At 35.2% G+C, this 72,089-nt stretch overlaps 6 protein-coding genes and 2 pseudogenes across 15 annotated transcripts in view; 5 read left to right on the top strand and 3 right to left on the bottom strand.

Moving 5' to 3' along the window:
* Positions 1-6,964: 6,964 nt before the first annotated feature.
* Positions 6,965-7,840, bottom strand: LOC133304088 (uncharacterized). Its single transcript, XM_061504061.1, has one exon. It carries the CDS (start codon positions 7,838-7,840, stop codon positions 6,965-6,967), a length of 876 nt encoding a protein of 291 aa, XP_061360045.1.
* A 9,243-nt stretch (positions 7,841-17,083) lies between these two features.
* On the top strand, positions 17,084-19,529 carry LOC133304185 (NADPH-dependent oxidoreductase 2-alkenal reductase-like). 6 transcript variants are annotated; one of them, XM_061504214.1, is made up of 5 exons: positions 17,084-17,229; positions 17,851-18,030; positions 18,264-18,430; positions 18,847-18,929; positions 19,045-19,529. In XM_061504214.1, the coding sequence occupies exons 1-5, from the start codon at positions 17,112-17,114 to the stop codon at positions 19,421-19,423; spliced, it is 927 nt and encodes a 308-aa protein (XP_061360198.1). In that variant the 5' UTR covers positions 17,084-17,111; the 3' UTR covers positions 19,424-19,529. The 6 variants fall into 6 exon arrangements, with proteins under 6 accessions (XP_061360198.1, XP_061360184.1, XP_061360178.1 ...); XM_061504200.1 differs by having other exon boundaries at positions 17,084-17,313; positions 17,863-18,030; XM_061504194.1 differs by having other exon boundaries at positions 17,084-17,329; positions 17,852-18,030.
* A 9,511-nt stretch (positions 19,530-29,040) lies between these two features.
* LOC133304132 (2-alkenal reductase (NADP(+)-dependent)-like) lies at positions 29,041-33,399 on the top strand (annotated as a pseudogene).
* A 6,467-nt stretch (positions 33,400-39,866) lies between these two features.
* LOC133304073 (uncharacterized) lies at positions 39,867-40,640 on the bottom strand. The gene has a single exon (XM_061504046.1). The coding sequence runs from the start codon at positions 40,638-40,640 to the stop codon at positions 39,867-39,869; it is 774 nt and encodes a 257-aa protein (XP_061360030.1).
* A 1,618-nt stretch (positions 40,641-42,258) lies between these two features.
* LOC133304160 (2-alkenal reductase (NADP(+)-dependent)-like) lies at positions 42,259-45,614 on the top strand. Of its 5 annotated transcripts, XM_061504171.1 has the most exons (6): positions 42,259-42,314; positions 42,465-42,487; positions 43,033-43,210; positions 43,746-43,912; positions 44,898-44,980; positions 45,099-45,614. In XM_061504171.1, the coding sequence occupies exons 1-6, from the start codon at positions 42,263-42,265 to the stop codon at positions 45,475-45,477; spliced, it is 882 nt and encodes a 293-aa protein (XP_061360155.1). In that variant the 5' UTR covers positions 42,259-42,262; the 3' UTR covers positions 45,478-45,614. The 5 variants fall into 5 exon arrangements, with proteins under 5 accessions (XP_061360155.1, XP_061360146.1, XP_061360141.1 ...); XM_061504162.1 differs by lacking the exon at positions 42,465-42,487 and having other exon boundaries at positions 42,259-42,385; XM_061504157.1 differs by having other exon boundaries at positions 42,259-42,487; positions 43,803-43,912.
* Positions 45,615-49,801: 4,187 nt separating this feature from the next.
* On the top strand, positions 49,802-55,662 carry LOC133304152 (protein FAR1-RELATED SEQUENCE 5-like). Its single transcript, XM_061504129.1, has 7 exons — positions 49,802-50,012; positions 50,208-50,335; positions 50,666-53,127; positions 53,551-53,728; positions 53,958-54,124; positions 54,803-54,885; positions 55,196-55,662. Exons 3-7 carry the CDS (start codon positions 50,686-50,688, stop codon positions 55,572-55,574), a joined length of 3,249 nt encoding a protein of 1,082 aa, XP_061360113.1. The 5' UTR covers positions 49,802-50,012; positions 50,208-50,335; positions 50,666-50,685; the 3' UTR covers positions 55,575-55,662.
* A 2,581-nt stretch (positions 55,663-58,243) lies between these two features.
* Positions 58,244-62,633, bottom strand: LOC133304037 (NADPH-dependent oxidoreductase 2-alkenal reductase-like; annotated as a pseudogene).
* An 8,037-nt stretch (positions 62,634-70,670) lies between these two features.
* The window catches only part of LOC133304112 (uncharacterized), a 5,723-nt gene continuing 4,304 nt past the window's right edge, over positions 70,671-72,089 (top strand). The window contains exon 1 of the mRNA XM_061504088.1: positions 70,671-70,885. Within this exon, the coding sequence (XP_061360072.1) occupies positions 70,858-70,885 (28 nt within the window). The 5' untranslated portion in view covers positions 70,671-70,857. The remainder of the gene's footprint in view (positions 70,886-72,089) is intronic.

The following is a 72,089-nucleotide window of genomic DNA, read 5'->3' as shown; positions in this document are numbered from 1 at the left end:
AAGCTGTTTGCCAACTCCGAACAGGGCCCTAAACATCCTTTACCATTTCTGCTATTATGGACAATATATTAAACGAATTGCTCTCACATTTTTATGCAGACAACTAGACACCTTAATATTTAATTACACATATTATGAGCCTAATTTGAGTAAGAATTGAGGGAGAAACAATTCGTGTAAGTTGCAGCCATGTACATCCCCTGCACATGGCCTCCCTGGGCAGTCCTCACTCAAACGAATATACATAATGGAATACATCTTCAATTGGTACTAAATTTTTACACCACATAGCTAACATCTCAAGCTTCAATTTTATATAAGGCACAACCCTATATGACCTCTGTGGAGGGAGATACGCTCTCCCCAATTTCTCCTAAAAACTGATTATATAGTCCTAAATGTGTTTACTTAACAAACCTTAATTATTTTTTGATTATAAATCCTAATTCACTTTAATTCTTAGATTTTTCTATTATTAATTTACATTATGAAATCTCCATAGTCCCATTATATCATGATACTTAAATTTTACTAATTACTTAATTAGTGCACCTAAACCCTACTTTAGTCCAATTTTAGAGTTAAATCCTTAATTACTTTTGTTAATTAATTCCTACCTTTAATTAATCCCCTAATTCATCATCTCCTTAATTTTAACACAACTAAACCTTTATATACTTTATGGGGCAGATTTGATGAGCTATTTTAATTAGGGTTTTTAGCCATTATTAATCATGATTAGTGAGTTTTACTTAGAGTTAACTCACCTAGTTAATCTTTCTAATCATTTTTCCCACTTAACAACTTTAAACACATTTTTTTGTCATCAAACCCTATCCATCCTTGACTTGGCTGAATCATACATAGTCCATATTAGGGTTCATAGTCATCTTTTTACATGAACATCATCAAAGGTTCAAAGGTGGCACCTTTAGTTATCCAATCAATCATTCCATGATTCAAAACACACCCACCCTTAAGGATCATCAACAAACCAGGGCATTAAAAAATTTTAAACAATATTTCTCCAATACATAACAAAACCGTGGTACACACACAAGAAAAAGAGTGACTTTTTGGTTCATATTTCTCAAATGGAGGCTTACATCTTCAAGCTTCCTCCTTTATCTCAAGTCTCCACCTTTTTCCACCAAGAACCCTCCTTTAAGCAAGAACAAACCTTCATGAACATGCTCACGAGTTAGGCTCAAGAACACAAGAAGAAAAGATGAGGCTTTTCATGAAAAAAATTAGGAGAACTTACCCATAAATCACAAGAACCAAGCAACCAAGTGTGGTTCTTCAAGAAAGTTTAAGAACACAACTCAATGGCCATCTTTCATCACAAAACCGTGACTGTTTGGGATGATAAGGGGCACAAAATTTGGGCTTCACACCATAAAAATGGTATGCTTGTGAAGAGGAGAGTGAGAGGAACAACTTTGATGAAGGAGGTTTTGTGTTTTGGAGAGGTTTAGGTGATGGAATCTTAGAGAGAAGTGAGAGAGTTTTCAAAATTTGAAATTTAGAGAGAGAAGGAGGAAGGGGCTGCTGAATCTGATCAGAAAATGAAAGGGAAGGTGCCCTAATTAGGGTTGCCATGTCACTTAAGTGGCACCTTGTCCTTTAGTGAAACCCGGTGTAATTTTTAACTGAACTGTCGTCAAATTTTTACCCAGAAACTCCCAAGACTCTAAATTTAAGTACTTAACATTAATTTTGTCTAATTATCATGTCCATAACTTAAAAATTTGATTAGTAGATCACAGTTCCACTAATATTTGTTTAATTGCACTGTAGTCTTTACTAGTGTTCTTAAGTGTACCCGAATTTCATAATCTTCTTAACTTTAACATTTTTGGTCTAATTATGACTTGTTAGGAATATATTGGTCTTTAATTCCGTTTTCTCATCTTTTTCCCGTTTTGAGATTCTACTGGTTGCTGCTACAGCAGTACAAAATATTCGGTAAAAGTGACTTTTCAGAAATACCCCAATATAGGTATCAATCTTCACCATTTCATATACTAACCTCATTCATGATGTCTATATCCTTATATTAGCTCTCTAACTCGGATTTTCTAGATTGGAGCTATTCTACAGACTGTTCCTGCGTCAGCAGTAAAAAACAACAGCTGAAAACTCAACTGTTCAGAATACCCTCAATATAGGTATCAAACTTCATCAAATCTTATGCTTACATCATTTATGATATTCATATCATTAAGATAGCTCTCTAACTTAAATTCACTTTACTGGAGCTATTCTACAGTCTATTATTGTGTCAGCAGTCATAAAAAAAAGATGAAAATTCACCTGACTGGAATACCCTCAATATGGGTATCCAAATTCTTAGAATCTCATTCTCATCCTATTTATGACCATAAGGTCCTCATCATAACTCTCTAATTTAAAATTCATATAATTAGGGTTATTATATTCACCACATCTTTTAAAAAGATTTTGTCCTCAAAATCATATCATACCTAATATCAAAATCGGGATATCGCTGAAGAATATCATCCTCCCGCTCCCATGTGGCGTCCTCAGGTGTCAATCTTTTCCATTGAATCTTGATCATGGGAATGACTCTGTTTCGAAGTCGTTTCTCATCTCGAGCAAGAACCTTAAAAAGTCCAACAACGAACTTCAAATCCTTCTTAACCTATATATCATCAGGTTGTACAATATGTGAATCATCATATATATATCTGCGGAGCTGACTCACATGGAAGACATCATGTAGATTCTCCAAGTTGGGAGGTAAAGAAAGTTGGTACGCCACCGGTCCGACCCTCTTTATTATCTTGTAGGGCCCAATGCCCAATGAACCGTGCACTCAACTTCCTTACTCCCAAGGCCCGCCCAACACCTGTAGTGGGTGATAATCGGATGAATACATGATCCCCTTCAGAGAACTCAAGGGGTATGTGCTTAGCGTCATAGTAACTTTTCTGACAGCTTTGGGCTTTCTTCAGCCTATCTCTGATCATCTCAATCTGCTCTGTAGTCTCTTGGACCAAGTATGGCCCCAATAACTGTCTTTCTCCAATCTTCGTCCAACAAGTAGGTGCTCTACACCTACGGCCATACAAGGCCTCATAAGGAGCCATGCCCAAACTGACATGATAACTGTTGTTGTACGAGAACTCAACAAGTGGCAGGTACTTGTCCTAAGCATTACCCTGCTCAAGCACACATGCTCTCAACATGTTCTACAGTGTCTGAATGGTCCTCTCTGTCTGACCATCTGTCTGCGGGTGATATGTAGTACTCAATCTCAATTGAGTACCAAAGGCCTCACGTAACGCTTCCCAGAAGCGTGAAGTAAACTTTGGATCCCGATCACTGATTATGCTTTCGGGAATTCCATGAAGCTTCACAATCTCTCTGACATATAGTCTGTCTAGCTGCTTTGTGGAGGAAGTCGTCTTGACTGGAATGAAATGGGCGGATTTAGTCAACAATCAACCACAACCCACATGGAATCAAATCCAGTCTGGCTTCTCGGTAATCCAACAACAAAGTCCATGGATATATTCATCCACTTCTACTCTGGAATGTCTAATGGCCGTAACAAGCCAGAAGGCTTCTGATGCTCAAGTTTTACCTTCTGACAAGTAAGGCACTTGTTCACAAACTGGGCAATGTCTTCCTTCATCCCAGACCACCAAAAATTCCGCTTCAAATCTTGATACATCTTGGTTGCAGCTGGGTGGATGGTGTACTTACCCATATGGCCCTCTGTTAACACTTCTTCTACCATTGGGCCCTTTGGGACAATTAACCGATATTTGTAGTATTTTATATTAGAAGCATCGGTGAACACAAAATCTTGTTCTTTCATCATTTGGATCCCTTCATCAAGCACTTGGGCCGCTTTAACTTTTTCCATTAACGAATTTCAGACTTCGACCGTAGTCATGAAGTATGAAGTCTCAAATGGTGTCACAGAAATTCGCAAATCCCTAAACTCCTCAATCAAATCATACTCTGCAATCATCATGCTAGCCACACACGTGGTCTTTCTGCTCAAGGCATTAGCCACTACATTCGCCTTTCCAGGGTGATACTGAAGGTCAAACTCATAATCCTTTAGGAATTCCATCCATCTCCTTTGTCTCATATTAAGCTCCTTTTGATCGAATAGATACTTCAAGCTTTTGTGATCACTAAAAACTGTGAAGGTAGCACCATACAAGAAGTGCCTCCAAATTTTCAAGGCGAAAACCACAGCCGCTAATTCAAGATTATGAGTAGGGTAGTTCTCTTAATGTGGTCTCAACTGTCTAGAAGCATAGGCCACTACCTTTCGCTCCTGCATCAACACGCACCCTAATCCATACTTGGATGCATCACAATAGATCTCAAATCTCTTCTCTTGATCAGGAAGAATCAAAACCGGTGCGGTAGTCAACTTATCTTTCAATTCTTGAAAACTCACATCACACCCAAGGGTCCATGCAAATGGCACCCCTTTTTGGGTCAACCTAGTCAATAGCAAAGCAATTCTGGAGAATCCATTAATAAACCGCCTATAATATCCTGCTAAACCCAGAAAACTCCAGATTTCAGTAACACTCTTGGGTCTCTTGGTGGGACGTAAATACGTTCCCATCTAAGCCCATTTTGATAGCAAAATACCATTTGTTCCCTTATCTAATGAGCAACTTCAGCATGAAAATCACTTGTTTTACACATTTGTGACAAAAACACAGTGGGGGAACGAATGATGACGTAATACTTTGAAAACACATTAAAAAGGGAATGGATTGAGAGCAATTATTTCACCTGCTCCACTCATTTAATGCTTCTGATCACTTTGTAGGAAACATGGAAACAAAGTCTTCATAAAGCAAAGACGGTGCACCAATTGAGCACAAAGAAACGTGCACGGCAGGGAATAAAGAGTTCTCATTGGCTAAGAAGAAACCAAGACATGGGGGACTGCAAGAAAACAGCTAATCATCAACAATAACTTTCCCATCAAGCAAGTTGCAAGCTTCCAAACACTGTTGCCACCGCCCCGTCCCTTCAGTCAAGAAACCAACTCCAAAGGATTTTACAAGACTGCCACTCACTCTTCTGCCTATAAATAGGACGTCCCAAACACGAAGACATCATCGAATTCCTTAGGAATCAAATTCCTAAAGAAAAGATCACCTATTATTATTTAGTAGTTTACATTTCTGTATAGTTGTAGCTATAGTTAAGTGACAACACTTCTCCCTTATTCTGTAACATTCACTTGAGACTCCTCACGAGCATCTCCCATCTTCTCCATTTTAGATTTTGTTGTAATCTTCCATGTTTCATTTTAAAATAAGTGTTTCTTCTATCCTTTCCACTCGTTATCTCTGAACTGAATCTCGGGTCTATGGGACTTCAGTTTAGAATAATTATGTTTAAAATATCAGCCATGGGCTGAAGTATCTGTGGAACGGATAAGCTGCAAAACTCTTAAAGAATTATTTTCAAAACTCTTGACTGAAGCTTTTTGTATTTCTCTGGCTAAGTAAGCTATATTCATTGTGTATCAATGGAAATTGAACACATACTGAGAAAGGAACTTCCTTAAGGAAGGGATTTCAGACAGCTTAGCCAATGGGGGAAGGTAGTGTTTTGGCACCGACACTATTGGTCACCTTAGGAATAAGGGGCCACTTCGTCCACTTTAAGGTTCTGTACCAAGTACTTGTTGGAGTCAAGGGAGCCATAGGAATATGGAAACTTGTGAGCCATATAGTCCATGAGCTGAGGAATCAGATTGGCAGTTAAGAAACTGGGACAAAGCCAAAAAGTGCTAAGTCTTGAGCAGAGAAAATAACTATTTAAGAATGGAGCAGTAAATCTGTTCCTTGTGTTAAATTGTTTTAAAACCATCCACTTTGTTGTCTCTTGATTATAGTTATAATTGTTTTATTTTTACTTTACTTAATCTTGTATCTATCAAACTCCAATGATTATTATCACACCTTCTCTTAAGCAGGAAGGATCACATATATAACGCAACGAGTAATTGTTTGCCATCATACTGAACTTACTGTTCTTGACGAACGTTGTCAAGACAGCAGCGAACGTTTGACCAGACAGTTCAACCACTAACTTTTCCTCTTATTTTCATTCTTTATAAAATAGTTTAAGACATTATTTAGAGTTCTATCCTCGTGGGAATGATAATCTGGGCATTAATACACCCTTTATTACTTGATGCGTGCACTTGCGCACTTGGGTTGGAAGCAAGGGAACAAATTTGTTTTCTTTTACTAATTTAGAACAGAGGAACGTCCCTCATCAGAATATATATTTTTCCACCATCAGCAAACCATCGAACATCTCTCCTAATCCAACACTGCTTTTATTTTACTCGAATCAACAGCCACTCCTGTAGATCAGACGACGTGTCCAAGAAACAAGATCTCATGTAACCAAAACTCACACTTAGATGGTTTGGCATATAACTGATCCTCCCTCAAAATCTGTAAGACTATCTCCAAATGCTCTACATGCTCTTCCTTACTCTTGGAGTAGATCAGATTATCATCAATAAATACCACAACAAACTGATCTAAATGTGGTTTGAAGATTCGGTTCATATAACTCATGAACACGATCGGGGAATTAGTAAGCCCAAATGGGATCACTAGATACTCATAGTGCCCATATCTGGATCAGAAAGTCGTCTTCGGAATATCCTCTGCCTTTACCCGGATTTGGTGATATCCGGAACGAAGATCAATCTCTGAGAACACTGAAGCACCCTTGAGTTGATCCAACAAATCATCGATGTAGGGTAGAGGGTACTTGTTCTTCACTGTTACCTTGTTAAGTTGCCGATAATCCATGCACAACCTCATAGTCCCATCATTCTTCTTCACAAAGATGACTGGTGAACCCCAAGGAGATACACTCGGTCTGATAAAGTTCTTATGGGACAATTCTTCTAACTGCTTCTTTAGCTCTGCTAGCTCCACTGGTGACATCCTGTATGGAGCCAATGAGATAGCCCCACACCAGGTACTAAGTCGATTGAGATTTCAATCTCCTTCTCAGGTGGAAAATGGGGAATTTCTTCCGGAAATACGTCTTCAAACTCGCACATAACTGGAATATTAGCAGTAGGTTCTTTGGAGTCTCCTACGAGTCCTCCCAGAATAATATATCCCGCATCTCCCTCATCTAGAGCCTTATTTAACTGCGGTGCCGTCAAGTACAAATTGTCCGACTTCTCTCCTTTTAAAGAAAAGAAAATTCTCCTGCTACAACAGGCGAGCATCACACCATACCGGACCAGCCAATCCATACCCAATATAATATGTAGATTCATGCCTTCAAGCACTATCAAATCCACCATATACTCTTCTTGCTCACATATGAATCTGACTTCTTTGCACTTCAAAGAAGTAGAAACAATGTCTCTGATGGCAGTCTTCACTACCATGGGAGGCGTGAACTCATGAATGGGCAAATGTAATCCATTAGCAACAAATTCTGATATGAAGGAGTGGGTAGCTTCAGAATCAAACATGGCATTGAATGCATATCCTCTGATAAGAATAGTACCTTTGATAAGGTTTGGAGACCTCTCTGCCTCCTGTTGTGTCACTGCATATACCCTAGCACTAGTGGGCGCTATAGGCTCCTCTATGGCTCTCTGAGTAGGCATAGACTGAATGGGAATCGCCTGAATGGCTGCAACTTGCCCCGCCTTCTTGGGGCACTCCCTGGAATAGTGTCCCGCCTGACCATAACTGAAGGAAACATTCTGCCCCAGTCTACAAACACTTGTATGCATCTTCCCACACTTAGCACAAGTGGGAATCTTCCCTGCACTAGACATGCCGCTACCATTCTTCACATAGGGAGTCTTCTTAAACTTGGTGTGTTCTGCTGTGCTTGCAAACCTTTGCCCTTACCCTTCCAGGGCGTAGTCCTCCCACTAAAGCTCTTTCCAGCTGCTTCCTTACCTCTGGTACGGTAATACTCCTGAATATTCTGACACTGTTTGATCAACTGCACAAAGTCTCTGGTACAATGACCAGCCAGCTTGTTCGCTATCATATCATTCAAGCCCTTCTTAAAGTTCCTATTTCTCTTAGACTTGTTTCTGTTCTGCTTCACTTGCAAGCCCTTGCTCTTCCCATTCCAGGGAGTACTCTTCCTATCGAGACTCTTGCCTGCAGCATCCTTACCTCATGTCCTATAATACTCTTGTATGTCCTACTGTGGTTATGGTGGTGGTGGAGGTCCTGCTCGAACCTCAACCAATAATAGTCTCATCATCTCCACGTTCGCCATTCTATTCTTAGCCACGAGATCCTCACTGGTCTTCCTCATGTACTCCACGTCTCTCTCTTTGGCCTCAGCCAACCTCTATAGATCAGCTTCCCTGGCAATATTCAAGGTCTGCTACGGGATCCAGTGTTGGATCCTCAACTACCCGACAGGTCCTCCTTTGAGGAACCATGATAATTGCACACAACTTCCCCAGAATGAGTTAGCTATGATCATACACGTGATGACATATGCATTATCAAAGGACTCAAAGAAACACTCTAAAGGTAGTTAACACTTAGCAATAAATCAGCGAACGTCCCAGTGAAACTGCTCTGATACCATAAATGTAACACCCCGTAGTACTCAGGTTGTTAACATACATGATATTTAACATTCATAGCGGAAGAATTTATTTGAAAAGGAATAAAGCGTCTTATTAAAATACGAGTAAACTTTTTCCAAAATATTTTATACAAACATTTCTAAAAAACGTTCACGTGAGATACTGCGAAAACGTAAATCTAAACATATATCTACTAATTAATCCCATGAGCCAGTATTAGTGGCCATTGACCATCAAGATATGACATCAAGTATCATTCCTGACGAAGTCTCACGGACAACATAATGGCTATATTTCGGATAACTGGGAACACGGTCCCATACATACAGATCACCTAATTGATATAATAATTTAAACAGATAGCTTGCAAGTCCCACACGGACTGCAATCCCCTCAATAGGTCAATACAATTAATAAGGTTCCATGCCCAAATTAATTGAATACATGCATCAAGTCTATATTAATTCAAAGTATAAAAGCATGAGCCTAAATAAATACATACAATAATCTCCAAAACATAATTAAGCATGTTAACAAGTCTACATGCCAACATCAAATCTAAGCATAATATGAAATCATCAACTGCATCATCAACTACTCCAATGCGGGGGCCTTGCCTACATACCATGATCACTGGTCAAGATACTCATAATATATATCATTAGTGCATCATCATAACATCAAGATCATATAACATCTATATGAGTGTGAATGAATGCACATATACATCATACCATATACTTTCATACAATACAACCATAATGCCCACCATCATGGTGGGGCCACAAGAGAGAGGAGTCAACTAGAACTAGGAGCTTACCTCAGGGAGCTTAGCACAAGCTCACACTCCAATATAATACGTATGCTCCAACACAATCCTCAAGTGCAGGGTTCTCTAGGCACACCTATAGTAGGAACCATTCACATCATTAATTACATATTAATTAATCAAGTCATATCCATGACTTAATCATTTAATGATTCCACTTTTCATACTCATATGTCAATAATATGCCCATTACAAGTCCAGACCAATTATTACTTATTACATATTTTAGTGCATTATTACAAGCAACCTCAATCTTTGATCACTTACATAAATTAGAATCACATGCAAGGCTTACTTTGTTAACTTAAATTATTTTCAACTCATCCAAGCCATATATATGATTATTATAAGTTACTAAGGGTTCCCATAAGCCCACTTAGCTTAAATATCACTTTTACGGTTTTCCCAAAACTGTACATGCTTCTGTTTTCTAGTCACTGAGCACAACTCACTTGTTATAAAATTCTCATCTTTTAATATGTTAATCTAGACTCATTTACATTTAGAACAAGGTATCACATGTCTCATTTGGAGTTTTCTAGCTCCGATTATCGTCATTTGAAGTTGGACAAACAAAGCTGTTTGCCAACTCCGAACAAGGCCCTAAACATCATTTACCATTTCTGCAATTATGGACAATATACTAAACCAATTGCTCTCAAATTTTTATATAGACAACTAGACACCATTAGATTTAATTAGACATACTATGAGCCTAATTTGAGTAAGAATTGAGGGAGAAACAATTCGTGTAAGTTGCAGCCATGTACAGCCCCTGCACATGGCCTCCCTGAGCAGTCCTCACTCAAACGAATATACAGAATGGAATACATCTTCAATTGGTACTAAATTTTGACACCATATAGCTAACAGTAAATTTTGATTAGTCGATCACAGATCCACTAACAGTTGTTTAATTGCATTGTAGTCTTTACCAGTGTTCTTAATTGTACCCGGATTTTATAATTTTTTTAACTTTAACATTTTTGGTATGATTATGACTTGTTAGGCATATATTGGTCTTTGTTTCCATTTTCTCATCTTTTTCTCGTTCCGAGATTCTACCGGTTGCTGCTACGACAGTACAAAATATTCGGTAAAAGTGATTTTCAGAAATACCCCAATATGGGTATCAATCTTCACCATTTCGTATACTAACCTCATTCATGATGTCTATATCATTATATTAGCTCTCTAACTTAGATTTGCTAGATTGGAGCTATTCTACAGAATGTTCCTGCCAGGGGTGTTAACGGGCCGAGCCAAGCCGAGCTTTGGTCTTAAAAGGCTAAGCTTGTGTTTAAATGTGTCAGCCTGACCAAGCCTGTTACCTGTTATGAATATAATTCCAGCGTGTGGCCTGTCTTATTTACAAAAAATAAAAGTCTGGTTTAGCCTGTTTAAAAAAAAAAAGACAACCAAAATTTATCCAAACAAAATATACAATCAACAACACAAGTAATATCATAAATATTCATAAATTTAATGTATATCCAAACAGCATAATATAAAACAAAAACATTCAAAAAGTATGTTTAATTAACAAAATGGGATGAAATGGATTGAGAAGAGAGAGGGCTATCACAAGTAGTATAAAAAATATAAAATAAAAATAAAAATTAATATATTAGGCCAGCCTGAGAAGCACTAAGGCCGAGCTTTTGAATTGGAGCCTGAGGCCTTTTTATTAAACTAGCTTTTATACAAGTCCAAGCCTTGTTCCAACAATCAATTTTAGACATGTAAGCTCAGGCCTTCACGAGCCGAGCCAAAGGCCTCTGGCTCGTTTAGCACCCCTTGTTCCTGCGTCAGCAGTCAAAAACAACAGTTGAAAACTCAACTGTTCAGAATACCCTCAATATAGGTATCAAACTTCATCAAATCTTATGCTTACATCATTTATGATATTCATATCATTAAGATAGCTCTCTAACTTAAATTCACTGTACTAGAGCTATTCTACAGTCTATTACTGCGTCAGCAGTCAAAAACAATAGATGAAAATTCACCTGACTGGAATACCCTCAATATGGGTATCCAAATTCTTAGAATCTCATTCTCATCCTATTTATGACCATAAGGTACTCATCATAACCCTCTAATTTAAAAGTCATATAATTAGGGTTATTATAATTTCCTTGAGAGACAACTCAGATTGACACTTTGCTACAAATTTTTTATTGAACCTGATTATTTTAATTTGCGTGAGTTCGACGACTTACGTCACCCCTACACTATCTCCATCAACCTTCTTTGTACCAGAACCAGGAGGTGGTGGATCATCCTACTTCTCAGGAGGACCTACGCTTTTATTTCTGCAATTTTTCCTCAAGTGTCCAACTTGTTTGTTGTAACACCCCGTGTTCACCCAGTGTATTAAACATACATATGGTAATAGCGCAGCTTAATAAATGCGGAAGCTAAATTTTTTCCAATTATGAAACTATTCATTATTAACCAAGTGGATTTACTTATTCTTTTTCAAAATATCGCATGTATGTAAATTGCAATAAATACTACAGTGAATAACCTCATAATATAAATAGTGTATCAAGACATGAAACTACAGCATGTAGACCAGACAATATCCTGATACAATATTCTAACACAAGTCTGAAATAAACATGACTTATACCACTGTGGCATGGACAACCCCCATGCTCACCAAACCAAACAACATAGCTAATCATGTCTCAAGTCATACAACCATATACTAATGACAGGGCATAATATAATCCAAATATAACAATGTAAGCATGAAACATCTCAGCTCAACTCCGGCCTCCTGCCACCAGAGGTCTCAACCTCAAAGGTACCTGTTCCTGAAAAAGTGCCCCACACGGGGTGAGATTTCTAACAAGAAATCTCAGTAAGGCAAGGGGTCCTCAAGGACTCTTTCTCTGTAAGCTCACTTACAAGTATATATATAAGTTCAAAAACATTAAATACGGTATAGCTATGACAATATATCCAAATGCTCAGAAACTCATGTACCACAGTTCATATCTCATGTGATGTATGTAAGTACGGTTTAACTGGCCAGGGAACAGGATATGGTTTATGCACGTCTGCGACCTATCTAAACATAAGGGTCATAGCCTTATGCTTACACACAAGGGTCGCAACCTGATCGTGTAAGTAATCAACATCACATCCATACTTTACATCAACAGGCATGTCCACATATCTCAGGCATATATCAATGCATATATCATTTTTGTAAAAGCATACCATGCATATAAACCACCCTCCCAAGGAGGTCAGGGGAACAAGCAACAGATCAATCCGAGGACTAGGAGCTTACTTGTCAAGCTAATGCTTCCCGGACAACTCGGTACCCAAAGGTTCACATGCAAAAGCACAATCTAGCAAGGTCAGGGATCTATTTTCATAGCATTCACATCATTAACATCCATAGTCTAGTATTTCATCGCATTAGGACTACATTTTCTTATCAATTAGCGACCGTAGGCTTTTCCCAAAGCCATAGGTCTTCAATACCTTAGGTTCTGACTTATTTACTAAGGGTACAGAACCCCATCTACGCTTCTGTTTGGACAAAACAGTTCGTAACATGAATCTTCCCAGAATATCCAGATATTTCACGTGGACATATCCGGATATTTCGCGACAGAATGCAGTTTTGCATTTTCGCGAAGATATCCATCCAAGACTCCATTTTTCATGTTTCCAGACATTCAAGCATGCATTTTAAGGTGTGTTATACCTTACTAACATTTAAGTTTAACTTTCACTTATTACAAGCATCAAAGTTCATTCTTTATACAAAAATTCAAGAACAAGGGAATGATGCATACCCCAAAGGCTTAAAACAGAGGAAAATAATGATCTTAAAGCTTCCTATACAGCTCTGTGGTTCTGCTACTACAAGACCACGAAAATGGTTCACACACAAGCTTGGTCCTTTTTCTCCAAAGGTAGCTTCTTGAAGCATCAAGTGCCAAGAAAATGGCTCCCACTTCACTAACCAAGAAGTCATCCCTCAACCCCCACAACTCAGTAGCTAAACTCAGAAATGGAGTAGCTTTCTCCCTCACAATGCTAACTACTCAGTGTTTACAAGATCAAAGGGGAAGAATTAATGTAAAAGGTGGGTTTTTGGCTCATTTCCATGCATAAAGGTCAAGACTTCAAGTACAGAGGAAGGTGCAGGAAATGGCAGCAACAAGAAGGCACGTCGGAGTCTATACAATTGCCCTAAAAATATATGCCATCATATATATAAGTGCACTTAACTTAATCCGTCAGTATTAGTTCTAATAGTTTCGCTAATCATTTCACTCCCAAACTTAATATTCTGAACCTAGCCATTTTTCTAGGAATTATTATATTTTTATTATAATTTTCGCAGCACTTTGCCGGTATGCGTTTTATACGTAGCCGATATTAGTTATGGCATCAACGCTCATTATTCTCACTCCAAACTTGGTATTCCAGACCTAGATATTATTCTAGGAATATTTATATACTTATTATAATTTTTCGAGATACTTCACTGGTATGCATTTATACCGCAAAGCAGAATCGGTATCTGCACTTTTCGTCAAAAAAGCGACTTAAGCATTATTCCACTTTCTCATTAATTATCTTATTATCATTATGCATAATCATTATCAAATCAATGCTCCGGCATAGATAATCTTATTTAATTAATTATTTAGCGGTGCGGGTTCTTACACTTACACCTCCAAAACCTTACTTCAGATTTATTACAGGACTTTAACCGTCCCCTCGATCTTCCTCTCTAACCAGACTTCGATCTGTCGCCACTCCTCCCTCGAACGACTAGAGCCTCATTACTGGTACATGCAAAACCTACGATTCTTATCTTCTCAGACAATAGAGCACCAACAACCGTCTCGCATGACAGTTTATTACCGCCAGTAACGATTGAAACAATGATGTACTCCTAAGAATTGCAGTGAACGCATCAAGGTGCAAGCTTTATTTTCCTCATCCAGATTTATATCTATAGAAGAAAGTTGCGCAGAAATAGTGTTTAATTCATTTAAATAAGCAGAGAAAGAATCACATTCGCTCATCTGCTAATTATACAGCTCCCTTCGTAAGAACAGGTTGTTCACGAGGTTTCGTGGTCTTCTCAGAAGTTACGTTCACTAGAACCTTATCTGCCAGGCATAACTAGATCAAGCTTCGCGCCTTTCGATCGTCTCTGGTCCACGCCTTGAACTTTTTCGACTCGCCTCCCTCCGATGTTTCATCACCGAAAGTTTTGGTTGGTACCGATGGCTTCTCATCTTCGATAACGTACCACACGTCCCTGTCAACGAGCAAAGCCTCCACCTTCAATTTCCATAACTCGAACCCATTTCCTTCAAACTTTTCAACCTCGATTCGTGATTGGCCAGTCGACATCCTTTTCAGATCAATTTCGCAGTTCTCTATACAAAAAAAAACTCCAAATCGTGAAACTCCAATCTGCCACAGGAACCCCGGTCGCAAAACCAAAGCTTTTGATACCAAATGTTGGAAATCGACAATCACACACAAATCGCAAACGAAAAGAGAAAGAGAGAGATAGAGAGAATTGTCACAGTGATTTATCCTGGTTCACCAAATGTAAGCTACGTCTAGCTTGTCTGTACTATATTCACCTCACCGCCACTTGTTACAGGTCACTTGGTTTACAAGAAGAATATAAATATGATTAGAAAATCCTAACAGCAGCTATTCATGGGACCAAGCCCAAACTACTAAGAAAAAGAAAAATTACAATAAATCAAAGACCTACAACAATACCTAGCCTCTACGGGCCTGGGGAGGCTGCCCCTCGGACCCCAATTGCCTGGGAGTGGGACCCAAGTTGCCTTTTTGCTGATCCCAACAATAAGGACTCTTATCAACATGCAAAGTATGAGTCATACCCAACAAAATCGATCATGAACGGAGTGTTATATTTATCTACTTCAACTTTTAACTATCTCACTTTTATTATAAAGGAACAAGTTGCTCAAGAATTGGAGCAACAACCTCACATCTAATATAAATATACCAAAAAAAAAACCTTGCGGCTGAGAGCAAAAAAGAACAAGAATACATGAAATTAAAAGCTATAGCATATTTTATTTGGTGGCTTTTTTTGAGTATGCTAATTCGTTGCATATTTTTTTTGGCCTTTTGTATGTATGCTTCAGTTGGTCTTTCATGTTTTTATATTTATCTAGGTATAAAACTATTAACGTAACCTCACCTAAAAGCTTAAACTTTTGGATTAAATTGGTTATTTATATGGTATTAGAGCCTCAGTGTCACGGTTCGATCTTCACTGCCCCCATTTAATTATTAATTAATTAAGTCTTACGGCGTTTCTAAGCACAGATAGGCGGGCCTATGCATTATCCACCCTTCAACATCAATGGATAATTTATTTTTTTTGAGTGCTTTAATCACTTTAATTTAATATTAAAAAAATAAAAAGTGAGTAGTCAATTCCAAAAAATAAAAATAAAAAAAATCCCTTCAAGAACATTTGATGATACAAACTTGAAATTGCCATGCAGAAAAATTACCTTTTTGGAGAAAAACAATAGGAAATATTACCCTCAAGCAAATAGCAACATCGTTGAATTTTTAGCTAAGTTGTTTTTGTACTACCTTTTTTGTTGAAAATTGTAGGTTGGAACTGGTTCACCCTAGAAGAGGGTGAAAGGAGGAAGTAGATAATGAACCTTTAAAAAAAATTGAAGAGTGGAAAATAGGACGAAACTATAGAAAAAAAAAAGAACGTAGATGAGGAATTTAGTAGAAAGAGGGAAGAATGTGAAGGTTAGATGGATTTTTTAGTCATTTTGTTTTGTTTTTTTTTTTTTTGTGTTGTGCACAAAATTTGGTATAGTTATTTGGTTATTTTTTAAACAAAGCTCAAGATTTAGCTTCTATTTTAGAGAGAGAGAAAAATGACTATAACAATGTAAACGCAAATGGCCTAGCCAAATTTGTAGAGTAAGCAAAATGAATCAAGCTCGTCATGTTCGGCCAGTTAAATTCGTTGCTTTTCAATCCACCAACCCATTTGATATTGCTCTGTATAATTGCAGAGTTAAAACGAGTCAAGCTCGTCGTGATGGAGGTTTACTCGTAATCTTTTTTCTTTTTTTTTTCTATCATGTTCTTGTTATCTATGATTCCACTTCCATTCTCAGAAAAAAAATATATCATTGGATCAACTATTTCACAAGAAAATCTCTAAACCATTTCATATTTCACTGCTCTCTCTCTCTCTTTTTCTTTTTTTGCACCTTATTTCATTGAAATTCTATACCCTGGTAAGCGGGTTAGAATTTCCTGATGTCCTAATACATTAATCCATGACATGAGTATTACCCAACTCAATTCACCTGAATTGTCGACAAGGTTCTAATAAAATATAGGCCACAAACATCATATGACAACAAACAAATCAACCCTTTCACATTCAGAGTGTAATCAAGACTAAACGGAAGAGATACGCAACACGTCAGCACATACGACAATTGCTAATGACGCAAGCAATTACGATTAGCCATTTGATTTTCCCATTTTAGCCCTTGCCATTCCCTCGGTACCTATAAAATAGAGACTCGCAACATAACACAACACAACAAGCTCAACTGTGTAACTGAGACACAAACAAAGTGTAAGATGGCGCACGTGAGGAACAAGCAAGTGATTCTAAGAGACTATGTGTCTGGTTTTCCTAAGGAAACAGACATGAGCATTGTTGAAAGTACCTTAACTTTGAAGCTTCCAGAAGCTTCCAATGAGGTGCTGCTCAAGAATCTCTACTTGTCATGTGACCCTTACATGCAAATCCTCATGACCAACGTGGAACCTGGCTCTGTAAGTTATGCTCACTCTCTCTCTCTCTTAGAAACCCTTTTGTCTTTGTTTGCAGCGAAGTACCATGATATGTTATTTGAGAGGATTTATTCCCATCATCCTTAAAGAAAAACTCAAATAATTGAACACTTCCTGATTTAAATTATAATTTTTTCTTTGTCGCATCTTATGTATATTATTCATATAATAATTAGTTAGAAGGGTTAAATATTAGAAGTTAAACTTCTAATCTTTGTCAAATATAGAAAGTTAAATTAATGTTCAACTTTCAAAGGCCTAATTTTAAAAGGAAAAGTTTTGTTCGTCAAATGAGGCTGCGGCATAAGAAAGGAATGGGTCAATTTTTTTCACTTTTCTTTTGAGAAAAACAGTTCAGGAATAAGAATGAATGCAATGGTTCAACGGGGTTGATGTGTTGTGAAGCTTCAATTTTTGTTGTAAATAATTTAATAAGATTCACTTTTTCTAACAATTTAGTATTGAAATTTGAAAATACATTTTAGTCATAAATTTATGCACCTTCTAACAGTTGAGTGATTACAACCATTAACAGGACTTGGGGTGGCTAAAGTCCTGGAATCTGGACACCCTGATTATAAGAAAGGTGATTTAATATGGGGTTTGACTAAATTGGAAGAGTATAGCTTGGTCCCCTCAACACAAATACAATTCAAAATTGAGCACACTGATGTCCCACTTTCCTACTATACTGGAATTCTTGGTATGTATTCAACATTTTCAATTTTTTTCAATTCTTAGTGAAGGATTCACTTGATCCCAGTTTATAATAAATATATTTTACTATTTTATGTTTTCTTTTGTGAGTATACATTCTGCTCCTTCAGAATCAATCTATGCAATCATGCAAACAAGCTTATGTATGTTAGTTGCATATTTTTCTGTCATTTTGATGTGCCTTTTGACTAAAGTTGTTATTTTATTGTTTGAGGATAGGTATGCCAGGAATGACTGCTTATGCTGGATTCTTTGAAGTAGGATCTCCTAAGAAAGGAGATAAAGTTTTTGTTTCAGCTGCCTCTGGTGCTGTTGGTCAACTTGTTGGGCAATTTGCTAAATTAACTGGTTGTTATGTTGTTGGAAGTGCTGGAACTAAAGAGAAGGTATTTGTCTAACTACCGTTGTTATATAAGTTTGCATAAATGATAAATTAGCATTAACTATTTGTTACTTATCCTGCCATTCAATTTGCAAGGGTAGGAGGGAGTATCAGGATTGTATGCAGCTTTTTTCCCGACTTAAACCATGACCTTCTAGTCACAAAAAGCAACTTTATTGTTGTTCCAAAACTCACACTCACCCCAAAAATAAAATAAAATAAAAAGGAAAAAGTAACCATTTGAAATTTTGAAGAGAATTGTCATACACCAGCAATAGTACTTGTGTTTCCCAATCTCATAAATTTTGGAATGGCAACGCATTGTTGTAAAAAAGTCATATTAATTTCAGTTTATATTTGCTGACTAGCAAAAAGACATTAGTCATCATCCATTCACTTGAATGTATGTTTTACATCTAGGTGGATCTGTTGAAGAACAAGCTAGGATTTGATGAAGCTTTTAACTACAAAGAAGAACCAGACCTCAATGCAACTTTGAAAAGGTCAATTATAAACAGTTTTGTGATAAACTTTAATTTAATTTGTCTGTTGCTTAAGTTAGTGCAACTAGTAACACAATACTCACTTGTGACTGTTGGATAACAATTTACAAATCAGATACTTTCCAGAAGGCATTGACATTTACTTTGACAATGTTGGGGGCAAAACACTTGATGCCGTACTTCTTAATATGAGAGTCCATGGACGCATACCTGTATGTGGAATGATCTCACAATACAATCTTGCTCAACCTGAAGGTGTAACAAATTTGACAAATCTTATATATAAGCGGGTTTGTATGCAAGGTTTTGTGGTTTCTGATTTCTATCATTTGTATCCTAAATTCTTAGAGTTTCTTCTGCCTCATATCAGAGAAGGGAAGGTTGTGTATGTTGAAGACATAGCTGAGGGCCTTGAAAATGGCCCTGCAGCTTTCGTTGGTCTGTTTAGTGGTCGTAATGTTGGCAAACAAGTGCTTCTTGTTGCTCGTGAATGAATGCAATTGCTTTTGTCATACATTAACGTCTTTTAAGTTTTTGTTCTGATTTTGTGTTGGAATATTGAGCATTCTGTGTGTGGCTTTTGCCATTAGTTAAAATGTAATCCCCTCATGATCATATGATACTTTGTGATAAAGCTTTTTGTATATAAAATTTTGATTATTTGTAAATTTCATGTCATGAAGATGATGAGAATAATATGGATTTTATATTAAAGCTTTGTTATTGAAATTAATTACTTATGGTTATATATAAGCTTTGTGGATTGTTGCAATATTTTATTTTAATATTTGACTTATTAGGTCTATTTTTCAAATTGGAATCTACAAATCTTCACACATCTACCACCAAGGTATGAGGATAGAGTAGTTGGTGATGATAAGGATGTATATTTGCAAGATTATGTTGTAGCTAGTTTAATATACATCTTTTAATTAAAAAAATTAAAATTCATTAGTGATCTTGCTCCACTAAAACTGAATTAGTTGACCAATTAATAAATTTGTAAAGAAAAAAATGGTTTATACAATTTGTGAATTCTAAGTCTTTTTATCCTCATCATCAAGTTTCTTGGTCCAATCTCATTATCATGTAAATAATGATGATGAGAAGTACAAGTTATATATACATATGTGAATGTGATTTTATTGGCTTGAAGTGGAATTCAACAGGGGATGTTGATACTATTGTATGTATAGTAGTCTAGTGCAAGGGATAAAGTCCCACATAATGTATTTGTGTATCTGTTTTTACTCAATTATATAATAGTACCTCTGATGTGCATTTAAGGCACACAGATTACATCACAGCCCTAGTCGCCGTTCTATGCACCATCATGTGTCGGTTATAGGCGTAGTGTTTAAATTCCTTTGGCAGAACGTCGTTGCCATGTTTGACTAACGACTTGGACAAATTTGCTCACTTTCTTTGTGTGGTCCAAGATTTGTAGTTTTCTTGTTGATCAAAACTTATTATGGTACGCGCTTTGGCTTGCATGCATTTGTGGCTTTATGGTACATGTTTTCTATCTTTTCGAGTTACCCATGGCTGAATCTCACTCCGGTATGTGCTCCCTAATATTCTGAAGCCTGAGGCACTCATTTTCAGCAATTACGTTTATGCTCTGTTATTCGTGGAGAAATTGGATGGCTCTAATTATGATTATTGGCCATTCGACCTTAAACTTTGGCTTATTGGATAGGATTACATTGATCATCTCACCACCATTGTTGAGGTTATAGCCCCTACTGAGTGCCCAAGGTGGAAGAAGATTGATGCCCAATTATGCAACACCATCAAAGCCACTATTCACCCTTTGCTTGAGCAGATCTTTTGTGCTCATGTTACAGGTGAATTTGTTTGGCTAAGGAATTGTATATTAATGATACTCAACATCTCTATAGTGTTTGCAAAAACCTGATGAGTTTTATATCGGCCCAATGTTTTGATGGTCCTGTGTCTGCCTACTTAGGGAAGGTTCATGGCTTAATCACTACAAGAAAAATGATTTTCAGAGATGGTTATATTTGCATTTTGAGGCGGTTCAAATCGCCTCTAGATGCTAAACCGCCTAGTTTATCACCGTCGCGAGGCAAAATACGGCAGTTTTCACCTACCGCTAGAATGACCGCCTCTATATGACAATCTGAGGCGGTTATTCTAACTGCCTCCAAAAGATAATCTGAGGCGGTTATTTTAACCGCCTCCAAAAGACAATCTGAGGAGGCGGTTATATTAACTGCCTCCAAATAACGTGTAACCGCCTCTAAATAATTAAAACTGTATAAATTTTAAATTTTTATTTTTAACGTGTAGCCTTAATATTAAAATTGTCATTTTTAAAATTTAATATATTTTTTATTTTTAATATAATTTGTTATAGTGATTAGTTATTATAGTTTTTTTTTAAAAAAATCATCTTTAAAAGTTAATATAATTTTTATTAATTGAATATAAATAACTTATTGAATTTTGTATATGTGTGTGTTAGTGCGGGTTGTTATATAAAAGGGAATGGAGAAGGAAGAACAAGTGTCATCCAATGTGGGATTTCAAAGTGAAAGTGAGATGGTTTTTTTCAATGTGCAACAGTCATCTTTGAAAATTTATATATAACACCAAATAATTCAACTTAAAAATCTGAACGGTCAAATTAAAATATTACAAGAGAAGAACACAATAACCAAATTTGAGGACGATCCAACGACTGAATAAAGAGATTTCCCTCTTTCAATCTCATTGTCCGATAGATCATGAACCACCTCTAAATATGCTTTGGAGGCGGTTATTTTAACCACCTTTAATGTATATTTTGAGGCGGTTCACATGAAATCGCCTCTAAATGTCTATTTAAGGGGGTTAAAATAACTGCCCCCATTTCCATTCAGAGGCGGTTATATTAAAACCGCCTCTAATTGCTGCATTTAGAGGCGATTATATCTCAACCGCCTTTAAATGGTCAATGAGGGCGGTTATTTTAACCGCGTCTAAAATACATTTGGAGGTTGTTATGGTTTAACCGCCCCTAAAAGTAGCAATTAGAGGCAGTTTTAATGTAATCGCCTCTGAATGGTAAATGGAGGCGGTTATTTTAAGTGCCTCTAGTACATATTTGGAGACGGTTTCACGTCAACCGTCTCGAATCAATTAAACCATCGGAAATACCGCCTCTATGTATCAATTAGAGGCGGTTTAAGTGAAACCGCCTCGGTTAAACAGCATCCAAATATCAGTTTTCTTGTAGTGAATCCACAATTTCAATGAGCTTTTGAGCCCCTCCTCCCACTGAGGATCATACTAAGGAACTTGAACAACAAAACACTTTTTTTTATGTTGATGGCTCTTTATGGCTTACAACGTTCTGAGGCAGTTATTATAACTTGCCTCCAAAGGACATTCTGAGCCTATAACTACCTCCAAAATACATTCTGATGTGATTAATATAATCACCTCCGAATGACATTCTAAGGTGGTTTATATATCCCCCTCCAAATGACATTCAAAGGAGATTTGTGACAGTGAATAATGAGTTCAAGTTTTTAAAAGGTAGTTAGTTAAACCTCCTCCATAATGATTTTGTATAGTACCAAGTTGTGGAAAGTCATCTCAATTTCTCTTTAAAAAACAATTTTTTATTATGACATAAACTTTATAGTATTAAATTCAAGTGTCTTTGTTGGACTCTTGAATAAGTCTCTTGGTGTATACTTATATTCAAGTGTAGGTGTGTGTTAGTGTCTAAGTGTGGGTTCTTATATAGAGGGGAAGGGAGAAGGAGGAACAAGGGTCATTGTAACACCCCGTGTTAACCCGTGTTGTTATCATGTCATTGTATTAAGTCACGCTTAATTAAAATTTGCGAATATGTTTTTCTGTTCAATTATGACGTCATTATCATTACCAAGTTGAATTACTCAATTCATTTTCAAAACATTGCCTGTATGTAAATTGCAAATAGACAGCTAACTGAAATACCTCATAAATAAATAAGTGAGTATCTAAGTCACGGATCTACAACACGTAGTCCAGACATAATCCTGATACCATTATACAACTGGAAACAACTAAAAACAAAAGTCAAGTCAATATGGCATGGACAATCCCCATGCTCACCAAATAAGGCAACAACGCCCAACAACAGTCTCAAATCAAATAACATGACAGTAAAGATAAAGCAAAGTCAGCATCCAGCAAAATCATCATACTAGCATGCAATCTGCTAAGCTCCGGCCTCCTGCCGCTAGAGGTCTCAACCTCCGCATTACCTGAACCTGAAATGGTGCCCCAAACGTGGAGTGAGATCTCTAAACAGAAATCTCAATAAGACAAGGGGTCCTTAAGGATCTTCCACCCCAAGCTCACTTACATGTGCAATATAAGTTCTAAAAGCAATACACAATATCAATTCCAAAATCAGTGCAATGCAGCAGATATTCATGTCATGTGTGTTATAACTATTCTACTGATCAGAGAAATGCAGGAATACGTCTATTACCCACATAAGTACATGCCCACGTTGTACCCGCCCACAGGACCACCTCATGGCTTCCTGTCTAGACGGAACACCACATACATATCATATAGCATTTGCACTTAACAGTTCAATAGCATTTTAGCAAAACAATACATGAAAACACATCATGCATATAACCATCCCCCCATGGGACATAGTGGAACAAACAATGGCTAAACCGAGGACACGAAAGCTTACCTTGCAAGCTAGCTATCCAAGCCAAGAGTCCACACACAGCACAACCACAATCTGTTAGGACCAATAACAACATCAATGTTTATACTCTACAAGCATACGATATAAAGACAACGTCTTTTCTTTGCGTTTCATGTCTTAAGGCTTCTCACAAAGCCACAAGCCCTTAATCCCTTGATTCTGACTTAGTTTAGTTATTACAGAAGTCCCCATAAGACAATCATGGGTCCACAAACCCAAAGTGACATTCTGTATGAACAATACCGACATTGTTCCGAAATTCCCAGAATATCCGGATATATGTCGAGGCCATATCCGGATATCAATATCCGGATATCCATATGCGGATATCACCAGACCCCATATCCGCATATCAATATCCGGATATCATAACCGGATATTTCGCGACAGAATGCGGTTCTGCATTTTCGCGAAGATATCACTCAAAGGTGGTTCATTTCACGGTTCCAGAGGCTTAAACAAGCATTTTAAGGTGTGTTCAAGCTTACCCAACCACAAGTTATTAACTTTAATTCATTACATGCATCAAGGTTTCACTTTTAATCATTAAAACTCATGATCAAGGTAGGTTACACTTACCCAAGGCTCAAACTCAGAAAAAGGTTGCTCTTGGAGCTCACCAACCAGCTCCAAGGATTCTGACTACAAGGTGCACGAAAATGGCAGACAAGGATGGGTTCTTTCTCTTCAAAGGTCACTCCTTGGGGCTCAAAACACCAAGACAAAGGCTTTCATAACACACACCAAGAAGTCAGCTCATTCCCAACACACTCACATCACCCACAACTCAGAATATGGCTCTTTTCTCACTCACCAATGCTCACACCCAAGTGTTTACTTGTTTAGAGATGAAGAAATTAAAGAAAAGGGGTGACTAGGGGAGTTTCTCATGCAAGGAAGGCCATGGAAGACGGTGGCAGCAGCTCCCTTCAAAAATTTCACGTAGAGGCTGAAGGTTTATGACCTAGGGCTTTGTGCCCAAGCCTATTTATACTCACTTAAGTTTTAATCGCACTGTATAAGCGCTAATTGCTATGCTTAGCATTTTAATCCAAAATTTGGGATTCAGAACCTACTCATTTTTCTAAGATTTACCATATTTTTATTTTATTTTTTGCAGCACCTTTCTGGTACGCGCTTTTCCATAGCCGGTATCAGTTCAGAGACCAGTTCTCATTATTTTGACTTGAAAATTGGTTTACTAGTCTTACATATTTTTTTAGTGACATATACACATTTTTCAAAAAAATATGGGATACTTCATCGGTACGCATTTATACCGAGTAGCAGAACCGGTATCTGCACTTTTTGTCAGAAAAGCGACTTTCAACATTATTAATCACTTACCGTAATTATCTAAGCCTCATAATAATTATTAGGGCCAATTATGAAATTATTTCCTAATTTCTCATAATTAATTAATTAACTTCCTTAATTAACGATGTAGGTTCTTACAGTTATCCAATGTGGGACTTCAAAGTAAAGGAGATGATTTTTTTTTAATGTGAAATATCTTTCTTCGAAAATGTATATTTAACCCTAGAGGATTCGACTCAAAAATTTGATGGTCTACTTAAAGTATCATAAGAGAAGAACACACTAACCAAATTTGAGGACGATCCAACGGCTGAACAAATAAATCTCCCTCTTTGAATCTCATTGTCCGACAGACCATGAACCACCTCTAAATGTGCTTTAGAGGCAGTTAAAATAAACGCTTCTAATATACATTTGGAGGCGGTTGACGTGAAACTGCCTCTAAATGTGCTACATAGGCGGTTAAAATAACTGCCCCCAAGGAATATTCAAAGGCGATTATTAAATAACCGAGCCTAATTGGTATATGTAGAGGCGGTTATACCCTAACTTCCTCTAAATATGTTTTAGAGGCGGTTAAAATAACCGTCTAGTGAATATTTAGATGCGATTATTCCCTAACCGCCTGAGATCAATGTAAACGCCGGGAAACCACCTTTAAGTGTAAATTGGAGGCGATTTAAGGAAAATGCCTCAAATTCATTGCCGCAAAACTCTGATTTTCTTGTAGTGATAACACATGAAGAACATAATTTTTTATTTATTGTTTAAAAATATAAGGTGTTTTTTAATTTTATTAGAATGGTGATATGTTTTTGGGTATATTTTTTTATTGAGGTTATTACAAAAACAATGTCGACAAAGAGTTGCGAACATGATGAATGATGAATTTTTGCAGTTGCCATACTTCTATTGAATATAATTGCGAAGAACTTATATCGATCACATCATTTCTTTTGAAATTGAGCAGCCTCTCTATGTGCCTAAAATCATTTAAGAAAATAGTGAAATGATACTTAAAAATATTGTCAGATGAATAAAAACCTCACAAATACGACATTAAATAGACTCCAATGTAAGATTATCAAACTTCGTCAATAGTAATAACAATGTTGGTTTCTACGTTGCAACCAGATCCAGTTTATTACAAGAGAACTCACAATGCTTAAACCACAATTTATTGAACTTTTATTTTATTTGTTTGACACTAAAAAACCAAATGGTTATGAAATTCAACTTATCCATTATGGAATTTCATATTCGAGTGAAAAAATCTATTCTTCATATTTTCTTTGGTGATCTCATCAACCATAATATCAGTGTAAGCCGTAATTATTGATTAAGGCCTCTTTAACTCATTTTTTTGCTATATTAATTTCCATCTATTATGAACAAACATTAAAAGTAAGTAGGGAAGTCAAGTCTACTAGTAGACAGACTTGAAAAAAAAAATACAGTAACTCATAAAAAAGTTAAAGACAACAAAATAAAGGAACAAGTTGCTGAATAATTGGAGCAACAAGCTCACATCTAATAAAAATAAAAATTAAAAACCTTGTGGCTCAGAGCAAAAAGGAAAAAGAATACATGAAATTAAAAGCTATATAATTTTCAATGTTCTACTATTCCAGCATATTTTATTTGATGGCTTTTTTCAGGTATGCTTTCGTTGTTTTGTTTTTTTTGGGCCTTTTGTATGTATGCTTCAGCTGGTCTTTCATGTTGTCATATTTATCTAGTGTTTAGCTTCTTGTTAGATAAGAATGAAATTATTAATATAACTTCTCCTAATAATTTAAATTTTTTGATTGAAATTATTAAAGTAATTATTAATGTAACCTCACCTTTTGTATGCATGTTTCAGTTGGTCTTTCATGTTTTCATATTTATCTAGTGTTTAGCTTATTGTTAGATAAGAATGAAATTATTAGTGTAACCTCACTTAATAGTTTAAGTTTTTAGGTTGAAATTATTAATGTAACCTCATCTTTTGTATGCATGCTTCAGTTGGTCTTTCATGTTTTCATATTTATCTAGTGTTTAGCTTCTTGTTAGATAAGAATGAAATTATTAATGTAACCTCACTTAATAATTTAAGTTTTTAGGATGAATTAGTTTTTTACATGATATCATATTCTCATTGCTCTCAATTTAATTAATAATTAATTAATTCTTGCGGAATTTCTTAACACAGGTAGATAGGTCTGTGCATTATCCATCGTTCAAATCCGGTGAACAATTTATCTTTTTGAGTGTTTTAATCACTTTAATTTAATATTAAAAAAATAAAAAAGTGAATAATGAATCCCATAAAAAAATATAGAAAAAAATCCCTTCCAGAACATTTGATGATACAAACATGAAATTGCAAACAGAAAAATTACCTTTTTGGAGAAAAACAATAGGAAGTCTTACCCTCAAGCAAATGGCAACATTGCTGAATTTTTAAATATTTGTTCTACTTTTTTTTGTTAAAAAATTGTAGGTTGGTTGTTATCAAAAAAAAAAAAAAAATTGTAGGTTGGAACAGATTCACCCTAGAAGAGGGTGAAAGGAGGAAGTAGATGATGAATCTTTAAAAGAAATTGAAGAAGAGTGAAAAATAGGATGAAACTAAAGAAAAAAAGAACGTAGATGATGAATTTAGTAGAAAGAGGGAAGAATGCGAAGGTTAGATGGATTTTTTAGTCATTTTTGTTTTGTTTTTTTTGTTGTGCACAAATTTGGTATAGTTATTTGGTTATTTTTTAAACAAAGCTCAAGGTTTTGTATTATGTATTTAGCTTATATTTTAGAGAGAGAAAAAAAATAACACTGTAAAAGCAAATGGCCTAGCCAAATTTGTAGAGTAAGCAAAATGAATCAAATGGCTTTTCTTACCGAATTGGACACTGAAGGGGAAAATGAAAGGTATAAAAATGGTTTGGGAAGGAGGTTGGCCAAGGATGATTATTGAGAGTGACTCTGAAATTGCAATCAAATGGCTTACAACAAGGGGTAAACCAACATCTGATCATTTTGTTACTTGCATATGTAGGCATGGTTGGATAGAGAGTGAGATGTAAAGATTAACCACACATATAGAGAGAGAAAAAACTAATATTCAGACTGCTGTCAAATCCCCCATTAGTGAATGGGACTCAATAAGACTTTTGTAGGTTTTTGTCCCCTCCTTCTCGCATCTATCTTTTGTATTTAAATGATTTAGGTGATTTTGCTAGACCTTGTTATATTTCTTCTTCTTAGAGTTTTATCTCATATAGGATACCAAAAAAAATAAAAAATTAATCAAACTCAGCAGGTTGTCTATTGAGATATATAGTTTCACATATGAGAAATTAATGTAGAATTTATAACGCATTGGGCACTCCCAACCTTTGAGTTAGATTTTGGAGTGATATATTGGATATTTTCACCTTTGAACTAACTTTTAAAGTGGTGTATCCCAAAAAATTTTACATTGTCGCACTAAATTAGTTGCTTTTCAATCCACCAACCCATTTGATATTGCTCTGTATAATTGCAAAGTTAAAACGAGTCAAGCTCGTCGTGATGGAGGTTCACTCGTAATTTTTTTTTTTTTTCCTATCGTGTTCTTGTTATCTATGATTCCACTTCCATTATCAGAAAAAAAATCTCATTGGATCAAGTATTTCACAAGAAAATCTCTAAACCATTTCATATTTCACTGTTCTTTTTTTATTATTTGCACCTTATTTCATTGAAATTCTATACCCTAAGCGGGTTAGAATTTCCTGAGGTCCTAATACATTAATCCATGACATGAGTATTGCCCAACTGAATTCACCTGAATTGTCGAGAAGATTCTAATAAAATATAGGCCACAAACATCGTATGACAACAAACAAATCAACGCTGTCACATTTAGAGTGTAATCATGATTCATGACTGAACGGAAGAGAGACCAAACACGTCACCACATACGACAATTGCTAATGACGCAAGCAATTACGATTAGCCATTTGATTTTCCCATTTTAGCCCTTGCCACTCCCTCTGTACCTATAAAAGAGAGACTCGCAAGGTAACACAACACAACAAGCTCAACTGTGTAACTGAGAGACAGCCAAAGTGTTAGATGGCAAAAGTGAGGAACAAGCAAGTGATTCTAAGAGACTATGTGTCTGGTTTTCCTAAGGAAACAGACATGAGCATTGTTGAAAGTACCTTAACTTTGAAGCTTCCAGAAGGTTCCAATGAGGTGCTGCTCAAGAATCTCTACTTGTCATGTGACCCTTACATGCGAATGCTCATGACCAATGTGGAATCCCTTGAGGGATTTCCTCCCTATGTCCCTGGCTCTGTAAGTTATGCTCTCTCTTTATTGGAAACCCTTTTGACTTATTTGCATCTATGTACCATGATATGTTTTTCTTTTTTAAATAAAAAAAGAAAGATTTTTTTCATGGTTAATCCATTAATAGACTAATTTTGAGTAGAATAACAAGGATGACAAAATTCTACGGGTTATATTGTTAACAGAGTTGTTTATTGATACGATCTGGCCTAAGATCATGTATGTATATGAAGGATTAAAATAATGTGGATCCAGCCTTTGCTGAGTCAGCAAATCAGTTTCAACAGAATGGCGTGGGAAGGAAGGTTGAGATGGTTAAATAGCAAACAAGAAGAAGAGTGAGGGTATCTAGAATCTTTGAGAAGTTTGGGATCCTTTTGAATATTGGAAGAGAGTGAGACTTCTAGAATTGTCTCACAATATCTTTTGTGTTTCTGCATTGTCATTTCCTTTTCTGTTTCCTTGTAATTTTCTTATTTCTGAGATTGTCTCTGTTTACAATTCTTGTAATTGTCTTTGTTAAATATATGTAAAAACTGATGTTATTCAGAACAAGAATCTCTGTTATTGTTCTTATTTCTAGTAATCTCAGTACAAGGTCTGTAACAACTATTGATACGATCTGACCCAAGATCATCTATGTATAGGAAGGATTAAAATAATATGGGCCCAGCCTTTGCTGACTCAGCAAATCAGTTTCAACTGAATGGCATGGGAAGGGAGGTTGAGATGGTTAAATAGCAAGGAAGGAAAACAGTGAGGGTATCTAGAATCTTTGTGAAGTTTGGGATCCTTTTGGATATTGGGACAGACCTTGTACCATAACAGAGATTACTAGAAATAAGAACAATAACAGAGATTCTTGTTCTGAATAACATCAGTTTTTACATATCTTTTGCAAAGACAATTACAAGAACCGTAAGCAGAGGCAATTTTAGAAATAAGGAAATTACAAGGAAACAGGAAAGGAAATGACAATGCAGAAACACAAAAGATATTGTGAGACAATTCTAGTGGTCTCACTCTCTCCAAATATCCAAAAGGATCCCAAACTTCCCAAAGATTCTAGATACCCTCACTCTTCTCTTTCCTTGTTATTTAACCATCTCAACCTCCATTCTCACGTCATTCTGTTGAAACTGATTTGCTGAGTCAGCAAAGGCTGGGCCCACATTATTTTAATCCTTTCTATACATACATGATGTTCGGCCAGATCGTATCATTTATTCTGGACTCGAACTTGAAATCACTGAAATTATTGATTGGGTTGAAATAACTTCTTACATATCGATTCACGTGTTTGATGGTAGTACCATAATATGTTATTTGAGAGATTTATTCCCATGATCTTTAAAGAAAACTCAAATAATTGAGCACTTACTAATTTAAATTATAAATTTTAATCTTTGTTGCATCTAATGTAAATTATTCATATAATAATTAAGTTAAAAGGGGGTAATCATTAGTTAATCCATTCCATTACTTATCATTTTGACTTCTAAATAATGGAGAGGACCTACCCTTCAAAACTTCCAACCAATAGAGTGATATACACAACATTAGTATTTTTGCATGACTGTTGTACTTTGTGGAAGGGGGGTATTCAGAAACTTGAATATAGAAAGTTAATATAATATTCAAATTTCAAAGGCCGAGTTTTAAAAGGAAAAGTTTTGTACATCATATGATGCTGCTTTTTGGACAGCATAAAAGGAACAGGTCAACTTTTTTCACTTTTCTTTTTTTGAGGAAACAGTTCAGAAATAAGAATGAATGCCAGGGTTCAACGGGGTTGATGTGTTGTGAAGCTTCAATTGTTGTTGTAAATATTTTAATGAGATACACTTTTTCTAACAATTTAGTTTTGAAAATACATTTTAGTCATAAATTTATTCACCTTTTAACAGTTGAGTGATTCCAGCCATTAACAGGATTTGGTGTGGCTAAAGTCCTGGAATCTGGACACCCAGATTATAAAAAAGGTGATTTAATATGAGGTTTGACCAAATGGGAAGAGTACAGCTTGGTCCCCTCAACTCAAATACTTTCCAAAATTGAGCACACTGATGTCCCACTTTCCTACTATACTGGGATTCTTGGTATGTATTCAACAATTTCTTTTATATCAATCCTTAGTGAAGGATGCACTTGATTCAAGTTTATGATAGATATATTTTACTATTATATGTTTTCTTTTGTGAGTGTACATTCTGCTTCTTCAGAATCAATCTAAGCAAGCTTATGGTTTATTTTATTTTATATCTACTAACAAGTTATTATTTTATTGTTTGAGGACAGGTATGCCAGGAATGACAGCTTATGCTGGATTCTTTGAAGTAGGGTCTCCAAAGAAAGGAGAGAATGTTTTTGTTTCAGCTGCCTCTGGTGCTGTTGGTCAACTTGTTGGTCAATTCGCTAAATTAACTGGTTGTTATGTTGTTGGAAGTGCTGGAAGTAATGAAAAGGTATTTGTCTAATTATTGTTGTTATATGTTTGCATAAATGATAAATTAGCATCAACTATTCGTTATTTATTTAATTGTTCAAAGCACTCTGCTATATTGAATTAGTCTAAGAGGTAGGATATTTATACTACCATTCCACTATCATTCTAATTACTATTGAATTAGAAGAAAAGTTGAATAAAGAGAAAAAAGAAAAAAAAATTTTGAATCCAATGATAATTAGAGTGGTAGTATGAATGTCATATCTCTTAGTCTAATTATATTATAGAAATACTTATGCCAATTAGCAAGAATAGTATGTGTTTCTCTTTACGAATGGGAATTGATAAGCAATTATTTCACCTAAACATTAAATTTATAAGTGAGGGATCTTTAACGGTTAAGTGACGGGTGATGAAGATTGAACTCGTGATACTGTAATCACCGACCATGTTAAGTAACAATTCCACCTAACAGCTTAAGCCCTAAGTGATAAGGCTTTAACAGTTTTATATTATATCTCTTTAACACCCCCCCTCCCCTCACGTAAGAACTCTTTGAGCTTGAAGCATGAATATTGCAATGTCCTATTTTTTGGTCTTACTAGAAAATTGGGTGGTAAGGATCAAACTCGTGACCTTATAATCACCTTAGCTCTGATACCATAATAAGCAACCATTTCACCTAAAAACTTAAAGCTTGTAAGTAATCGGCATTGAATGGTTTTATATTATATATCTCTAATGGGAATGCATTGTTGTAAAGAAATGCGATGAACAGGGCCTGAAATCCATTCAGTTTATATTTGCTTACTAACTTAAATACTTGGTCCTTCTTTCGCATGAATGTGCGTGTTTTACAACCTGCAAGTGGATCTTTTGAAGAATAAACTAGGATTTGATGAAGCTTTTAACTACAAAGAAGAACCAGACCTCAATGCAGCTTTGAAAAGGTCAGTATTCAATAGTTTTGTGATAAAGAAATGTTAATTTTATTTGTTATAGTAAGAGTTTAAGTTACCCCTTGGTGACCGGTGGATATCAATTTATAAATCAGATACTTTCCAGAAGGCATTGATATTTACTTTGAGAATGTTGGGGGCAAAACACTTGATGCTGTACTCCTTAATATGAGATTCCATGGACGCATACCTATATGTGGAATGATCTCACAGTATAATCTCACTCAACCTGAAGGTGTAACAAATTTGATAAATCTTTTATACAAGCGGGTTCATATGCAAGGCTTTAATGTTTTTGATTTCATTCACCTGTATCCCAAATTCTTGGAGTTTCTTCTGCCTCATATCAAAGAAGGGAAGGTTGTGTACGTGGAAGACATAGCTGAGGGCTTCGAGAATGGCCCTGTAGCTTTGGTTGGACTCTTTAGTGGTCGCAATGTTGGTAAACAAGTTTTTGTTGTTGCTCATGAATGAATGCAGATGCTTTAGTTATATATTGTTGTATTCTAAGTTCTTGTGTTGAATATAGAGCCCTAGTGTACATGTGTGTGATCTTTTGCAATCGATTGTGGTGTTTATGATAGTCCTGTCTATGGGCAAATGTTAGTTCAGATGTAATTCCCTATATTTTGTTGTACGGCCTTTTGTATATGCAACTTTGTTAATTCTAAATTTCATGTCACGAAGATAAGAAAGAAAAATAATTTTTATATTTAGCTTTGTTCTTGAAATTAATTATTTATGGTTAACTAGAAGCTTTGTGCATGGTTGCATTAATTTATTTTAATAGTATACTAAATTAAAGGAACTTGTTACACTGACGACCTTGCAGCCATTTACTCGGACGCAGTCAGAAATCATTTTTGGATAGTTGTTGTTGGAATATGTATATATGTTGATTGTGCATAGATTATGGATACTGGGTAGGGATGTGTATGGGTCGAATCGAATCGGATTTTTTGAAAAACTGAACCGAATTGGTTTGAATGGTTCAGTTCGGAAGTGGTTCGGTTTGGTTAAAAACTAGTTCGGTTCGGAAGTGGTTCGATTCGGTTGAAAATGGTTCAGTTCGGTTCGAAACTGGTTCGAGTTGATCTTCTTTTGAAAAGGAAAAAAATTTAAAATTTAAAAAATAAAGTTATAAAAATCAATTTGGTTCGGTTCGAAAACGATTCGATTCGGAAACCATTTGGTTCGGTTCAAAACTGGTTCTAAAAACGGATTCGGTTATTAAATTGGTTCTAAAAACGGATTTGGTTCATGAATTGGTTCTTTAAAAATTGATTCGGTTTATGAATTAGTTTTAAAAAAATCAGTTATTTTAAGGACGATTCGGTTCAATTTTTTAATTATTTTGCACATCCCACGGTGGGTGACTCATCCTCTGCATTTCTTCTCATCCATGTGCTTCTCTTGTTAAATGGAGATGTTAGAATAATGCATAATTTGTGGGAAGGTAATAGAGAATGGTCACTTGTAATTTCAAGGTCTGTTGGCGTGTCCTTGTCTCATGGAATAATGCATAATCCTCGCAATTTGTTAGAAAACTTGAGGAAAGCTCAGGACTTGAAAACACTCATAAAAGAAGAAAAGCAGTTACCTTTGACATATATAGGTGACTCAGAACTCCTCCCTTAGCAGCCCTATTGCAATCTTCATGTCCATAGAATAACGTCGTCAACTTGAATCGCCTCGAAGTGCTAGACATAACAAAAAAAAGTCACGCAGGTCACAACATTCTTTTGTCGTTAGCAGAGCTCTATAATGAATTCTCTCAACAACGTTATCGCTGGCGAATAAAAAATAAAAATAAAAAATTCGAGAGCATCAAAACATAGCTTCTAAATCAGAATTTCTTTTTTTTTTTAGTAAAGATAAGGGGCAAAAGCCCAAGAAAACGAAAATTACAAATTGTTAGCCAGCATCCTGAGCCAGCATTCTCTCCATACCTAAAGGAGGAGAATAATGAATGATAAGACCATCATCCATATTACAGGGGAAATGAGCAAGGAAATCCGCACAACAGTTAGCATTTCTTCTGACAGCCACAAAAATGGTCTCCCACTCCAAGTTCTTCCAGCTTTTAATTTTCCTCACCATCTGGTTGTCCCTACCACTGCCAACTTCACTGGATATAGCTGTCATCGCTATAGAAGAATCCCCCTCTATGATCAGATTCCTAATGCCACTCTCCCAGGCTACTTGAAGACCAATATAGATTGCCCATAATTCTGCTGTCAAGGGTTTACAATTCCCTATTCCATAGGTGAAACCCTTCACCCACTTACTCTGCTCATCTCTAATGAGTCCCCCACAAACTGCTCTGTTTACATTCTTATCCACAGCACCATCTATGTTGAGCTTCCACCAACCTCTCACAGGGGCAGTCCACACCTCTCTGTCCACTATAAGAGGAGGAGTATATCTAGCAATCTGATTCCTTTTAGCTAACTTAATCTCCATTATGTACTTGGAAATAACTTGGATGGGGTTGTAGGGCCTAGCGAAGGATGGATCATGAACCTCATTGTTCCTCCACAACCATAAATGCCAGATAGTAGTAATAAACACATCTGCCCAGTCAAAAATCTGATTGTGCCTCCAGCCACCATTCAAGTTCTTTCTAACCCAATCCTGGACATTTAAAGAAAAAAAGTCACCATAATTGCTTCCTTCCAGCCAGTTCCTCCAAATATTCTTAGCAATTTTGCAATCCCTCAACACATGGAGGGTATCTTCAATTTCAGTTACACAGGTGTGACAAAAAGGCAAACCGCCCCAATTAGCAATGAAGTCTTTGGTGAGAATTCTGCCCTGCAAAATAATCCAGATAAAGGTTCGCATTCTAAAAGGGCCTTGCCAACTCCAAATAGTTTTCCAAATGGGATCACCTCTCAGATTGTCGAATCCCATGATATTGAGGTAAGCACTTTTAACCAATTTGCTGACCCCCATATCATCTTTCTGAATCAATTGATCCTTACCTCTTTCTAAATCCGGAGGAAGGAAAGATTTAATGTGTTGCACGACATCTTCTTGGAGCAAGCTTCTTAGGATCCCCATATTCCAATTCCCTGAAGACAAGTCAACCAGCTCAGAGTTTGTCATCATAAGCTCCTCGTTGGATAAGGGTCTGGTTGTGAGTTCCCTTAAAGTACTTTCCAAGTTGGTCCATTTATCTTGCCAAAACAGAATGCTCAAGCCATCACTAGTATCCCATTGCAAAGTTTTTAAGAATTCCTTCCATATGGAAACTATACCTTTCCACAATGATGAGTCGTAGTTAACAGCCATAATCTCTCTTCTCAGATCACCTTTCCTGCCATATTTACCCATCAGAACCTGAACCCAGAGATCCTCCTTATTGTTCAATAATTTCCAAGCTATCTTGAATAGGAAAGTCTTGTTCTGAGCCTGGAGGTTAGTGACTCCCAAACCACCACTGTTCCGCGGGAAGCAGATGTTCTCCCATTTAACAAGATGAGGTCTCCTACAATGCGATGTATCTCCCCATATAAAGCCTCTTTGCAGTTTCTCCACCTCATTGCAGATAGATATTGGAATGAGATCGTACTGCATATGGTAAACAGGAATAGCACTTATGACTGTTTTAGCCAAAGTCGTCCTTCCAGCAAAGGATAACAGATGAGACTTCCACCCAGCCAATCTACGTCTGACTCTGTTGATAACACCCTCAAAGTTCCTTTTCCTCCCTCTCCCATGGTAAATATGAGCTCCAAGGTATTTCCCAATAGATTCAGCAACTCTAAAACCACTGGCTTCAATGATCTCAGTCCTGGTCTCCGGTTTTGTATTCCTTGAAAAAGAGATGGTGGTTTTTTCAATACTCACGGCTTGACCAGACATACCACATAACCTATGCAGACAATCCAGCATCACATTCATTTGTTCCAGAGAGGCTTCTCCAAAAAGCACAAGGTCGTCAACAAACATAAGGTGGGATATTAGGGGACCATTTCTACCTGCCTTCATAGCTATCCATCTTTTCTTCCTAGCTTCCTCGGCTATCATGTGAGATAATTTATCCATACACAGAACAAATAAATAGGGGGAGATTGGGTCCCCTTGCCTAATTCCTCGAGTATTGGAAAAACTATCCATTTTAGAACCATTCCACAAAATTCTGAAAGATGGGGAGGATATACGCTCCTTAATCACCTTCACCAGATTGTTAGGAATACTAGCTTCCTCAAGCACAGCCTCCACAAAATTCCAGTTCAACCGGTCATAGGCTTTAACAAGATCAATTTTAATAGCCATAAAGGATCTTTTACCTCTCATTCTATTCATAGCATGATTCATCTCCTGAGCTATGATGACATTATCATGAATGTTCCTACCAGGGACAAAGCTAGTTTGGAAAGGGGAATTCAACTTGTTCATCACCGGTTTCAATCTGTTCACTATAATCCTCGTGACTTCCTTGTATAAAACATTACACAAAGCAATAGGTCTAAATTGACCTATATTATCAGGAATATCAATCTTAGGAATGAGCACAATGAGGGTTTCATTGATGTACCTGATCTTCAAAGGGTTCTCAAAAAAATCCTCCACATCTTTACACACGTTCCCAGCAATTAAATCCCAATTTCTCTGGTAGAATTCAGCTGGGAACCCATCAGGTCCAGGGGACTTGTTAGTACCAAGCTGGAAGAAAGCATTTTTTATCTCCATCCTAGAGATGGGGCATTTAAGTTTTCTATTCTCATTCTCCTCCAGCTTCGGCCACCCAACAGGAGAAGGCTCCCATCGGCGGTTTGAATTTGTTTCTGAGAATAAAATATTATAATACTCAGAAACCATTCTCTTCAGCTCAGCTTCATGTTTAACCCAAACCCCATTATCATTTCTCAAAGCTTCCACTCTATTCCTTCTTCTTTTCGCGATAGCTAAGGTATGATAATACTTGGTATTTCGGTCCCCATCCCTGATCCACTCAGTTCTGGATTTGTGATACCACAATTTTTCTTCCTGGTCTAAAGTCTCCTCCAACTCACCCCTGAGCTCCTCCTCTTTTTTCTCCAAGAAGTAGTTAGGGCCAAAGTCCAGCCTCCTCTGAATCCCTTCAATTCTTCTAAGAATAATATTCTTCCTCCTAAAAATATTCCCAAAGGTATTGTTGTTCCAGGTCTTCAGAATCGGAACAAGGCACTCCAGATTAACACTAGTGTCATCATTCAACTTCCAGTTCTCGACCATCAGCTGGTTGAAATGGGGATGATCCATCCAGGTAGGGAAGAGTCGAAAAGGTCTTTCCTCCCACCCTCTGGGGTCAGCTTCCAGAGCAATTAGAAGGGGATTGTGATCCGAATAGATTCTAGGCAGCACCCTAACTCTAGCCTCATCAAATTTAGCTCTCCAACTTGCATTGACTAAAGCCCGATCCAGACGTTTAAAAATCATATCAAGGTGGGTGAATTTCGGGCCTTTCCAAGTGAATCTTGGACCAGAGAAACCCATGTCTAGCAGCTTGCAGTCCTCAATAACAACCCCAAACTCTTTACATCTGTTCACATCAATGGGGGCACCTCCCCTTTTCTCATTGGCAGAAGTAATTTCATTAAAATCCCCAGCTACAAGCCACGGCTCTGCATTCTGGTGAGCAAAACTTCGAAGTTCTTCCCACAAAAGTTTTCTTTTATCACCATTCGGGCTGGCATAGATAGCCGTAAAGATGAAATGATCATTATGGTTCCTTTTAATTCTCACATGAACCAGCTGATGGCTTTTATTCACAAGATCAACAGAGAAATTGGGAGTGTTCCAGAGAAGCCAGATTCCCCCAGAAAAGCCTCGAGCCTCTTCAATGCAGTAATTAGAGAAACCCAGAACTCAGATGATCTTCAGAGCCTTAGCTCCACTAACCCTAGGTTCGAGCAAAACCACCAAATCAATTTTATTTTTCGTGACAAAGGATGAAAGAATACCTTTAAGCCGCTTCTTGACAGCTCCTCTACAATTCCAAACTAGAAAATTCATAACAAACTAGTTGATTGATGACAGCCATTCAAGGAACTGTCCTTTCCATTCGCCGTAGCCTCCCTGGAACTGATCCCCTCATCGCCTGAAACCCTCCGATTGGGATCTTGATTCTCTGGCAGCTCGAAGCTTTCTTCTCTCATCTTTACTATCTTGTCCCTTTTAGGGCTTTCCTTTCCTCCTTGCATGACATGTTTGTCATTCTTCTGAGGTTTAATAGTTTCGATCCTCTGGGATAGAGTTATAACCTCTTCCAAAGCCTTCTCATTCGACATGTATCTCATTACTTGAAGCATTTCCATCTCCTTTTGCCTCATATCTTCCCCCTTTGCGCTCGCCGGCAGATCGACTGAACCCCTCTATCCCCAGGCCTCTTCCTTCTTTTCCCCCCAACGGATCAGACTCCATCAAGTACATTTCCTTGCTGTTGCTTTTTTCCCCCATCGTCTCCTTCTTCTCGAGTTTGGGCTTCGAGTAAGTTGGAGTGGGCCCTTTACTTTTCTTATGGGCCATTTTCATGGGCTTAGACACAACCGGAACTTTCCTTACATTGGAGAGTCTATCTTTTTCTTTCTTAGCTGGCATTTTCCTGCTGCCCATTCCCATTTCCCTAGTGCCTTGACCTATGCTTGTGTCCACTTTAACCAAATCCATTAGCTCCCCTCTGGCAGCTTTTTCCATCTTCTCAGCACTCCCTCCTTGTATCTCTTATGTAGCTTCCTTCTGACCCGCTTCACTTTCCGCCGCCTGCGGTACTGTCGAGCCTTCCCCCCTGACACAAACTAAGTTGACTATTGGGATAATATTATTTTTTTTCTACCGTTGTTTTCCTCTTCTCGTCTCTTTCAGCCATCTCTTTTCCGATTACCACCTTCGCCGCCCTGGTAGACTCTGCTGGACGAGCTTGGGGAACCGCCTTTAACTTCCTCCCCCTAGCGCTCCGTTGGACCACCATCCAAGCCCCAAAAGCATCTGAGCTTTCCTTTTCGAACCCATGGATAACCTTCTATTTTTGCATCGTTTGTTTGGAGTCATCTTCTATTTTCCTAGTTGACAACGAGCTATCCATTCCACCACTGCACGTCTCCTGTCGGTGTCCAAATCTCCCACATTTAAAGCAGATAAGATGGAGTCCCTCATATGCCACCGGAAAAGTCTTTCCGAGGACCTCAAATTTGGATAAAAAAACTTCTCCTCAGGTCTACCTCAACACAAATTCTGGCATATTTGCCTTTCTCCGTATATTCCCCCTCTCCTGCGTCTGTCTTCTTCAGAGAGTTTCTATCTATCTTCAGAGTTTTTCCAAATAAGTTGCCAATCTTCCATAGATTCTGCATTGAGTAAAACTCTATTGGAAGTCCTGGAATCCTCAGCCAGACTGCCATTCTTTTAATATTCTCATCATAAGGGTCGAACATCGGTCTCCACCTCTGCACCGTTACATAGTGCTCAACAAAAACCCAAGGTCCTTCATGAAGAACATGGAAATATTCTTTCTCACTGTGGAGATTAATAAGGATATACCCATTTTCGAGGTCAATAATCTCAAACCTTCCTTGAAGGCACCATTGTTTCAGCAATCTAGCCATTAGGAACCTGTTATTAATCCTCTTCCCTAATAGTTTGATGATTAATGCATTCCTCCACTTCTTACAATCCTCCTTATACTGTATAGGACAAACCTTATAGACAGGACACAGAGGGTCTCCCTGCTTCGCTTCCTCTTCTACCATCATCTTTCCATCTTCCTCTTCCTCCTTTTTTTGGATAGTTATCCAGTCCTCGTCATCACTGCGGTCCTCGTCCTCCTCTCCATTCAGCTGCAACACCACATCCTTATATGAAACCACTCTTTTCTTCCCTTTGAGTGTACATTGATCAATACTTTTTTGGGTAGGATCCCCTTCTTGGTGTTCTGAACTAGGGCCAGAATCTTCAGTCATTTTGGAAGCAGGGCATTAGCGTTAAAGCAAATTATGAGGTTGTTATGATTGGAAGTTGGGAACTGCAAATCAGAATTTCTGATAGCACTATACTTTGTTGTGTCCGTCTCAAAAGATGGCAGTGTTGCAAGATACAACAGAAAATTACAAAATAAAACATACGACCTTGCTAATGATGTAATCAATGATTTTTTTTAAGAATTTACAAAATAATAATTTTCCAATTTTAACCCTTGCCATTTCTTTGGTATCTATAAAAATGGATTAAAACACAATACAATGAGGTAGAAGTATAACTGTGTAACTGAGACTCAACCAAAGTGAAAGATGGCACAAGTGAGGAACAAGCAAGTGATTCTAAGGGACTATGTTTATGGTCCTCCTAAGGAAACAGACACGAGCGTTGTTGAAAGTACCATAACTTTGAAGGTTCCATAAGGTTCCATAACTTTTAATAATTTTAAATAATACAATAATATTATTTTAGTTATTTTTTAATTATAAAATGTTTAATAGACTTAAACAGATTAATAGACTTAATTCAAAGTTTTTATTTTTTAAATATAGATCAGGCCAGACTTATAATTTGAATCTACATCGACTAACAAGTTAGGTCATATCTAAGATTTTTCACATAAATCTAGCATATTTAAATTAAAGTCTAGCCTAACTTAATTTATTTATATCTCTACCTATAATATATAACGTATAATTTATAAGAGTATATAAATAAAAAATTTATAAATATAAATTAAAAAAAACAATAATAACCAAAAATTCGTTGCGCCTGTTTCTGATCTGAACTAAATGGAACAGAGACCCAACCCGTGGGAAATTTTTTAAATACGAGGGATGTACTGTATTCGGTAAAAATTTCTGTGCTAACAAGTTCTTTGCATTAACTAATAAGGTGTTGGTCAAGTGGAAGCATGCTTGGTCCCCGTAAGGTGGAAAACTCAAGTTCTACACTCGCGCATTTGTTGGGAGGGGAAATACCCTTGTTGCTCTCAGCTCGCTCCTGACCAAATTAGTCCTAAAGAATGAACCGGTTAGTAGAAATACTAAAAAAAATTAAAGTTTTTTTCATTAAAAAAATAACGCTTAGATTAAAAGATTATTTTCCTCTATTTTCGCCTTTTCCGTACGTCACAGTCAATTCCCGATTTTGATTATGTGTGCTATTGAGTTAGCGGTGCTCCGAGAGGTAATATTTCACAACACGTTACCTCATGGCTTCCTCCAAATCTCAAACTGACACTGACACACAACCCAAGTCTTAAACCAAAATAATAAAAAAATCCTAAACCTAAACAAAATGACAAAAACAGCTAAAGAAAGAAACATTGTGGTGCTAATGACGCAATGACCATTAGCTCGTGACACTCTTTGCACCAACACAATATAGAATTTTTGAAATACTTCATAAACTACTGCTAACGAATTAACTCAAGCAACGATTTATTTTATCAATAATTATAAAAATATTACTTTATTTTTTATTTTTGTAATTTGAAAAAGAAAATAATAAGGACATCCACTTTTGGCCGTTTGATTTTCCCATTTAAGCTCCTCAAAAATTAACTCCTACCAAGTCTGAACTGAGACACAACCAAAAGTGTAAGATGGCACAAGTGAGGAACAAGCAAGTGATTCTAAGAGACTATGTGTCTGGTTTTCCTAAGGAAACAGACATGAGCATTGTTGAAAGTACCTTAAGTTTGAAGCTTCCAGAAGGTTCCAATGAGGTGCTGCTCAAGAATCTCTACTTGTCATGTGACCCTTACATGCGAATGCTCATGACCAATGTGGAATCCCTTTTGGGACTTCCTTCCTATGTCCCTGGCTCTGTAAGTTATGCTCTCTCTCCCTCTCTATATTGGATACCCTTTTGATTATATTTGAGAGGTAGTACCATGATATATACGTGGTTCTCTGATACTCTAAATAGTTCAACTTCTAAACAATGGAGAGGACCTGCCCTACAAAACTTCCAACCAATAGAGTGATATATATTCTTTCATTTCCACTACATTATGAACCAACACGCTATGTCTCTTTCAAAACTCCCAAACATAGCATTAGTATTTTTGCATGACTGTTGTACTTTGTGGATAGGGGTATTGAGAAACTTGAACATAGAAAGTTAATATAATATTCAAATTTCAAAGGCTTAGTTTTAAAAGAAAAAGGTCAACTTTTTTTTCACTTTTATTTTTTGAGGAAAAAGTTCAAAAATAAGAATGAATGCCATGGTTCAACAGGGTTGATGTGTTGTGAAGCTTCAATTGTTGGTGTAAATATTTTAATGAGATACACTTTTTCTAACAATTTAGTTTTGAAAATACATTTCAGTCATAAATATATGCACCTTCTAACAATTGAGGGATTGCAGCCATTAACAGGATTTGGCGTGGCTAGAGTCCTGGAATCTGGACACACAGATTATAAGAAAGGTGATTTAATATGGGGTTTGACTAAGTGGGAAGAGTATAGCTTGGTCCCCTCAACTCAAATACTTTCCAAAATTGAGCACACTGATGTCCCACTTTCCTACTATACTGGAATTCTTGGTATGTATTCAACAATTTCGATTTATATTGATTCTTAGTGATGGATGCACTTGATGTCAATGCGATCTGAAAGCCTCAACTGATGAAGTTTTCATGTGATAAATAGCTCCTTTCTTTGTCTAGTATCATTAAGATAATTGTTGATCATCACCGAAGAGACCTATTATGTAGGAGGTAATTATCTGGCTGTTTGTTGCTATACGCGTTTTCCATTTTTTGTACAATGAAGGTTTGGAATTCATCCTTTATTCATTAAAATATTTGGCTGACCAGCTTTGGTTTGGAGGAGAACCAATATTAAATGACCTCATTTGGAACCAGTTGCTCACTGCTTTTGTACGTGTATCTGTTATGAGCTAATCTCCTCTCAGTTGATAATAAATATATTGTACTATTTTATGTTTCATTTTCTTAGTATATATTCTGCTTCTTCGGAATCAATCTAAGCAACCTTATGGATGTTAGTTGTATAGTTTTCTGTCATTTTATTGTGCCTTTTGAACCAAGTTATTATTATTTTTTTCTTTGAGGATAGGTATGCCAGGTTTGACTGCTTATGCTGGATTCTTTGAATTAGGCTCTCCCAAGAAAGGAGAGAATGTTTTTGTTTCAGCTGCCTCTGGTGCTGTTGGTCAACTTGTTGGTCAATTCGCTAAATTGACTGGTTGTTATGTTGTTGGAAGTGCTGGAAGTAAAGAGAAGGTATTTGTCTAATTATTTTTTGTCATATAAGTTTGCATAGATGATAAATTAACATCAACTATTTGTTATTTATCCTGCCATTCAATGTATTACTATTTTGAATTAGCCTAATTATATTACAGAAATAGTTCTACCAATTTCCAAGCTTAGACAACATTCTCTACAGATTATGAATCTCGTGATTGAGAACTTTGAGACATGTTGCATACTTTTGGGATTTTCCAAGATGTTGAATTAAAATACATGAAGTATTTTTAATCGAGAAAGAGTTTAAGGTTATATGTCAAACATGAAAAGTTGCACTCTGAAATGTTTTCTATACTTCAAAAACATTGTATTGATACGTTGTTTGATTCTCAAGATAGTTTAAGATTTATCCTATTGTGTATCCAACCCCGCAGGGCAAGTCTTGAGATTGTTTGTGACTGGAAAATCACTGGTTTGAGTTTAGAAAATAACCTCTTTACAAAAATGCTAGGATGAGACTATATATAATTGACCCTCACCCTTAATGTTACAAAGTTAGGGAGCCATTGTGCATTGGGTTTTGCTCTTTATGTATCTATCCCCTGTCCCCTCCCACTTTACCCCCAACAAATAAAAAGGGCAAAGTGCAAATCCGAGTGCACAAGGCTCCCTAACTTGCGAGTGTAGAGTTGACTGTTGATTGTATGTAGCCTTATCTTTATATTTTTGCAAAGAGATTATTTCTCATATTCGAACCTGGAACCTTCTGGTTACAAAAAGTAACCTTATGGCTGCTCCAAAGCTTTGCGCTCATCCCAAAAAGAAAAAATAAATAAATCCTTTGAAATTTTGAAGAATTGTCATAAACCAGCAATGGTACTTGTGTTTCCCAATATCATAAATTTTGGAATGGGAACGCATTGTTGTAAAGAAGTCAGATTAATCCATTCAGTTTATATCTGCTCACCAACAAAATTACTTAGTCCTCCTTCAACTTGAATTTGTGTTATACAAACAGGTGGATCTATTGAAGAATAAATTAGGATTTGATGAAGCTTTTAACTACAAAGAAGAGCCAGACCTTGATGCAACTTTGAAAAGGTCAGCATTTAACAGTTTTGTGATAGAGAAATTTTAGTTTAATTTGTTTGTTGCTTAAGCTACTGCAATTATAACACAATACTCCCTAGTGACTGGTGGATAACAATTTACAAATCAGATACTTTCCAGAAGGCATTGACATTTACTTTGAGAATGTTGGGGGCAAAACTCTTGATGCTGTACTTCTGAATATGAGAGTCCATGGCCGCATACCCGTCTGTGGAATGGTTTCACAGTATAATCTCACTCAACCTGAAGGTGTAACAAATTTGACAAATCTTATATACAAGCGGATTCGTATGCAAGGCTTTAATGTTTTTGATTTCTTTCACCTATATCCCAAATTCTTGGAGTTTCTTCTGCCTCATATCAGAGAAGGAAAGGTTGTGTACGTTGAAGACATAGCTGATGGCTTTGAGAAAGGCCCTGCAGCTTTGGTTGGACTCTATAGTGGTCGCAATGTTGGTAAACAAGTGCTTCTTGTTGCTCGTGAATGATACATATGCATGCTTTTGTTATACATTGTTGTATTCTAAGTTCTTGTGTTGAATAATGAGCACTATGTGTGTGCCCTTTGCAACCGATTGTGGTGTTTATGATAATCTTATGGGCAAATGTTAGTTAAATTGTAATTCCCTATATTTTGTTGTAAGGACTAGTATATGCAAATTTGTTACTTCTAAATTTCATGTCATGAAGATGAGAATGAAAAGTAATTTTTATATTTAGCTTTGTTCTTGAAATTAATCATCTATGGTTACTTATAAGCTTCGTGCATGGTTGCATTAACTTATTTTAACAGTAGACTAAATTAAAGGAACTTGTTACACGGATCACTTTCCAAATATCCAGCAAGTATTGCAGCTATTTACTGGGATGCAGTCAAAAATTAGTTTTGGAAAATACTTTTTGCTGGAATGTGTATGTTGATTGTGACTAGATTATGGATAGTGGGTGACTCATCGTCTGCATTTCTTCTTATCAGTGTGCTTCTCTTGTTATATTTATTGAGTACATGTGTAGGTAGACAGAGATGTTAGAATAACTCATAATTCGATGGTCCCACAACTTCCAATCCAAGATAAGTGCCCAGTTCACATGCTAAGGGATATTGTCTATTATTTTATCCATAACAAATTTGATTTCCACTCAAATTCTCATATCTTCAAGTAATGCAGGATTAAGCCGAGCATATTTTCAATACATCGGTAATTCTCTCTTATCAAAAAGGAAAAAAAAGAATATGGAAGAAAATAAATACACAGATATAAATAGTGTAAATGTGTTATTTTTTTATATTTAATAAATAATATACCGAATATTTGGTACATGTGAAACATTGAAAATATTTTCAGGTTAAGGTACTTAAAACAGACATTATGCTCACATCTCATTTTCTTTAACCTTGAGGCTTGTTAGTGCACAGTAATCTTGTGGGTTGAACATTCGTATTAATCATGTCAATTGTTATTTCAAGATCTGTTGGCTTGTCCTCTTCTCATGTATTTCTAATTTAGTTTGGGCCTTGCCCCTCCTTATTACAAATCATGAAAAATAAATTGAGAAAGAAATTATTTTGTAATAATTCATCAAATAAATTATAAGTTGTTAAATTTTAACTTAAAATTATTTTAGACATAATACATATGAGAAGGTGTTTGGATTGTTATTAGAGTAAATACTCTTTTTGGTCCTTAATAAATTTCACGGTACCCTATTTGGTCCCTTGCAAAAAAAAAGGTCACTCGTGGTACCTGTAATTTAAAAAAAGAAGCTATATTAGTCCTTCTGTTAGTTGGCATCCAACGGCCAATGTAACGATGCACACTTGGAACATAGTTTGCTGAGTCACAATGTGACAATCCACGCTGGACAAAGGACGACGCCATTTTGAATATGTCTTCAATGTCTATGAAGGTTGGTCGTAGACCTAACGTTGCAAGAAGGGTAAATATAGAACCCTAACTCAGTGTAGGGGTAAAATTTCCCCAAATCAATTTCACGTTCAAGTCTGCAAAATATAACAGTAGAACTGAAATTTTACCCGCAATGTAGTAGGAGAAGATAAGTGTTTCTTCTGGCAAAGGGGACTCAAGTGGAAGGTCTTCAATTGGAGGTAGAAACTTTACAAGGACTGCTGGTCGAAGGTGTAAATGTGGGAGGCAAACTATTGTGTATACCTCCAAGACTGACAGAAATCCAAACAGAGCATTCTTTGAGTGCCCCAATTTCAAGGTATTTCTTTGTAATTTATTTTGATTTAAGTTCAACTTATGCGCACCTTGGTTTATTTTGCTGGCAAGAGAAAAAGTCATATTGTAATTTTTTTAGATGGGTAGATGTTGTATGCAGCGAAAGGATGGAGGTGGAAGAAGAAAGAATAAACAAGGTGGAATTGGATGTAGCTGAAATGGAATTCAAGTTGAAGTATCTGGACATGAAGCTGAGTGACAAATTGCAAGTTAAGTTGAATGAGCAAGAACTAAAGATTAATGAGCAGAAAAGAAAGATGAAGAAGATATAACTGAAGATGGTTTTAGAGTTAGATAGGATGGAAAAGAAAATTAGGCATGTTGGTAGGTCAGCTAGTGTCTTAGTTGCTACCATTGTTGGTCTGGTCACGATATGTATTTATGTTGGAAGTAGGGGAATATAGAAAGCAAGTGTACCCTGTGTATTTTTGCTGGAATGAATTGTAATGAGTACTATTTTGAATGAATGAGAAGGTTGATTTACATGGCTTAATTTTTTTGACTCCAACTCTATGGATTGTTGAGGTAGTTCATTAACAATTATCACATAACTACATGATAAAATTGGTCCTTGTTGGTTTTTAAGACAACAGCCATACGACATGAAGTGTAGACAAAAGCAATTGCAATTGGCAGTAGCCTCCTTTTGCAGCAATAATCAGTAACACTTGCATATTGCCTTGCATGCAGTAACTTCGAAGCATAATATAAGTTATATATAAAACAGAGCATACATGCAACTATGCTTAGTGTTGAATTTTTAAACTTGCCAACAGTGGGGGAGTCAGACGAAAAGTTTAGGTGGTGCCAAAAAATTTTAACATATCAAATTATCAAAATATTTATCATAATTACATAAATTAATTAGGAAAAAAAAATTATGAATTCTAACATAATTATTTAAAGGGTTCGCTTCTTATGCAGTTACTGCAAATAAGTTATCTACAACAAGTCCAATACGACGTTGTTTTGAGGCAAAAAGCATGTTATTTTTGTAATTTTAATTTATTTCAAGGTTATTATAATCTTTATAATTATAATTTTTAATCTTTCAATCCCAAAACGACGTCGTTTTGGAATAAATGCTGATAAGTTATATGCAGTAACTGCAGAAATATTTTTCTGTTATTTAAATTATGTATTAAATAATGTCACATAACATTGAAAATTCAAATGAATAATTGTCAATGATTATATATCAAAACAAACATATAAAAATGCACTAACATTTTCGGTAAAAAGAAAAAACACAATCATGTTCTTAAAAGCACAAAACACGAAACACATTTTTAATAGATATACAAATTGCAAGGTAAGCGCCCAAGCCCCAAGCCAAGTAGCCAACCATAGCCATTACTATTTTAGTTGAAGCCTTGCGGGAGCAAGCAAGTTCTGCAACAAGTTACACAAAAAAAGGAGCAAGGCACAAGCTTTAAAGAAATCTGATTGCAATTGTAATTCACAAATTAGAGCTTTGAAAGTGATTTTAATTTATAGGTTAGGTAAAAAGGTTTGGGTACTGGGTTTTATTTTTTTAATTGAAAAACATAAATATAATTATATTTATTTAGGTGGTGTCAAATTATAAATTTAATTTTTAGTAATCATAATTATATATTTATATGTAATAAGTAAAAGAATTTAAAACCAAGCAGGTGCCAACTGGCATAGGAGTGGCTCCGCCACTGCTTGCCAAATTATTTTCTGTCATCTTCAGGTCTTAAATCATATGAGATTGAAATTCTATTCTCAACTATGCAATGTATTAAACAAATGATAAGAAACAAAACTTATCAATTTGCAATTCTTGAAGTGTAGATTAAAAATACCACTGCAAAAAAAACTATTTTATTTGCTCATAGTGAAATAAGCAAATACACATTAGATTGTAATACAAAATATAGGCAATATGCAATCAGTACTCATTATCCATTCAAATGACTTGTCAAACAATACACAACCTACAAAATTTAGCCAAATGACTAATCAATAATCCTGAGTTAAACCAAAAAAAAAAAAAAAAGGCCTGAAGAATAGAACCATGTTGGCCTGTAATTCATAATGGCCTATAAAAGATTATTCGATCTGGTATTTTGACATGATTTGTTTTCAAAACTATTTATAATTTAACCAAAATAAGTGATGAAAAGTGATTTACAAATTTTAAAATAATGAAGCAATAATTTCAGTAATTGTAAGATAAAATAGAAACTACTAATTTTAATAATTGTACGAATGTGTAATACTATTAAATTAGGTATCTGTTCTTGATGTAATAAGTGTATATATTAAATAATAAGTAAATATTTTAATTTTTAATTTTTTGATACAATCTTATATCATGATTTCTTGTTTTTTCTAATTATTAAAATAGTAATTTTAATCAAAATGATACAATCTTATATTATTTGAAAGAACAAACAATGTTTACAATAAAAAAAAAAAAAAAAAATTTGGGAGTTTGGGTTTTATATTTCTCCAAGACAACGTCGTCGTTTTAACATTTCCTTTAAACCCCTTTTATTCTTTTTCCTACGGGAAGATCAACTTGCCACAATCACCACCGTTTCGCTCCACCATCGTCGCGCTCTACCACCACCGCGGCCCATAACCACCGTGCAGCGCCACCACCACGACGCCCAATGCATGTGATGTGACATTTGCGGGATTCCATTCAGTCTCAGTTAAAGACAAGGTTAGGTGTGATTCTTCATCTCCACAACCAGGAAATCCCAATGTAACTAAGAAAGAGGAAGAAGGTTGACAACAAGGAATTTCAGGTACAGTACAATATCCTCTCTCCGATTCTTCTTATGCTGTTCATCCTTTTTCTTGCACCTCCTTGCTTGACGAATGTTCTCTTGTAAATTTTACATATTGATATTTTGATTTTAACAAGTGCTACTTCTTTTGAATGGATTCTTGATATTGTGACAAGTATTGTATTTGTTGAATGCTTTTATTTGTTGTTTCAGAAGCTGGCTATGAATTAATTGATGGAATATAATCATATGAGTTTTTGGGGGGCCCACCTATGAAAGTTGAATCGGATGAAGAAGCAAATGAACTTCTCCCGAACATTGAAAAGGAGTCTGCCGTATTGGTAACAATAAATCGAAAATTCCTTACCTTTTTTTTTTCTTCAATTTAAAATAAATTGTTGAAGATGCTTGAAATTTGCTAGAAAGTTGACGTGGTATATAATCAAATCACAACGTCTCTTTGTTTTTCTTTTATTTGAACCTATGCCCTATTGAATAAAAGGGAAAATATTACTGCTTCATTGAAATTGTATGCGTGCATTACATCCCTGTCATGATTGCTAACTTACAAGGATGGTGGTAAACCAAGTGGTCTTTTTAGAATGGTATAAAATTTATGATTTTTCATGCATCAAAATTCAAGGTAACACTTGAATTATAATATTTTGCAGATTTAAATTTTTTCTTCACGATGGATCACTCTCAAGTTGTAACTATTGAAGACATTGACATCAGTGGAAGTTTTGTATGTGTAGATGATATTGTTGATTTGGAAAAAGTCACAGATGGATTTAGAGAAGACGATCATAGTGAAATCATGGCAAACAAAGATGGTGAATGCGAGGAAGATCATGCACATGAAATTGTGGGACATGTTGATATTGAATTAAGCGAGACCCTTATTTTAACTAGAGTTTTTGGGACGTCAGAAGAAGCTTATGCTTTTTATGATGCTTATGCAAAAGTTAAGGGGTTCAGAATACGTAAGCAATACCATAACAAGAGTACAATTACAAAACAACCATATAGGTGGAATTATGTGTGCTCGAATCAAGGTGTCAAGAGACTATGTGATAAAAGAATTAATGTTGACAAAGTCAAAAGGCGAACGGATACAAGGACTAATTGTTTAGCAATGTTACAAATAAAGTTGGTGGATGGCCTATGGAAAGTGGAGAAATTCAATGATACACACAATCATCCATTGATTAACACTCCAACAAAGGTGAAGAAGTTTCTTTCTGAGAATGAATTGAGATGCTCGGATTCAACTAAATCTGTTGTTTCTAAGCTTTTTCAAGAGGGTTTAACATCTTCAACAATCTCAAAGGTTGTGAGCGCTATGAACAAAGAGGTTAATCTTACTCCCGTTCAAATCAACAGTATTATATCTAGCCAGCGAAAGAATAATGTGGGGCGAGAATGTCAGTGTATCATCAAACACTTTCAAAGGATGTCCATGGTTGATGGAGCTTTTTATTTTGATATGCATTTGGCAGAAGATGGAACATTAAGAAGCATATTTTGGGCAGATGGTAGGTCAAGAGCTGCATATGCTCATTTTGGTGAAGTCCTTGTCTTTGATGTGACTTACAAAACAAACAAGTTCAAGTTTCCTTTTGCTCCTTTTGTGGGGGTTAATCACCATGGGCAGACCATCTTATTTGCTGCCGCTTTGTTAGAAGATGAAACGGAGGCAACATTTACATGGTTGTTTGAACAATTTCGGACATGTATGTTTGACAAGTCTCCTGTTGCTATTATCACTGATCAAGATAAAGCTATGGGAAAAGCAATTGCCAAGGTATTTCCAAGAGCACGACATCGTTTTTGCGCTTGGCATATAAAGAAACATGTTATGGAGCACAGTCAAGCTCTACGCGCACAATTTAAAGATAGCTTTGATGTTGACTTCCGTGTGTGGTATAAAAGTCGAAACATTGACGAGTTTGAAGGCAAATGGGAAGTATTGAGGACTAAATATGTTATTAAAGCAGATAGTTGGCTAGCTAACATGTATTCTTCACGTCATCATTGGGCAAAGGCATACTTGAAAGATACATTTTTTGCCGGAATGACCACAAGTGGCCGAAGTGAGAGCATCAATGCATTTTTTGATGGATATGTCAACTCTAACACAATGTTAAATGATTTTGTTATCCAGTATGACAAAGCAATCAAATCTAGGAGGGATGCGGAAGAAGATGAGGATTTCAAAACTAGAAATACAAAAGCAGTTTTGGAGACTAATCATCCTATTGAAGCAATAGCTGGAGAACGGTATACAAGAAAATTATTTGAAATTTTCAAAAAGGAGTGGAAGGCTGCCATACTTGATTTTTTTCATGAAAAGATTGCAACAAAGGAAAACCTTATCACATATCGGGTGGGGTCTCCTAAAGTTGATAAAGAATGGTGGGCAATTGTAGAGTACCATTTGACAGAAAGCTTCACAGCTCAATGTTCGTGTGCAAAGTTTGAGACTATGGGGATTTTGTGTAAACATATTCTATACATTATGAAGAAGAAACAAATAATGACCCTTCCTGAAAAATACATCTTGTCTAGATGGACCATGAATGCAATCTATAAGGCTGAAAATCTTGTACCCGTTCACGATGAAACAAATCCTAATGGAATTAGTGCATTGTCTTTGTGGTCGATTCATTCGAAGTGCACTATGGCTATTTCTGAAGCAAGAGATTCTATTTTTGAGATTAAAAGATTTGATGCTATGGTTGCTGAATTTCTACAACAACAGTTGGAAAGAAAAAGAAAAAGAGGTGAAGATGAACTAATTACCCAAACAATTCCACAAGCTTCACTCATTAATAATGTGCGTGATCTCACTCAACCAGTCAAAATTGAAGGGTTTCCAGATTCTAGGACTTTAGCCACCCTAAAGTGTAAGATGGCACAAGTGAGGAACAAACAAGTGATTCTAGTTGACTATGTTACAGGTTTTCCTCAGGAAACAGACATGAACATTGTTGAAAGTACCATAATTTTGAAGGTTCCAGAAGGTTCCAATGAAGTGCTGCTCAAGAATCTTTACTTGTCATGTGACCCTTACATGAGAATCCTCATGACCAAGGAAGGTCATGGGGGTCTTCATGCTTACACCCCTGGCTCTGTAAGTCATGCTCTTTCTTTCATGACTAACCTTTATTATTATTGTTATTATTATTATTATTATGTTGGCTTGAATTGCTGCATGTTAGGAAGTTGATTGGGTAATTTTTGGTTTAAAATTTGCCGTCATTCAAGCTAATTGGGTATAGGGTATTGAGAAAATTGAATTTTGAAATTGATTTTTAACATTTCAAATTTCCAAGGTTTAATTTCAGAAGGAAAAGTCATGTGCAAACGGGATAAAAATGAATCAATATTTGCAATTTTTTTTTTTTTTTTTTGAGTAAACGGTTAAGAAATGAGAATACCTTGGTATAAAGGGGTAGTAGTTTAATCAAATTTGCAATTAGTCAAGGAATCTACAGTATTGAGAATACGTAGTAATCACAGATAAATGTAGCTACTAACTGTTGAGTAATTGCAGCCATTAGCAGGACTTGGGGTGGCTAAAGTCCTAGAATCTGGACACCCTGATTATAAGAAAGGTGATTTAGTATGGGGTTCTACTAAATGGGAAGAGTATAGCTTGGTCCCCTCAACTCAAATACTTTTCAAAATTGAGCACACTGATGTCCCACTTTCCTACTATACTGGAATTCTTGGTATGTATTCAACAATTTAAATTTTTATCAATTCTTAGTGAAGGATTCACTTGATCCCAGTTTATAGTAAATAAATTTTACTATTTTATGTTTTCTTTTGTAGTGTACATTCTGCTTCTTCAGAATCAATCTAATGCAATCAAACAAGCTTATGGATGTTAGTTGCAGAATTATATGTCATTTTGTTGTGCCTTTTGACCAAAGTTATTGTTCTCTTCTATGATCACAGGTATGCCAGGCATGACAGCTTATGCTGGATTCTTTGAAGTAGGATCTCCCAAGAAAGGAGAGAATGTTTTTGTTTCAGCTGCCTCTGGTGCTGTTGGTCAACTTGTTGGTCAATTCGCTAAATTGACTGGTTGTTATGTTGTTGGAAGTGCCAGAAGTAAAGAGATGGTATTTGTCTAATTTTGTTGCTATATGTGCCTGCATAAACGATAAATCTGCTTCAATGTTTCGTTATTTATTCTACTGTTCAAAGTACTACTATCTTGGATTAGCCTAATTACAACAATAACAACCAAAACTTTTTCGCACTAGTGGGGTTTGAATAAGCCTAATTATGTACAGAAATGTTTTCTTACAATTCCAAGCTTTGGAATTTTTTTCTTAAAATTAGAAACCCCCTTTGAGACATTTTGCATACTTTTTGCTTTTTCCAAGATTGTAGGCGGAATTAAAATACATGAAGTTTTTGTTAGTGAAAGGAACATATTATCTTGTGTCAAATTACAAAATATTGCACTCTGATGTTTTTTATAATTCAAAAACACGTATTACTTTGTGGTTCTATGTTCATGTTTGTTTGCAAAGTACCCCCATTAAGTATCCAACTCCCACCACCACCACCCAAGGAGCAAGAAATTCAGGTAGAGCAAGAAATTCAGGTAGAGTTTTGTGGCTCAAACCAGCAATAGTACTTTGTGTTTCTCAGTCTCATAAATTTTGTATTGGGAACGTATTGTTGTTATGAAGTATGATTAACAAGGCCTGAAATCCATTCAGTTTATATTTTCTAACCAGCAAAAATACTCTAGTCTTCGTTTCACTTGAATGTGTGTCTTTTGCAACCAGGTGGATCTGTTGAAGAACAAATTAGGATTTGATGAAGCTTTTGACTACAAAGAAGAGCCAGACCTCAATGCAGCTTTGAAAAGGTCAGTAAATTAACAGTTTTATGATAGAGAAATTTTAATTTAATTTGTGATAGAGGGCGAACATTGGAGCAGCTTTTTGCTATGTGACCAGAAGGTCATGAGTTCGAATTTGGAAAATAGTATTTTTGTAAAAATGCAAAGGTAAGCATGTATACAATTGACCCTCACGGGTCGAGGAGGTTTGTGAATCGAGGGTTGTCCTTTTTGCCAAAAAAAATAAAAAAGAAAGAGAAAGAAAAAAAGAGTGAAGTTTAAGCACCTAATAACCCGATACGAACTAGTGATTAATGGATATCAATTTACAAAACAGGTACTTTCCAGAAGGCATTGACATTTACTTTGACAATGTTGGGGGCAAGACACTTGATGCTGTACTATTGAATATGAGAGTCCATGGACGCATACCTATCTGTGGAATGGTGTCACAGGATAATCTTACTCAATTTGAAGGTGTAACAAATTTGACAAATCTTATATATAAGCGGGTTCTTATGCAAGGTTTTCATGTTTTTGATTTCTTTCACCTATATCCCAAATTCTTGGAGTTCCTTCTGCCTCGTATAAGAGAAGAGAAGGTTGTGTATGTTGAAGACATAGCTAAGGGCCTTGAAAATGGCCCTGCAGCTTTGGTTGGCCTCTATAGTGGTCGCAATGTTGGTAAACAAGTGCTTGTTGTTGCTCATGAATGAATGCAGATGCTTGTGTTATACATTGTTGTATTCTAAGTTCTTGTTTTGAATATTGAGCACTATATATGTGTGTGGCCTTTGCAATTGATTGTGGTGTTTATGATAGTCCGATGGGCAAATGTTAGTTAAAATGTAATTCCCTATATTTTGCTATATGCAAATTTGTTACTTCTAAATTTCATGTCATGAAGATGAGAATGAAAAGTAATTTTTATATGGGATAGGATATTATGGTTACCTTTTTTCATTCTTAATATACATATTTCTCTCTCAAACTGTTAGATCACAATCTCAATTGACATTAATCACTTTTCTCTCCTCTTGAGATTTTGATCTAATAATGGTAAAGAAGAGTTAGGCATGACAAAAAATAGGCATAATATCCTATTTCTATTTACATTTAGCTTTGTTCTTGAAAGTAATCATTTATGGTTGCCTATAAGCTTGGTGCATGGTTGCATTAATTTATTTTAATATTAACCTAAATTAAAGGAATTTGTTATGCTTATCACGTTTCCTTATTATTCAGCAAGTATTGCAGCCATTTACTGGGACGCAGTAAGAAATTATTTTTGGATATTTGTTGTTGGAATATGTATATTGATTGTGCCTAGATTATGGATAGAGTGTGACTCATACTCTGCATTTCTTCTCATGCATATGCTTCCATCGTTAAATGGAGATGTTAGAATAATGCATAATTTGTGGGAAGGTAATAGTGACTGGTCACTTGTAATTTCAAGGTCTGTTGGCGTGTCCTTCTCTCATGGAATTCTAGTGTAGTCTGGACTTGCTCCTCCTCGTAACAAAAAATGAAAAATAAAAGAAATGACAGAAATTATTTTGTAATTTATCAAATAAGTTAGAAATAATAATATTTTAATTCAAAATTATTTATTTTATGCATAATATGGGAAGGTGTTTCGATTGTTATTTCTTAGGGTTCGTTTTTTCTAAAGTTACTTTAGACAACTTTATTTGATGTTCATTGAAACGACTTTGTTTTATAATTCTAATTTTTTAATCACAAAACGACATTGTTTCGGTTAACATTAGACAAAATTGTTTAAAGTAATATTAAATTTTTTTTTTTTCTATTTCTGATTAGCATAATTATAGAAGTCTAAAAGGTTATTCGATTTGGTATTTTGCTTGGTCTTTATTTGTAATTTAACCAAATAATTGATGAAAAGTGATTTAAAAATATTAAAAATAATGAAGCAATAATTTCACTAATTGTAAGATAAATTAGGGTCTTTTGTCCATAGGAATGAAAAAAAGAAATATTTCATCAGATTAATTTAAAATTCAAATATTTTACCAAAATTATATCATGAGATGCACATGGAAGATGCATGTTTATATATATTAGTTCACCATTACTTACATAATTATAATTGTACAGAATCTACAGATGTGTAACATTATTAAATTAGTTATATTATTGTTGATGAAATAAGTGTATATATTTACGGAGAAATATTTCTCTAGGAGATAAAATTGGGAATGGATCCACTTACCACCAAAAAAGATTACCACTCTTACAATTAATTTAATCACCGTTGATTTTCGTCAAACTAACGATTATAATCTATTGAAAATTAATAATATTTGTTATATCACATTTATTAATCAATTATTAGTGCACAATAAATTATAACCGTTAGATTGAAGGAAATCAACGGTGATTAAATTAGTTGTAAGAGTAGTAAATTTTTTTGGTGATAAGTATATCCTACCCCGATAAAATTATCTTTAGTAATCCCAAAATTATATCATTTTGAAAATTGAGATTTTTTTTTCTTTTTGGTAAGTAGGATTGAGATAATTAATTAAAAGATATTTTAAAAAATGTATTTATTTATTTATTATGTATATTTTATCAAAATATCTTTCATTAATTCTTCTCAACCTCAAAACAATATATTTTAGAGCGCAAGGAAAAGTGAAGATTTTGATTTCTTTAATCCTAAAGAAAAGATTATTATGCTTTTTTTAATAAACATTTTTTATAGTGAGCTAAACGATATATTTTAAGATTGTCGGAGCTTTATCTCTCCACTCCTACAAAGGATTTCGATCTTAATAATATTAGTTTAGCAACTTTTTCTATGCATTTTTTGTATCAAAAAGTAAATAAATGAAAATAGAGGTGAAAAACTCTAGTACGCAATTTTACCCTTATTATACGAAAATTTCAGAATTTAAACTCGAGACTTTTCAATCACAAAGGAATAACATTAAGTCTTTATCAGGGCTTGAGACTCACTCCCGTCATACCAAGAACAAAAACAAATACTAGAAAAAAAAAATTATCATTCCTATCTTCATTATAAAAGAATGAAAATTAGAACTAACAAAATTGAATATATTAAGGGATTTATGAATATTTATAGGAGGTAGTTTATGTCATGTTGTAGAGACATCTCAGTGGAACCCACCTCTGAAGTTATATTTTTATGAAAAAGAAAAAAGTAAGCCCCACATGAGATGTCTCTACAACATTTAAAAGGTTGTAATAATCATAAAAAGTCACTCAAAAAGTAATTAAAATCAACATAGTGAAGGAAGATGACTGCATACACCATATAAAGATGGCTCAATAATATCCAAAAGAAAATCAGAAGAAAAACTTTGAAATTACCAAGGTATAGCAAAAGAATATAATTTTATAAGCTTGCAACATAGACCACTTGTTTACCAAGATTGCGACCACTATAGAGGCCAACCAAGGCTGCAGGACCATTTTCAAGGCCCTCAGCTATGTCTTCAACATACACAACCTTCCCTTCTCTTATATGAGGCATTATAAACTCCACGAATTTGGGATATAAGTGATAGAAATCAAAAGCATTAAAACCTTGCATAAGAACCCCCTTATATATAAGATTTGCCAAATTTGTTACACCTTCAAGTTGAGCAAGATTATATTGTGAGATCATTCCACAAGCGGGTATGCGGCCATGGACTCTCATATTCAAGAGTACAGCATCAAGTGTTTTACCCCCAACATTCTCAAAGTAAATGTCAATGCCTTCTGGAAAGTACCTGATTTATAAATTGATATTCATTAATCACTAAGGAGAATTGTGTTACTAGTTGCAGTAACTCGAGCAACACACAAATTAGATTAAAATTTCTTTTTTCACAAAACTGTTAAATACTGACCTTTTCAATGTTGCATTGAGGTATGGCTCTTCTTTGTAGTTAAAAGCTTCATCAAATCCTAATTTATCCTTCAAAAGATTCACCTGGTTGTAAAACACATACATAGAAAGGAAAGGAGGACTAAGTATTTTTGTTGGTGAGCAAATATAACTGAATGAATTAATATGACTTCTTTACAACAATGGGGAAAAGAGGAGGAAACACGGGTTGGATACACAAAAAGCTAAACCCAATGCACAAAGGCTCCCTAACATTGTGAGGATAGGGGCAAAGGTCAATTATATACAATATCACTCTTGCATTTTTGCAAATAGGTTATTTTCTAGACTCGAATGGGTAATCTTCCGGTCACAAATAAACAACCTTACTACTGCTCCAAGACTTGCCCTCGAGGGTTGGATACATCGTACGATAAATCCGCAAACTAACTTGAGAATCAAACTATGTATCGATACCATTTTTTTGAAGTATATAAAACATTACAGAGTGCAACTTTTCATATTTGACGTACGTAACCATAAACTCCTTCGATTAAAAAAACTTCATGTATTTTAATTTGACATCTTGGAAAATCCCAAAAGTATGCAACATGTCTCAAAGTTCTCAATCACAAGAGATTTATAATTTATAGAAAATGTTGTCTAAGCTTGGAAATTAGTGGAACTATTTCTGTAATATAATTAGGCCAATTCAAAATAGTAATACATTGAATGGCAAGATAAATAACAAATAGTTTATGCTAATTTATCATTTATGCAGACATATATAGCAACAATAATTAGACAAATACCTTCTCTTTAGTTCCAGCACTTCCAAAAACATAACAACCAATCAATTTAGCAAATTGACCAACAAGTTGACCAACAACACCAGAGGCAGCTGAAACAAAAACATTCTCTCCTTTCTTTGGAGAGCCTACTTCAAAGAATCCAGCATAAGCAGTCATTCCTGGCATACTTATGATCATAGAAGAAAATAATAACTTTGGTCAAAAGGCACAACAAAATGACAGAAAAAAAAAAAGCCAAAAACATTCATAGGCTTTTTTGCAAGCTTGCTTAGATTGATTCTGCTGAAGCAGAATGAATACTCTGTAAATAAAACATAAAATAGTAAAATATATTTATATAAACTGAGAGGAGTTTATCACTGAATTGTGCCTTTAAACAGATAGACAAAAGTAGTGAGCTATTGGTTCTTAATGAGTGTAAACGTCATTTAATGTTGGTTCTCCTCCAAAACAAAGCTGTTCAGCCATATATTTTACTGAATAAAGGATAAATTCCCGCCATAGAACCACCACTAAACAAGAGAAAAAAAATTGGAAAAGGCATATATACTAACAAAGTGCATCCTTCACTAAGAATCAATATAAATTGAAAATGTTGAATACATACCAAGAATTCCAGTATAGTAGGAAAGTGGGACATCAGTGTGCTCAATTTTGAAATGTATTTGAGTTGAGGGGACCAAGCTATACTCTTCCCACTTAGGCTTTGTTTGGGAGTTGGTTTTAAGAGGGGAAGAAAAGGAAATGGAGGGTTTTATTAAGTCTCTCCCTTGTTTGTGAGATAAAAAAAAAAAAAAAGAGGAAGAAATTGAAGATTTTTACTAAACCCTCCAAACCCCTCATTCTTCTTAAAATTAAAGTTTGAGTGGAAAAATATTAAAAATTACTTATCTACCCTTACCATTAAAATGTGAAAACTAAATAAATGTGAATCATTTTTAAATGTGACATTATTAGAAAAGTCTCAAATACCGACATAATTTATCGACGAAAAATATTTCATCAAAAAAATGTGATGAAATTTTTTATCATACGTAAAAAAAATTTCTGTCAAAACTAAAGACGAAATTAGAGACGGAATCAGATTTTACGATAATTACTGACATAAATTTTTTACAGAAAAAAAAAATCATTCTAAATTATGGATAGAATCTAAATTCCCTCAAAACTTTTAAAGAAAATGTTTCCGTCCAAAATTTTAACGAAACACATTTCCATCGAAAAGTTTTGACGTAAAACAATTACGTTAAAATTTTTTACGAAAAAAATTTTCATCAAAATTTTTTGCAAAAAATTTCGTCGAAAAATATTTACATCAAAATTTGTGACTAAAACCATTTCTGTAAAAAAATTTGACGGAAATTTTTTTTTTGTCAAAATTCTTTAGGAAATCTAAATTTCGTCAAAATATTTCACAAAAAACACATTTATCGAAATTTTTGACGAAAAATATTTTCATCAAAATTTTCAACGAAGCACATTTCCATCAAAAATCTTTGACGAAAAAAAAAATTCATCAAAATTCGTTAGAGAATTTAAATTCAGTCAAAAGTTTTCAACGGAAACATTTTCGTTAAACTTTTTAACAAAAAAAATCTTGGTCGAAATTTTTAACTAAACACATTTCTATTGAAAATTTTCGACGGAAAATATTTCTGTCAAGTTTTTTGATAAAAAAATATTTCCATCAAAATTTTTAATGGAACACATTTCTGTCAAAACATTTCGATAGAAAATATTTCCGTAAAAAATTTTGACAAAAAATTTTTCGATAAAAACTTTTGACGGAAAAATATTCTGTCAAAATTCTTTATAGAATCTAAATTTCGTCGAAATTTTTGTCAGAATACATTTCCATCGAAATTTTGAACGGATGTCAAAAATTTTGACGGAACTCTTTTTTCGTTTAAAACATTTGATGAGGAAATCATTTTGACAAAACTTTTGACGAAAACTAAATTTCGTCGAAAATTTTGATAAAAAAATTATTTTCAAATAAATTTTCATTGTAGAAAAAACAAATTTGTGACGAAATTTTCGTCGTTTGCAACGTCGAAATTTCGTCAAAAATATGGTCTTTTTTAGTGATGTGAAAAGTATATAAATAATTTTGTTAGAAATTTTAAATGTAATTGTATTTGTAAATTATAATAATTATATTAATTTTTAAAAAAGGTTAAAATGGTAAAAATATGTCATTAATCCTTCACTTTTCTCTCTTGTCATTTTTTTTAACTCCCAAGTAAGGGAAAGGAATACCCTCCAATTTCCTTATCTTCCTTCTATTTCCTCCCCTTGGTTCCGCTTCCTTCTCTTCCCCTCCAAACTCCCAAACAAAGCCTTAATAAACCCCCACACTAAATCACTTTTTTTATACTCAGGGTGTCCAGATTCCAGGACTTTAGCCACACCATATCCTCCTAATGGCTGAAATTACACAAAAAAGTTATCAGTAGCTGCTTAAATACATGCTTAAAATGTATTCTCAATGTTGCAAAATTTCACTCTCAATTAAAAAAAATTAAATATAAATACTAAAGTGCTAATCACAAACTATAAAGTTTAAATTTTTAAGCACAAATTACACAACTCACATCTTAATATGCAGCAATTCCCTTGAATTCTCAAAGTTCTCAGCAAACAAACACTATTTTATAAACAAAAACAATTTTTTTTTTCAAAAAAAAAAAAAGTTAAACAACTAGAGTTAATATAAAATAAGATCCATGAAATATGCTAGTTTAGTGCCCCTAAAGTTTTTCAAACCACAATCCAACACAATTTACAATTTTTAAGTATGCAATTATAAATTTAATCAAAAGGGTAACATTTATTAAGCATATATACTCAAAAGGATAACGTTATAGAGAACGTGACTCACAGAGGAAGGGGTATAGTTAAGACCAATAGAAGGCCATCGGGTTTGTTCATAAGATTCCGCATGTATGGATCACAAGACAAGTAGAGATTCTTGAGCAAAACTTCATTGGAAGCTTCAAAGTTATGGTACTTTCAACAATGTTCATGTCTGTTTCCTTTGGAAAACCAGAAACATAGTCTCTTAGAATCACTTGTTTGTTCTCCACTTGTGCCATCTTAGTTTCTTGTTAGGTTGAGTCTCTCTCTCTGTCACACACAACACAAAAGGATCAGCAAATTTATAAAGGGAGAGGAAAGAAAAGAAACAAATGATGAATCCAAAATGTAAATGACAGAAAGCAAAAACGGTGCTACTGACGGTGCGTTCTCCCTCCTTTTCTTTGGATCATGCCTTGCTCAGACCAGGGTGATGTGCAAGTTTCTATTGATAAGTGCAATTAATTAAGAGTAACGAAGTTATCATGTCGCATAAGAGGAGGATAAATTCCTACTCACCCATCGATCCACGTGTTTTTATTTTTTTGGTTTGTTTTTTCTCTCTCTCGTAACGGGTTCCACTTTGGTTGAATATGCATAATAAAAGTTTTTGATTCCTATTACATGACAAATATAAAGCCCATTAATTAATTCGTCTATATTTGTTTTAATAGCTCCGTTAATCATTTTGCTTGCAAATTTAATATTCTGAACCTAGTTTTTTTTCTAGAAATTATCATATTTTTATTATAATTTTTGCAGCACTTTTTCGGTACGCGTTTATATGTAGCCGGTATTAATTCTGACATCAACACTCATTATTCTTACCCCAAAATTGATATTTTTTACCTAGATATTTTTTCTAAAAATAACAATATTTTTATTATAATTTTTCGGGATACTTCACCGGTACGCATTTATACCGCGAAGCAGAACCAGTATCTGCACTTTTCATCTGAAAAGCGACTTTAAAAATTATTCGACTTTCTAAATAATTATCTTACCATAATTATGCATAATATCAATCCAATCCATGCTTCGGCATCAATAATGTTATTTTATTAATTATTTAGCGGTGCGGGTTCTTACACAATGTTTGCGGCTCCAGAACTAATTGAGTTGATCAAGTGATCTACCTTTATAATCTAGATACTATGCTGACATCATCCCTCATACCATCATTCACATTTAGTCGAGAGCAAGGATAGAGTATCATCTCTCTTGTGTGACTAAATATAGCTTTTCACATAACTAGGAATCATCTTCTATTGACTCTAAAATTGATCATTAATCTTCATGATCGCTTCCTATGCATATATTCTCGAGTCAACTACAAGTCATCCAAACTCTACCGGTCTTGTGAACGACTAATCCCTTGGAGGGGATTATGAGTCCTATCGGCATGTCTATCTATACTCATGTATTCAAGTTATACTCAAGTGCACATTGTTCTCCCCATTTTTAGGCGGATAGAGTTGTATAGTCAAAGTATAACTCCAAGACGTAGTGCTCGATGACATCCTCAAGTCTAGGATGATTCACACTACCGAACGATGAGAGACATTACAAATCCAATGATACTTTCTACAATGAATCATTGTGGAGTCTCTTAGCTAGTCAGTTCAGTGCCATCTGTTCTCTAATAGATCCACCCATGATATCAGTTAAGGCATCACATGTATGCATTTCATGAGGTCCCTACCTTGTATCTCCATATAAGTATATGATGTCATACTAGTCTTACCGAGATCACCAATGCGCTATCTTGGTGATTCAAGACTAGGAACAAGTTTTAGGTTATGGACATGTAGTGCACTCGAGTCCTCATGATCACGATCTCCATCATAGATTCTCGAGTGAACACTTGTTCTATCCCTGGGGCCTTTATCTTTAAATGCATATTAACCGTAAAATATAGGTGAGACATAAATATGATAAAGATAAAGTGTACTTAAATATATTAATCATGAAATACCAAACAGTAAAAGATGTTTATTTGATAAACTCTAGGACACCTACATACTAACATATGTATCCTACACGGGGTATAGTATATTTATCTAGATAGGAGTATTCTTAGTAGCAATGGTACAAACCAAGGCCTGTTAGAGTTTCCCGAGTGTTGTGTAATGGTGTATAGGGGTGTTAATGGCTATTATGGTTCTCCATATTAGCAGAATAACAGCTCATATATGTAATAGAACGGGGATGGTATTTTAGTGGTGAATGGGGGTATCTATAGGTAGGGTTCGACCCTCTCAGAATGGGGGAGAGAATGAAAATTGGGGTAAAGCTGTACCAATGTAGTCTGGTCTTGTTAGGATAAAGCACCTTGCAGCCATTGTCAGTGTACAATAGTTGCTTGTGCATAGAAAAAGGCGTTTCTTGTCTCATTGAGGAGATATCCTGTGTAGGCCTTCAAATATTGGCTCATTATATTGGGCCTGAACCATAAGGCCAACCAACTGGGCTGGCCAGAATAGTCATCATATTTTGTGATCTTTATGAGATAAAAATCAAATCTTTTTAACTTTCACGATCGAGATCTAGTTACTAGCAAGGAAAAGGTGTAAGCGAAGCACCTTAGTCCCACTTGTATACTTAAATGAGTACCAGCAACAGAAAAATAAATAAGCTAGAGAGTATACTTTAGAAAGAGGGAGAAAAGAGTATTTATAATTATATATAATATATGGTTTAGGGTGGTCACAAGAAGAAGCTGGTTAAGAGGCTTTATGTGATTTAGGCCAAATGAATCTTGATAAGATTATCTACAGTCACTTTAGATAAGATTATATATAGCTACCCTAAAAACTACGTCGTTTTGATTAATAAAGGGTATTTCTATAATTTTAGGTGAACTAATGAAGGGTGTTTCAGTAAATGTATATGATAAAAAAATAAACAAAATTATGAAAACACCCTTCATTAATTCATCTAAAATTACAGAAACACCCTTCATTAATCAAAACGACATAATTTTTGGGGTAGCTGTAGATAACTTTATCTAAATTGGCTGTAATACTATAAATGTTTACCTATATATATATATATATATATATATATATATATATATATATATATATATATATATATATATATATATATAGAGAGAGAGGTAGGATCCTTTGACACCGATATCAAATTTAAAGTTTGACACCTTATCTGAGAGTCGTTAGATAAAAAAGATCAATAATGTCACATGCTTACAAATCAGAGCAGTTGATCTTTTTTGATCTAATGGCTCTCATATGAGGAGTCAAACTTCAAATTTGACACCGGTGTCAAAGGATCCTACCTCATATATATACATATAGGGATAGGTTATTTTGTCTACCCTTGCCTACCCCTTTCAATACCGTTAGATTACAATCTCATTCGACGGTAGATATTTGAAAAATAAAATAAATCCTTTTTTCTCATTCTTTCTCCTCACCTCCTGCCGCACTCTTTCTCTCTCCTTTCCTTTCTCTCTTCCCGGCGACGAAAATCAAAAATTCCGGTAACGCACAAATCAATTCCTCCAAAAAAAACATATATTCAATAAATAAAAGGAACAAAAAACAGAACACGATCAACCACCATCAAACGTGCTTATTTCTTAGGGTTCATAGAAAGTCGTCGCTTCCGGTAAGACGATGGAGTGCTAATTATACCTTTTCCTTTCTCTTCTTACTTAATTCCTATCAGACGATGGCGTGATTGAAAGAAAAACTGAATAAAAAAAGAGAGAAAGAGTTTATACATTCTAATTATTCTATTTGATTCCATATTTCCATCCAATCGAACGACCAATAAAGTTAATCAAGCAACCTTCTTGAGTACCACTTGCAATTTGGTCACATTTCTCTATGCATTTAATCTAACGATAATTAAAAAACACTACATATAGATAAGTTTATCAAATTCAGAAAGCCTGGAAGTTAAATGAGTAGCATTCAGAACGATTTTACCTTTAAATCAAATCATACATGTAGAAGCAAAAAATTAAAAACACTCTATATGGCTTTAACATTATCACCATTGCTTGTGTTCCGGATGGCCCAACAATTGGCGGCCCAATGGTTCAGGCCCAACTTCAGCCTCCTACCCACGTCAGCCCTAACAGCTGTCAAGGACACCCTCCAACCCCCAACGCGACGACTCTCCCTAGGAGAAACACCAAAATGTCCCATCTTGGGACCCTAACACTCAAAAGCGACCGCCACAGACACCATAAAGGGAAACTGCCCCTTTTGTCCAACGCTGACACCGCCAGGCGCAGAGGGCACAATGCTGCTATCATAGCAGCGTCTGTCACGCCCAACGCTGCCACCCGTGACGAATCCCAAGGAGGGTTGACCCCCTCCTCACCAACCCACATCAGGTGCACATCACCTTCCCCTATAAATAGCCCCTTAGGCACACCATAATCTTATCAGATGTATCGTTATTATGCCCATTAATATTAGTCACACCATACACACACTAGATCTCCATCATTGTTAGCTTGCTCCGTACTTGGAACAATACCTTCTAGCCTGGTTTATACCTTCGCTAGAGGTATCATTCATATAATGACATCATCCCCAAAGGGAACATAGTGGGCTTATAGATCCCATCGGTACAGCTTGAATATAGATAAGTTATATAGCAAAAATCAATTCTCTCAAATTCCGCCGATGGCTTTCTATGAACCCTAAAGGAATAAGCACGTTTGACGGTCGTCCTTTTTTTATTTATTGAATATGTGTTTTTCTTTTTAGAGGAATTGATTTTTGCGTTATCGGAATTTTCGATCTTCGTCGCGAGGAAGAGAGAAAGGGTGCGGCAGGAGGTGAGGAGAAAGAATGAGAAAAAATAGTTTATTTTATTTCGCAAATGTCTACCGTCGGATGAGATTGTAATCTAACGGTATTGAAAGGGATAGGCAAAGTAGGAGTAGGTAAAATAACCCATCCCTATAATATATATATATATATATATATATATATATATATATATATATAGGTTCACTTTTTCTGCAGTTACTGCAGATAAGTTATCTGCAGTAAGCCTAATGCAACGTCATTTTGGACAGAAATCATGGTATTTTTGTAATTTTAATTTATTTCAGGGTTATTATAGTCTTTATAATTATAATTTTCTAATCTTTCAATCTCAAAATGACGTCGTTTTGAAAGTAAATGCAGATAACTTATCTGCATTAACTGCAGAAATATTTTTCTGTATATATATATAGGGAAAAATATTTCTGTAGTTAATGCAGATAAGTTATTTGCATTTATTTTCAAAACGACGTCGTTTTGGTATTGAAATCTTAAAAAATTATAAATATTTAATATAAAGACTATTATAATCCTGAAATAAATTAAAATTACAAAAATATCATGATTTGTTTACTGTAGATAACTCATCTGCAGTAACTGCAGAAAAAGCGAACCCATATATATATATATATATATATATATATATATATATATATATATATATATATATATACGCGAAAAATATTTCTCTGGCAACTTGAGATAAGTTTATCTCCGGTCATCCCAAAACTACGTCGTTTTGTTTATTATGATTCTCTTTTTCTCTCTCTTCCTTTATCACCATTAATCCATCTTTGGGTTATGATTTACTAGCCGGAGATAAAGTTATCTCAAGCAGCTTAAGAAACGATAACTCCTATATATATATATATATATATATATATATATATATATATATATATATATATATATATTCAGAGTAAGACTTAGAAGTCTTACTTTCCGCCTCAGCCGTTGATGGACGAAAAATCAACAGTTGTCATTTGTAGTATAATTAATAATTAGTATAATTTCTTAAACTATAACCGTTAAATCAGCGGAAATCAATGATTAAAATGAAAAATAACACTTATAAATCTTATTATGGAGCGAAAATATCTCTTTCTTATATATTTCAAAGCGGATGCTTTTCAAAGTGGGTCGTACAAGATTAATGAATGCTCATATAGAATTATCTTATTTCATATTTCTTTTTATACGGGGACATCTAAAACTTTCATATTTCTTTAATAATATGTTTTTATTATAACTTTTATTATTTTTTCTTATTTGAAATTGATTTTATTTTTATTTTATCTATCCATACTGATTTAAAAAAATTAAAAAGTTTAAAATAATAATTATATTAAAATGACAAAAAAATAATTCTAATAATTATTGGCAAAAAAAATTAAATAATGCTTTTTAATTAAATATTTACTCATTTATTGCAGTTTTAAAAATAATTACACATTTATTGCACAATGTGACGCCTCTTTTGGGCGTCACATGTGACGCCCCATTGAGGCGCCTCACCCTAAGGGAAGACGCCCCAATGGGGCGTCTCATGTGTGCCCTATATGTACCCCTTTTTTATCATTTCAATTCTCACTATTTCACCTCTCTTTAACCTCTCTCTAACCACGGTTTGTGCTCCCGACCGAACGCGAAGATTTTCGTAGCGAAGCTCTGCCAACTTAGGTAAGTTCGTAATACCTGTTATGTATACGTTTAAATTAGAGCACTACCTTGCGAACATGTTAGGATTTATCGTATATTAGAGACTTAGAACATTAGGTAGTCACTTAGAAATTTTGTACCATGCTATGAATGTTGTAATGATATAGTAATTTTTTTGTTACGTAGTTATGATTATTAATACATATTTATGATGTTATTTTGTGATAGTGATTTAGAAAATAGTGATAGTGACTTCGTAAATTTTATATGATGTTATTAATGCGAGAGTGTATTGATAATTTTGTAGTTAGTTAGATGTGATGATTAGTATATATTTATTAAGTTATTAGTGACTTAGGGTTAAGTATTATGTCAGTATGATTTAATTTGTGTCCGATGTTTTATTATAATTTAATTACAAATAAATGCTTCTTGATGCTCCCTAATCAGGTTCTGCTTAAGTGCCATTTGGACATCTTTTTTTGTTGCAAATTCTTGGTTCACAAATAACTTGTCACCCAGTTGCTACGGACCTTGTATTGAACCCGATCCTGAAACCGTACCATCAGTGCATGATTCTTGTTCACTCCGATAACTCCAATCAATGTACGAATAATGCGGAATTCCTTGCCAAAAAGGAATAACAGCTTCGTCACCTGTATCTGATAATTAAAAGTTTTTAATACAAACTTCCTAAATCAGATATTAAATCAGGTATCAACTCAGGTATATACAAATTATATCAATTACCTTGATGATTACATAATGGGGCAGACACAACGTCAAGCAATTGCGGCATTTGCGCGACCACTGGTTCATGGTAGACTGGGATTTGAGACACACCCATCTCACCATCTTCATCTCCATCTGAAGCACTAGCATCCTCCGCCAGAAGACGTTCTTCCATTGCGATGTTTTCATCATCGTCTTCGTCGTGCATTTCCCAAGTTGGATCATTTTCATCTCCCTCAGAAATGTTACCAACTGGAGACGCATGAGCGGCAGACTTTGATGGAAGACAGGGAAATTTAAATCAACTGACATCACCGGTAATGGAACATTCTCCGCTACAGCGATGTCGACATACAACTCCAGAAGATCTATCCTTGACTGGTTGAAAAATTCTTCCATTGTCATCTCAACGTCTTCATCGTCAACCACTTGCAAACTAATGTATTTATCACATTGCCATAACCTTGTCGTGATCTGAGTGATACATTGGTTGGCTTGAAGACTTAACTTCTGCCGAATTCTCTGATGCTGTTCGCCAATGGTTGCGTTGCGTTGGATACGTGTCGGCCTTTTTTCACCTTCAAACATGACATCTCATCGATCTTCTACCTTCCTTCTATTGTAATATAACACAACACGAACATAATTAGAATTTGAACTCATTCTTAAATAGAATAAGAAATAAAATTCAAATGCTAAATTAAAGATGAAAGATTATGTATGTATGATGTTAGAAATTTTGGCAGAGAAGAGATATAAGATGAAAGAAGAGTGTGAAGAGCTTGTAAGAGTGGAAGGAGAATATATAGGGTGCACAATGTGAGGCCTCACATTGTATGGTAGATCCGTAATTATTTTTAAAACTGTAATAAATACGTAATATTTTATTAAAAAGCATTATATTAATTTTTTTGCCAATAATTATTATCACTAAAAAAATGTTAATTATTTGCCCTCGCTTTGCATATTGAGATTGCTGTCGGCATGTCACACGTGGGATCCACATGTTCCGCTTATTATCGGTGAAATCGAAGCACAGATGTCAGAACTGTTATCGTTCCGTCTAAGTCACAACAAAATTAAATTAGAAAAGAAACGAAGATAAAACAAAATTACTTTGATTTATTCAAAGATCTATGATTCAGAAGCCGAACGTTCATTATCTCATATTATTATTACAAAAGTTATGATTATTTTCATTTTTTATTTATTTATAGCATATATCTCAAAGTGTTAAAGATTCAAAGAAAGATTAACCTTGCTTGGTGTCATGGGACAAGTCTTAGACAAGTTACAAGGTAATGCTTATTTTACATTATCTGATTTTTCCTTTTCAGTTATGCATTTGTTTTCAGTTTCTGCTGATTCCCTTATCTGATTTTTTCAGTTTCTGCAACCTTTTCTTTTCTGGAGTGTTTTCATTTGTTGGCCACTTAATTTTTTGTTTTTGTTTTTTGAATTACCCTTTTGTGCTGAGAATTGAGGGTCAATTCTGTTCAGGACAAAAAAAGAAAAGGTTAAATCAAAGACATGAAAGATTTGTTTGTTTTTGTTTAAATCTATGTTTTATTTCTAAGAATTGATCCATTGATGCCTTTGGTTTTTGGTGTTCTGAATGTTGAAGGCAACTACTGCTCTTGTTTTTGGTGTTCTGAATGTTATTTGATCACACACAGACACATACTTAAACCACTAATCACTTAAATGGGTTGAAAAGAGGGATGGACCTTTTCTATTTGCAGGTTGTTAAGATATTTTTGTAAGCTATAGTATGATTGAATTTAGAGGCTGAGGATTGGAGCAGCATGGTTGCTTTTTGTGACCAAAATATCACGGGTTCGAGTATGGAAACAGCCTCTTTGCAAGAGGCGGCGTATAATTGACCCTTATTCCTACCTTTGCAAGTCGAAGAGTTTTGTGTACCAGGGTTTGTCCTTTGTAGTCTGAGTGTGTTGTCCATGAAAATTATGAAGTCTAAACTTGTGCCATTTTGAGGGATAAGTTTTGAGGACTCTTGTAATACATACTCCTTCCACTTAAATTAGAAAAAAATGACTCACCTAACTAATTTACTCAATCCATTTCTTCATGTTTAATGTCATGTGAATCCATGTCGTTCTAATTTGAGTGAGAGAAGTATGTACTACAGGAGAACTGAAAATTTACTCCATTTTGATACAAATTATGGCCAGTATCATCATTTATTCTATGTATACAGCAAAGCCTGGTGATTTGAGGACCAGAATGTGTGAAACTTACAGTTATAATAACTTTAATATGCAAAATGGGAGGACAAGATAGAGGCAGTGGGGGAAGACCAAGTATTTGGATTTGTTTGTGTGGCCCAACTTGAGATGTAGGATAGAAGGAAAACCAATTAAAGAGATAACAAGGAGAAGGAATTACAGATAAGAATCACAGAAAAAGGACTGGAAAGGGAAAGTATGAGAGTGAAAACAGTTGCAAAAATTTGAGTATTCACCAGCCAAGATTTGTTTAAAT

Source organism: Gastrolobium bilobum, unplaced genomic scaffold (genome assembly GCF_033153095.1).
Source record: "Gastrolobium bilobum isolate Gb01-03AN ecotype WA unplaced genomic scaffold, APGP_CSIRO_Gbil_v1 utg27827, whole genome shotgun sequence".
Taxonomy (NCBI): Eukaryota; Viridiplantae; Streptophyta; class Magnoliopsida; order Fabales; family Fabaceae; genus Gastrolobium; species Gastrolobium bilobum.
The sequence above is the reverse complement of the archived record's forward strand: the minus strand, read 5'-3'. Positions and strand labels throughout refer to the sequence as shown.

Coding starts and splice junctions, on each gene's coding strand:
- LOC133304088 (XM_061504061.1), bottom strand. CDS start 7,840: ATGTCTAGTGCAGGGAAGATTCCCACTTGTGCTAAGTGTGGGAAGATG.
- LOC133304185 (XM_061504182.1), top strand. CDS start 17,112: ATGGCGCACGTGAGGAACAAGCAAGTGATTCTAAGAGACTATGTGTCT. Junction 18,431..18,846: donor GTGCTGGAACTAAAGAGAAG/GTATTTGTCTAA, acceptor TTTTACATCTAG/GTGGATCTGTTGAAGAACAA. Junction 18,930..19,044: donor CTCAATGCAACTTTGAAAAG/GTCAATTATAAA, acceptor TTTACAAATCAG/ATACTTTCCAGAAGGCATTG.
- LOC133304073 (XM_061504046.1), bottom strand. CDS start 40,640: ATGACTGAAGATTCTGGCCCTAGTTCAGAACACCAAGAAGGGGATCCT.
- LOC133304160 (XM_061504142.1), top strand. CDS start 42,263: ATGGCACAAGTGAGGAACAAGCAAGTGATTCTAAGAGACTATGTGTCT. Junction 43,211..43,745: donor CTACTATACTGGAATTCTTG/GTATGTATTCAA, acceptor CTTTGAGGATAG/GTATGCCAGGTTTGACTGCT. Junction 44,981..45,098: donor CTTGATGCAACTTTGAAAAG/GTCAGCATTTAA, acceptor TTTACAAATCAG/ATACTTTCCAGAAGGCATTG.
- LOC133304152 (XM_061504129.1), top strand. CDS start 50,686: ATGGATCACTCTCAAGTTGTAACTATTGAAGACATTGACATCAGTGGA. Junction 53,128..53,550: donor ATGCTTACACCCCTGGCTCT/GTAAGTCATGCT, acceptor GAGTAATTGCAG/CCATTAGCAGGACTTGGGGT. Junction 53,729..53,957: donor CTACTATACTGGAATTCTTG/GTATGTATTCAA, acceptor CTATGATCACAG/GTATGCCAGGCATGACAGCT.